The sequence below is a fragment of the Homarus americanus genome, unplaced genomic scaffold, assembly GCF_018991925.1.
Source record: "Homarus americanus isolate GMGI-L3 unplaced genomic scaffold, GMGI_Hamer_2.0 scaffold4896, whole genome shotgun sequence".
Classification (NCBI taxonomy): Eukaryota; Metazoa; Arthropoda; class Malacostraca; order Decapoda; family Nephropidae; genus Homarus; species Homarus americanus.
The window spans coordinates 10,281,872-10,353,960 of NW_024749657.1; the positions used below are offsets into that span (position 1 = coordinate 10,281,872).

At 39.3% G+C, this 72,089-nt stretch overlaps 1 protein-coding gene across 9 annotated transcripts; it reads right to left on the reverse strand.

The window, feature by feature from the left end:
* Window positions 1-1,472: 1,472 nt before the first annotated feature.
* Window positions 1,473-46,186, reverse strand: LOC121853405 (gastrula zinc finger protein XlCGF57.1-like). 9 transcript variants are annotated; one of them, XM_042347486.1, is made up of 6 exons: window positions 45,884-46,059; window positions 42,931-43,078; window positions 39,367-39,904; window positions 24,515-24,579; window positions 14,657-14,796; window positions 11,324-14,103 (listed from the first exon to the last, which is right to left on the reverse strand). In XM_042347486.1, the coding sequence occupies exon 6, from the start codon at window positions 13,976-13,978 to the stop codon at window positions 12,371-12,373; it is 1,608 nt and encodes a 535-aa protein (XP_042203420.1). In that variant the 5' UTR covers window positions 13,979-14,103; window positions 14,657-14,796; window positions 24,515-24,579; window positions 39,367-39,904; window positions 42,931-43,078; window positions 45,884-46,059; the 3' UTR covers window positions 11,324-12,370. The 9 variants fall into 9 exon arrangements, 7 of the variants coding, with proteins under 7 accessions (XP_042203420.1, XP_042203421.1, XP_042203417.1 ...); XR_006086316.1 differs by lacking the exons at window positions 11,324-14,103; window positions 39,367-39,904; window positions 42,931-43,078 and adding exons at window positions 1,473-2,074; window positions 7,545-7,660 and having other exon boundaries at window positions 45,884-46,066; XR_006086315.1 differs by lacking the exons at window positions 11,324-14,103; window positions 39,367-39,904; window positions 42,931-43,078 and adding exons at window positions 1,473-2,074; window positions 7,545-7,841 and having other exon boundaries at window positions 45,884-46,066.
* Between the last annotated feature and the right edge of the window lie 25,903 nt (window positions 46,187-72,089).

Genomic DNA, 72,089 nt, shown 5'->3' on the forward strand with positions numbered 1-72,089 from the left:
GTCTCTATTTCAATTAATCCCATATGTTCTGTTATTTCATTTACGTGTTTCTCGTTTTACGCGGGCCTCCACGGGTTCAATTGACCGCGTAAATGCAAACTATACTGCATAACGTATCATACCTTAACCTAACCGAACACATGATCTGTATTTTCTTATGCTATTGAAAAATGTTTTGCGACAGAAATCCCGTCGAGATAATGTGTCTTATTGTTTAAAGTACTTAATCCCATAGTTAGAATCTTAAGGTTCCCCAGATGACCAAAACCAAAATAATACCAATATTGTTTGAAATGTTTACACTGAAATTTGTAGTAGGGGCAGCTAATATCCATTAAATTAGTTCATGTGCCTAATAATATTTATACAGTAGTATATTCAACATAGCATTACTGTTTTGCACAGTAAAGCACAATTAATTATCTAATAATATTTATTTACAGAGCCGATCAGCCGAGAAGGTTAGACAACTACTTCCAGGGTTCATCAAGGCAGCTGAAAGAAATTTACCAAAAGTAGATGTGTTTATGACTGTAGAGTATTATCAAGAACTCCGCCATCCAGCTATGAAGCACGTTAAATTACATCTGTCATCTGCTCATCTCAAGCCCATTCCCTGGCCATGGTCGTCCCTAGTCCTTCCACAACATTAAATATAGACATCAGTGACGAAAACTTACATTTTCCAGACATGAAATAGAGAACAGTGATGAGATCTTCCATGTTGGAGTTATCGGTCTTTTGCATCATTGTGGCAGCCAACAAGTAAATACACACGATGATACTTGAGCAGTAATTTATTTTAACCTAAAAATAAGGTATATGCCTGTGTATATCAACATTGTATAAGGCCACAAGTCCTGTATTTCTGCTGGTAGCAATACATACACCACAGCTTGCTGCCTCCAGGCTCCTACCCGGTGGCTCAAGCTAGTATGTGACGTCACAACCAATCACAGAGCTTTTCGCAGTCACGTGACTTTTTACCAACTTTAACCCTTATTTTTGACACTTTGGGGCCAAATTTATTTAAAAATATCACCACCATAGTGAATTTAAGCATTTTCTTTACCCATTGACCTGCCATCTTACGAACAAATTCCGACCGACAACTCGTTCATTGTGAAGAGCTAAGAGCTAACTATTTTGGAGTAAGAGTTGTGAACTGGTGTAATAACTTGCCAGAGAAAATTGAGACAAAAAGAGTTAACTCTTAGAACACCTGCCAGAGAATGTTGTGGCTGCACCGAGTGTGAGCTCATTTAACACTAGACTTGGCTAACACTGCTGTGGGACATTCTAGATCCTGTACATGTCCAGTTCTTGCCAACAGTGTTTAACAGAGAACTGACCAACCACTCAAGCAGCTAGCCAGCTGATCAATGCTGTTTATTTTTATGTTAAGGCATCTGGGAAAGGAGTTGTATATACAGGTATGTCTAGAGTGCTTGGCTTGAGTTAAATCTCATTTCTGACTTTGCATTTTTTATTTGAATATTTTATTTTATTTATTTTTTATTAGAAAAAAATGTCATTCAAAGAAAACCTCAGTGTATCTCATCATTTTACAGCATTTCAGACATATTTATTATACTACTTTTTTAACCTAAAAGACATAGTTCAAAGTTGTATATGTTTTTAAGTGAAGTGAAATACTGTACCCTTTTATTTGAGAAAAATTTCATAAAAATAATCCCTAAGAATGTAAACCTAAGTAACAACATTAAATTTATGGTAATTGTGACACAGTGACAGCATTACCCGAGGTACATTCAACAATATTCTCAACTTAATTTTATCTGATTTCTCACCAACAACACATGCTAATTTTACCTCCTGCCAGTTGTACAGTAAGAATATTGTGACATCTCAGTTTCTTACCTTAAATTATTGTATCCACTTGCATAATGGACAAGAGTAATTATTGCTTGGAGGTAGAAGTTTGGTTCTTAGGGGATTTTGAAGGGGAATACTTTAATTTTCCCATCAAAAGTAATAGCTTGCTTTTTTCTTCTTAATGCCATCAGATGCAGCAGGATCTACTCTACTTTTCTTTCTCTTCTCACTCATAGTACTGTAGGGTATAACAAAACATTTGGTCACAATACTGTAAACACTTGTCGTCGAGTGATGAACGCTGGGTCCATTTACCGAGTTTAATATTTCTAGGGTTACACCACACAATAACAAATAATAGGAGCATGGGTGTCTGCTAGGGGGCATTGCTCCTCCCTGGATCAAGCCTGTATCCTGAGAAAGTAGTGTTTGGTTGGGTTACATGATTAATGTGGTCATTTTTCTGAGATTAGAAAAGTAGGTGCAGTATGTGAGGTGTGGGTAGATTAGGTCAGTTACCACAATTAACTGAGGTAAGACTCTCCCAAGTGGTTTGAAACACCGGTAAATTTATATCAGGTCACATAGAGCAGACTATTCATCCCACTACTACAGTTTTGTACAAGATACCATTGTGACACTGACCACTTCTGTTTTGGATTCACTAACTTACTCTGATGGAATAAATGAGGTTGTAAGGTAAAAAAGTTTGGCACAGCTTTTATTTAAGAAACTGATGTGGTTTTATATAAAACTTTGTGTCATAGCTCTGTGAGTTTACACCAAGACAGTGCATAGTCTTGGTACCGTGATTTTAGATCAGTGATCGGTTTTATTTTATGGCATTTTTTGATCCAGTTCACTGTACAGGTAAACCTTTATTATGAGGGGGTTAGGTTCCTGAAAACCCGATCGCTGGTCAAAATATTGTAATGAGGATCATTATATCATGGGATAGGTTCCTGGCCAGTTGGATCCCCACATGTATCACCGTAAAAACTTCCAACAATACTACTATCAACATAAAACAATTTAACAACACTAATCACATCAAATAACTCCTATGCCCCGGTTGACGTTCCGGAATGTGTACCTTTTTGCGGCATTGTCATCAGGTTCCAGCATGACTATTGAGTGTCACACCACATGTTCGGCCACAGGGAAGCTTCCTCATTATAAGTACAGTGCCTACTTTTTTTGTTTAATTTTCATTGTTTGTCCATTTTATCATGTTGTAACAAAGTAATATTGCTAAAAGTAGTGTAGTATTACTGGAAAATATTGCTATGATTATGTTATAAATGTATGTATTTGTGGAATTATTATTCCGATAATTATTTACCTGGTATATGCATTACTTGCTCTACTAGACACAAACAGCCTGGCGACAGACTGCGTGTGTGTAGCCGAGCACTTTTTATGAAAAATAATGCAAATAAAGTATTCTAAATGAATTATTTATAAGAAATAAGTATACTGTAATGATCAGTAGATATATGCATTACTGGCCATCCCAGACACAAAGGCAAGCAGAAAATGGCCAATACTAAGTACGAAGTGACCACGAGCGCTAGCCATCAAAACACTGTCCCCTCACCTCCCTCACCACTGCGGCCACTGGGAAGTTTCTAGAGGGTCAATACTGTATATAGTTTTCTTATTTCTTTTTTATTGTTTTATCATTTAAAAAGGTTAAAAATTAATTTTGGATAAGTTTATTTTTCTCGATTTACCCCACGTGAGGGGGTATGGCCAGCGGCACCCTAGCCCGGGGGGTAGGGGTTAAGAATGTCCTTCAAGGCTAAAGGGACTCTTAAGGTGGAGTAAAGACAACCTGAGTCCCACACAGAATTTGGGGAGTCTGAAGAGTGGGGACTGGAGGTGTAGCCTTCATTCTCAGTGAGCAAAACGCTTGCCAGACATTTTCAGAGTTACGCTGCTCACTACAGTCATAAAAACACGATAATAATGATGGGGACGCAATTCTTTTATGAAAACATAAGAAATGTTGTGATGGAGGTGTGGTAGGGGATTAGTGGGTCTCATGTTACTGACCTAACCTGATCAATGCAAGGTGGAGGTGGCATGGGAGATTAGTGGTCTAATGCAATGTCAGGTCACCCACTGTCAGGATGGAGGATTAGTGGGTCTCATGAACTGAGGATGTCTTGAATAAAGACAAAGCTAAGTAACAAATTATTTATGGCTAGCAAAAAAGTATATAAACTTTTATTCACAACACCTGCTCTAATTGTGTTAAAAAATGAATTTGGTACCATTGCATTTATGGAGATACATTCCTGATGATATTATTTTTTACCAATGAGATATAAACAGTATTGTACCATATGAACGGTACAGGTATTATTAAGCTTACATTATTACAGTAACTTATCTTTATTCATTAATGAATAACAAATAAACAATATTTTATCATGAATGAGTGAGAGGCAGATGTTGTGATATGGAAGGGAGCTGACCCTTGGAGGGGGGGTCACACAGTCAGTTTCTCCTCCCAATGGTTGCTTCCCTCTCTCCCTCCCTCCTTACCTCACACCATCTGTAAATGTGATCCTCAACAAATTCTCTACCAGGCTTTTCCAATAAAAGATCATTAAACAAAATATTTTGACATGATATATAAGAAATGTTGATACCAGAATCTATAAAATCAGTTATAATAAGGTTGGAAACACCATTTTATACTAAAATAACCCTGAATAATTTATCAAAAGTTTAGTCAAATTCATATATTTAAGTAACTAAAAATGTATATGTTAGAGGCATGTACGGTGCCTCATGAATGGAGCTGTGTGTCACAGTGGAATTTTTTACCCTGTACCGTGGTGTTTTCCCGAGAGTAAGTGACGCAACTCTCGCGGTCAGACACAAGAGCTGTATTTATTTATGCAAACACCACTGTACACGTACAATATATTATAAATACCGTATTTTATGGCATATAAGATGCACGTTTTTGTCTGAAAAATGGCTAAAAAATCGACCTTTTACATTTTCACACTGTGTTCTTGACTGATTGTGTTCTGGAACAGAACTGCAATGTACAGTACAGTACATCACACTCTATATGCAAAAATAGCATTGAGCGAGGGAACAACCTTGTACAGTATAATGGCAGCGGAATATGAACTAAATGCACGAGCCTATGACCCAAGTTACCCAATCCCACGCACGTGCCTGGAACATGGGGAAACGTGTAGATGCATCGGAGCATGATGCAATCTCTCAGAAATTCCGGAAAATTTGTTCCCATGCCGAGAGCAGAGATATTTTCTTTGAATATTTCAGGACAATGCGCAGAATTTCATCAATGGAAACTTGTTCCCTTGCCTTGAATGGAGAGACTTTTCCTGGAAATTCCCAGATGTCTGAAAATTCATTCCAGCTATTGGAGAATTCTGGGGACCAGAGATTTTGGCTACCGGTAATGTGAAAATTATTGTATTAACAGTGATGCAGAAGAAGAGATTTAATAGGTAGTCAAAGTACAGTACACAAATAAACACTTCAGAAAGTGGCTGGACCATCAAATCATATTCACCGTGGCCTCAGCCACCTCAAGATCCTACATTGTGTACCTCAGGAGCCAAGTGGCATAGAGAAGTGAGATTGTGCTTTTTGTTATCCAAAACTAAGTTCTTTCATTCTATAAGAGGAAAATAAATTTAACAACTTTTATCTTCTCTCAAAAATGTGTCATCTGTGAGTGGATAAGCTTACACCCTGTAGGACTGTCAGGGTTAGAGCAACGCACAGACTGTGTAAAGGAGGAATATAAAAATATACAAGAATTTGTGTAATACAAACATTTTTGTGAGTGCTCCTGTCACCTGGCAGATGATACAACAATTGGAATTATTATATAAAACAAGATAATGGTTCTAAGGAACCATGGGGGTTGGAAGTTAAGGTAAACCAATGAACAGTAGTCATGTAACTCCTGGTTTCTGTTCATCTCATAACCCCTGAATAACACAAAGGAGTTTCCAAAGTTTTTCCCCAACACCATACAACATACAATACTCACTAAAAAGTAAATTCTGTATGAAGGACTTTCAATCCCTACAAATTGAGTTTACAAATCCTCATACTGACAGGTGAAACCATCACACTTAAGTTTCAGGAATCTGAAATACATGGGATCAAGAGACTTTCGTAAAGTCTATAATTTTTGAAGTTTGAGTTATTTATTCCAGCAACCCACAAATATATGTTTAATAAAAGTCATCAATTTTTACTTTGCGAAAGTGCAGTCTACATCAGTCATTGGTGTGGGACGAGCACACCAGTACAAACAACCTGTCACAAACCAGATATTTTCTATAAAAAAAAAATTGTGTTTATCAGTGTATTGCTGATAAAAATAACAATCTTTATTGGTGAAGCAGCATGAGTGAGCAGCATCTCAGAGGTGAGTGTTTGCCTGGCTCACAATGTATTATGGACGTCATATCAGCCAGTGAATGGGCAGGAAACAAGAAAATGTATATTTATGATATCTGCAATTTACTGAATATTGTACAGTAATATGAAGACTATAGCTGTTTAAGGGTAGTTAAATTAATTAATTTCTTAGATTTCATCTCTAAATATTAAATGAGTACTGTAATTACAGCCATCCTGTGAGTAGAGCTCATGTAAACATTCGCTCTTACACACACTGCCAGTCAGTCCAATAATTACTGTACCCAGAAAGCCCAATATAAACTTTTTACTCCAAAGATTTATATGGAGAAAATGCAATAGTATTATTGTCACCTTTTATCCTTTATTTGTTCATGCTAATTAACTTATGGTAGTGTAGTTTAAATCTTGAAAACTTAAGTTTCTCCTTTACGTCATACATTTTTGTGGTTCCTGCACCACAGTTTACTTGCTGACTGATCCTTATCCAGTTTATGGAGGACTTCCCATTCTTCTTTAATATTACTACAGTAGAGTACAGTACAGTACAGTACAGTACCATCGCTTTTACATTTGTTGCGAGACAATTTAAAAGCAGTAAGTACACCTGGTTTGAGTTTACAATACATACTTTCTGAAGGAAGGAATAATAATGTGGACAGGTGACACCGATCAGTGGCAACCCAGGTTAGGTCAGCAGATGAGATTTGGAGGGAACTTGAAACTTTTAAAATATTTTAGAAAATTTATCAATTACAAAAAGAGATTTTGAGATTCATGATACTCAAGTGTATCAATTTACTTGGCTTTAGCTGGGCAGTAAATTTCTTTTCCTCAATATGCAATATTTGAAAAACCAAACTATTGGTAGGCAATGATCACTAGGAATGTAAACTAGCCCGTCCTACTTCATTATCTGTGATTATGAAATTTTGATACTATTTCTATTTATGTATTTGCCTTGCATTAATTGTTTTTAGCCTTCTAAACTTTTAGTTTAATTAAGTGGCTGTTACATCGCCAGGAATGTAATTACCACAATCAATCAATCATTATTTGTGATCATCAAATCACAAGCATTTCATGCAAACAGAAAAACTTAAACTTGCACACTGACCAGTCACATAACAAACCAGTACTAGTGCAATATATAAGATATGAATATCACTTGTCTTCAGTACCCAAATACCAAACATAATACAAGCAAAGTGTCAAAAGCCAAACTTTTGTTATATACTTTATGTAAATACATAGATAGAATGAAGAGTACAGAAAACACTTACCCTCCACTGTCTATGTACGGCTACCACCAGGGAACTGAGAAGCTAGAGGTGAGGTTTATGGGCTTGGAAACCAAGTGAAGCTTCTGAGTTGACTCCTGACTTGTGGCCTCACAGATCTTGAGACAAATATCATTCAGGATTTGAATATAAATTGACTGGATGAGGAGAGTGTTGTAGCATACACTTTGTCCATGTGGATAATGTGTCCTAATGCTAAGAGCTGCAGTAATAGTTGGTTCTGTCTGGATGCCTTTAGTAGTGGTACACCCCACAGGTCACTTATCAGGACTCACAGGCCTTAAAGAATTATTAAAGATTTCTTATCATTTCTTTTTGATAGTTCTCTGTGATTAGTAAAAACTCCTAATTTATCAATCAATGTGTTAATTTGTAACTGTATTATATATATATATACAGTATATATATATATATATATATATATATATATATATATATATATATATATATATATATATATATATATATATATATATATATATATATATATATATATATATATATATATATATATATATATATATATATATATATATATATATATATATATATATATATATATATATATATATATATATATATATATATATATATATATATATATATATATATATATATATATATATATATATATATATATATATATATATATATATATATATATATATATATATATATATATATATATACACATATATATATAACAATAGTGACCCCTTGTTTAACTTAACACCGGTTAACGTAATTTCGAATAACGAACTGCCTTCCATAAGGATCTTCAATTCGTTAACAAAAAAAATTCGGTTAACGAAGTTCTTACAAACCGACCTCAACATGTTTTCGCTTGCACTGACCGGGCAACCAGCTTTAGTATCAGTCCGCCAATACATTAATCGGTTCTAGGGCTTAAATTCCTTACTATTTTAGTAAATATCAAGAAGTTTATACTATTCAATAATTTTAAAAGTTTAATATTCAATTTTTTAGTCATTTTAACAATTATTGAACAAAATTGAAGGTAAAGTGACTAGTTTAATGCGCGGCATCCAGCCTCTTAACACAGCAAACAGGCGTTAGTCTCTCTCTGTTTTCACTGGAGGTAACATCTTGCTTGAGACTCTCTTCAGCTAAATGCTTTTTTTCTGTGTTTCCAAGCAAATTATTGGTCATTTTGAAATTTATTTTACATATTGACAATATATAGTGCAGTGCAGTGTTATTTTAAAGATAATATTCTTTATTTACAGCTAGTTTAACTTTGAAAAATACGTGTTGACATTGTTTGAATCCAGCATGGGGCCTAAGAGATCAAGAAAAGCAATTTCAATCCAAATAAAGCAGGAAATAATAAAAAAACATGAACAAGGCATTAAATCAAATGCGCTATGCAAAGAATATGGCATGTCGGCAATTCTTGCACAAAAAGACAAATTTAAAGAAGTGAACGTGAGAGACAAATCTACAAGAGTTTTTAAAAGTAGATCCCTAATCGTAGAAACTGAGAGGCTACTTATCATCTGGATTGGGGAAAAACAGATGAAAGGTGATTCAGTTTCTGGTGATTTCATTTGTGAAAGAGCCAGGGAGATTTATGAACATTTAAAGGCAGATCAGCCTGGTTCTTCAGGAACAGAATTTGAAGATTTTCGGGCTAGCAAAGGCTGGTTCGAAAAATTTAAGAAAAGAAGTGACATTTTAAGTGTTGTTAGGCATGGTGAAGCTGCTAGTGCTGATAAAGAAGGGGCAGCAAAGTTTTTAGTTGAATTTAAAAAACTGATGGAAGAAGAAAATTATCTTCCACAGCAAGTGTTCAATGTGGACAAAACTGGGCTGTTCTGGAAAAAGATGCCCAAAAGAACATTCATCACCAAAGATGAAGCCTCTTTACCTGGGCATAAACCCATGAAAGACCGTCTCACTCTATTGCTTGGTGCCAATGCTTCAGGGGATTTCCGACTGAAGCCTATGCTTGTCTACCACTCTGAAAACCCCAGGGTGTTCAAGCAACAGAAAGTGGTAAGAACAAAGCTTGGAGTTTATTGGAAGTCCAACCGTAAGGCATGGGTGACAAGACAGCTCTTTAATGAATGGGCTGTTGATGTGTTTTGCCCCTCTGTCAAGAGCTACCTAACCACCAATAAACTTCCTTTAAAGGCTCTTCTCCTCATGGATAATGCTCCTGGACATGACCCTGACCTTGCCAGCAATTTGGAGTATTAATTTGACTTGGTGAAAGTGTTGTTTTTGCCTCCAAACACTACATCAATCATACAGCCAATGGACCAGAATGTAATCAGCAACTTCAAGAAGTTGTACATGAAGAAAATGTTTAGGAGGTGTCATCAGGCAACTTCCACTGATCCTGAACTAACACTGAAACAGTTCTGGAAGACACAATTCAACGTCCTGGAGGCTGTAAAATTGATTGTGTCATCATGGCAAGAAGTCTCCAATAGAACCCTCAATTCTTCATGGAAAGCACTGTGGCCATCAGTAGTCCATGATTTTGAGGGATTTGAGGAAGAAACAGAGTTGGACCAAGAGATTGTGTCCATTGGTCAGTCATTGGGCCTTGAAGTGGAGGAGAAGGATGTGGAAGAGCTTGTGATGTCTCATGAGGAGGAACTTACTCCTGATGACTTGAAGCAACTGGATGAGATGTTATGGGTAGAGGCTGACAGTGGTGAGGAGGAAATTGAAAGTGATGACCATATGTCAGCTAAACAGTTGAAAGATGTGATTTACTACTGGGAGAAGTTCAGGGAACTGGCTTCAAAGCACCCAGAAGTGGAAAAAACTGAACTAACTTTGTGTCATGTTGAGGACTCAGTGGTCTCCTTCTTTAAACATAAGTTAATGGTGAGGAGGACAGATGCCCCACAGACCACAATTGACACTTTCTTCAGTAAAAGGCAGAGGGAACAAGATGCTATCCCTCAGCCTTCCACTTCAAGAAGGAGAGAGGATGTTCATGGTGGAGAATCTGTCAGTCCAGAGGTTCCTGACATTTTCATGGAAGGTGACTAACCTTCCAAGAAGCAGTAAAATGCTTCTCCTCCACCTCCACTTCCTTCTCTTCTCCCTTCTCCTCCTCCACCTCCCACTTCAAATGCACATCATCATCATCATCCAGGAGCCTTCTACATACACACCTCAAAGTAAGTGAACTTTTCTACCATTTTTGTTGAATTTTAGGAAATTTTCGGTGAGCTGGAACCAATTACCCAAAAACCCATTGAAACAATGGTTTCGGTTAACGAACTTTTCGGTTAACGAACAACCTGCTGGAACGGATTGAGTTCGTTAACCGAGGGACCACTGTAACACCATCCATCATCACTACGGATCGGTAGAGTAGTTTCCGAGATTCTCGTGCGGACATACACACAAACAAACAAACACACAGACATACTTCTTATGTTTATATATATATATATATATATATATATATATATATATATATATATATATATATATATATGAGCAAGTTACACTGTAAATGTGCTAAAATGTTATTATTTTGAATGAATTTTGGAAATACAGTATACAGTATTGAAATTAAACCACCTCTCCTCCCACTGAATGCTGAAGAATCCCCTATGCACAGGAACCAAGTAGCCTACAGTACAATGGAGCAAGAGTGTACTCTACAGTTCAGTGATGGATTATATCTGAAACAGCATAAAAATAATTGGTCTACAAGTATTTACTCTCTCAGACAGAGCACTCGAGGATTATGCAAGGTGGAAAAAAAAACATTGCACAGTACTAAAATTTTCTAATGACTGCTGAATAAGGTTAAAATACATCATCTAATATTCACTGACCATTAAATCTTGAAGGGAGTTTGAATCTAATTTCAGTGACAAATGTGGGTTTTCTCAGTCAGAGCCTCAAAAAAAAAAAAGCAGCCCCACGCATCACATCTGAGTGACTATTCATTTATATATCACTGAAAAATTATAAGCAAACTCCACTACAAGTGAATATCTACCCATCTACTGTATAGGATGTGGAGTGGCTGGTTTTCTCCTCTCATCCTCACACTATAAGGATGGGACAAGTAAACAGGTTCTTTAATACAGTATCAACCAGTATTAATGTACATAAATTAAGTGTTTTTCTACCTTGTGCACCCTAAAGTAAAGCTACGGTACATGATCCAATGACAAGTGTAGGAGCTTGGCAAAACACAATAAAGGAAATAAGTGTTGACTAAGAGATAAAAGTATTACATCAGAGATTAGTCTTCATGGTACATGTAATTTGCACTCGCTCCTACACTAAGGCATATATTTAAATTTACTGCCTGGTGACTGGCAATTATATTTGAAGCACTAAGTTAAAAGACAAAAGCATTTAAAAAATATATTGAAATTCTTTTACTACTTTCTGCTATTATACTTAATATGTAGTTTCTTAAATTACTTTCTTTTCTATAGCTATCTTAAATCTATTCTCTTACCATTGTCATGCTCCAACATCTCAATGTTATGCATTATTTCAATGTTTCATTATTAAAAGATGATAACCTTTACATGATGATTTTTCATGATGATGGAAACTGCATACTTATCCACTTTCAACTTCCTCTTCAAAGGAGATGTTAAACACATGAGGCATCAGTCACATGTTATATGGAACCATTTCATCAGAGAATGAAATACTGGTAATCTCTTTAAGAAAAAATAAAGAACACTATAAGGTCAAACATCAGTACAGCATAGAGTACAGGTAATACCATTATTTTGACAATTTGTACTAGGGCAACTAATCTTGCATCCAGGAGAAAATGTCCCTCAATTTCTTTAAAACATATCTTCATCTTCTTTAATATGGAGCTGATCCACATGTTCTCTCTTCGTGCAGTCACTGCCAGGTGTCCATGCAGCTGTGTTTGGGTAGTGAACAGCATTACTGGACCTCTGTGAGTTATCTCCATACTTGGTTAAATCTCCACAGCCAGCATCTAGACGGTTTGAATGTAACAAATCACTCAAATTTCTACCATTCTTTGACACCATGTCCCTCATATTGCACCCAGAAAATGGTCCTCCCCCACTGTGGTCAACCGGTTTAGAAACATCTCTATATCTTCTCTCATCATGAGACATATGAGCATGTGCCATACACTTTCTCTCATCATAAGACATACCAGTGTTTTGAAGACAATTTTTCCCAGGAATACTGCAGTTGTAGGAATTATTAACCTCCTCCTCCTCCTCATCATCATCATCATCATCATCATCCTCATCATCATCCTCCTCCTCTTCATCATCATCATCGTCATCATCGTCATCATCATCATGTAACAAACATTCGTCATCAGACTCTGACTTTAGAATTAGCTCCTGGTCCTCTTTCTCACACTCAGTGCATTTGAAGGGTCCTATTCTCTGCTTTTTAATTGGAAGATAAATTTTCTTCAGAAACAGGTTATGACATTCTACACATTTGAAGGATTTCTCATAATGTCGTTTCTTGTGTTGATTGAGAATACTTCTCTGAGAGAATGATTTGCCACATTCACTGCAAGAAAATGGCTTTTCACCCGTATGAACTCGGGAGTGTTGCACTAGATAGACTTTCTTTTTGAAAGCTTTATTACATACTGAACATATAAAGGGTTTTTCACCTCCATGTACTTTATCATGCTCTTTTAGAGCTCCCTTCAGAGCAAAGGACTTTCCACATAAAGAGCAAGAAAAAGGCTTTACACCACTATGTCTCTGTAGATGCTGAACCAAGTTACCCTTCAGTGAAAAGGCTTTGTCACACAAGTCACATTTATGTGGTCTTTCTCCAGTGTGTATCCTCACATGCTGAACAAGGTAGCTCTTCTTCAGGAAAAGTTTGTTGCAGTCAGGACACTCATATGTTTTCCTGTCAGTGTGCAGCTTCTCATGCTGAACAAGATTACCTTTCAGAGAGAATGCTCTATCGCAATGGGTGCATTTAAAAGGTTTTTCACCGCTATGAATCCGCATATGCTGATGAAGATATACTTTTTTGTTGAAAGTTTTACTACATTCAGGGCAGCAATAAGTTTTCTGATCTGTGTGAAGCTGCATATGCTTAGTAAGATTACCCTTCAAGGAGAATTCTCTTCCACATACAAGACAAGCATGAGGTTTCTCCCCCGTGTGGACTCTTACATGCCGTGTGAAATCAGCTTTGTTTGAGAATATTTTACTGCATTTGCACACAAAATTTTTACCATGAATAGATGGTAACATCAATTCCTCCGGCTGTATGCGTTGGGAGAACATGGAGTTATCTTGAGAATTCTGATAAGAACAGTCACTACCATACATCATGCTGCTAAGAGTATCTCTGTTCATATGCATCAAATACTTTTTACTTAGGTTTTTAAGTCTACCATAAGACAAGGTCATAAACAACTGATCAAAGTCCATCTATGCTTTCATGTGAGAGCAATACTACAGGACTTGAAGCTTTTCCTTCCCCCTTTAGTTATTCTTCTGTTTTGTCTTCATTATTGTGAATATGTTTCACACATTTCCAATGAATCAATCATTTCCTGTAAGATAAAAAGATTAATTAACCTTTCACACAATAAAAAACAGTCAACTACATAACTAGACTGACTACCTGGCTTACTCTTAAATGAGGCAAAGTGGATACATCATGTCATTACATAAATTAAAAGTGGAACCCATAAGCCCAAAGGCCTGTTAGGGATAATGTAGATACAGCATACTAAGCTTTTGGTCCCCATGGAGGCAGTGTGGCTGCCACTGCACTTGACTGCCTTAATTAAACCAACTGTGAATTCATGAGCCTATTCACAGAGGACTGGACTGTTAAATCACTGAAGTAATTAAGACAAATGGCTTCCATGATTACTGTAAACAACCACAGTTTAGGCTGAAATTAATGTATCTGATAAAAACAACTATAAACGGGGGATTGAATCCTTAAGTTACATTTTGTGGGCTTAGAGATGAGTGAATGACCTGTGAAACTACAGTAGCTACTACAGTAGTAAGATTCAACATTTGCTTAATGGGGTGCATTATCTCATGGTACTATTAACATGACACAAACAACTATTTGTTGCTGAAAGAACCTACCTTGCTATCTAGAAGCTGATGCCTTGAACCTGGTGGTTGCTTGAAAACCAATGAAGTTATATGGCAGGATTCAAGAATCATGAAGGTCATTGTGATCCCCACCTGACCACAAGGGGTTCCACAGAACCCTTCTTCTGTCCCTGCCAATTGAAGAATTCCTTTAGGATGGAGTGCGGGCAACCAGGTAATTAGCACGTCTCAACAACTACAAAATGGGATTTTGTTAATTTGATCCACCATTTATGGCTGGAGGAGACTCCCAATATATTTTTTGAGACAGGAATCAGTTTGGGAAATATGAGAAGGTCAAATGTAAAGTGAAAACCACACAAGAGAATCACTGATTTTGTAAAATTAATGTTCATGACGGAAAAAGTAATTTAGAGGTAGTACGGTAAACCCTCGGGATCAGGTTATAGCGGACGCCCTGACCCTACCAGACAAACCCTCAATAGATGTCCATTATCCCCAAGGAGTTGTCCAATACAGTAGTTAGTCCAGTGGTTCTCAACCTGAGCCACGGCAAGAATTTAGGGGAGCCACGGCGAGCTGTTATAAATTGTACGTTTCCAAATAATGTTGGGAATCTGAATTAAACAAAACTTGTATTACTTATTTTGACTTGGCAGGAGAATTATTATTCTTTTTTTGTCATTTTGTTTAATCGTAACGACAATACAATTTTAATATTTACATACTCTGGTGCTATTTTTTTTTTTTTTTACGGATTATTTAAGATTTCACAAGTCCAGTCCCTGTCTGTGTGACAGGCGCTGGACCGAGCTGCTGAACTCACTTGTTCAGTACGTGTCCGTGTGTCATCCCTTTGCAAGTGGTGATAGTACCGAATGATCTCAGTCTGGCCTGGGATACCATCACGAAAACAGTGGAGTGTATTATCTCTGAACCATATATTGTGTTTGAGCTTGACTCAAGCATTTTATTTTTCAACATTATTTGTGGGGTCTGGGAGAAAAATGAAGGAGGCCACAAGGATGTTGAAAATTCCTCAAGGGGGGAATGGAGTGAAAAGGGTTGAGAACCATTGAGTTAGTCACTGCAAAAACAGTAATACTGTACTGTATGTAATAAAGGAAAACAAACAAGTTTAAAATTACTAAGAAACATGAGGATTAAACAACCATGATGTTATGCATTTTTCTATTCATCACCACACTCCTTTATACTGTCAGCTATGCAATATGTTATGCTTATTTTTCAACTCATAATTTTGGGTAGATATACAGTACGTTTAATGCTAGGGTTAGTCTGCGAAAACCTCGTATAACTCGAAAACGCATAAAGTGAATTCTTAATCTTATGGGTAAAATGGGTAGGCTTTCCACAACCATTTCTGAAGCTTCCCCAACCTTGATTCTGGTTCTTTTTCATAACAGACACACACTAAAAGACAACAGTAATACTATAAACGTTGTGAAGATATCATTACAATACCCTAATGCGTTTTAGAAATAAATAACAAAAATATATAAGATACACAGAACTATAAAATAATAAAAATGTCAACATACCATTTCACAGGTGATCTATTCACCAGTTTTCCCCCTACTCATATTTTGCACACAACACATTAATTCAACTGTGGTAGAAGCATGGTCCTCGTATAATTTTTTTTTTTTTTTTTATTTATTTATTGGGCACTCCCCTACATCCTTGTGTAAGGTGAAGCGCAGAAGCGTTTACAGCGCCCAGCAGGGAAGAATGCTAAGTTCATGCTTGCCTTTATGTCTCATGAGTTAAGGGTGTAGAAGCCTGAAGAGTCAAGGGCGTAGAAGCCTGAAGAGTCAGTGGTTTATGTCATCAAGTTACTGGAAGCTCCAACAACTTTCCCTGAATATGAATTCGCAACTTTCGACTTACAACAGGTACCTACTTTACTACTAGGTGAAGAGGGACTAATGGGGGCTAGGAAGTATGCCCAAACAACTTCCACCGGCCCGGGAATCGAACCTGTGACATCTCGCTTGCGAGGCAAGAATGGTACCGCTTCTACCACCAATCCCCCCCTCGTATAATTGTGAATTCAAATATATAGTAAGTGCGCATAGAGAGGTCAAGTGTATACATAATTTTCTTAAATTCATTTTTTTTTACTCGGTTACATACACTCACAATCCTACGTACAGAATGTACATAAAAACTATAATAATAATTATCATACTGTGTTAAGTTTTAGCTGTAAACGGGTTTCCACCGTGAAGCCGTGTGGTGTATTTGTGTAGGTGGGAGGGTCCGTAGTGTGGAGCACCGCTGTTAGGGAACATTGCTAAGGCGAGTATCGAAGCAGCTATAGTCTCCAAGAGCTGCGATGCAGTGTGTATACTGACTTATATTATTTTTGCCCTTTTTATGCTTTCATAATTGTTATTTAAATGCTTTCATTTTTGCTGTTTATATGCTTACAATTTTAAGTTTTAATATTACAGTGTATAGATAAAGCTTCTTTTAGGGTGAATCTAGTGCTCTGAACAAAGGCTAATGTTTATATTTATGGACAATCAGAAGGAATTTTAAGAACATACCGTACCTGAAGCATTAATGGAGGATCAATGTAAAATATTTTGTTACCAGTAATGTATTTCTAATTTATACAATAGTAATTAATAAAATCTCCTACTTCAAACTATCTGGTACAGTACCACATATCCAGCCCTCTTTTTCCCCTGTTAGTTTAAAATAATTACTGGGAAATCGGTTTTAATGGATTTTCGGCTTTAGTGACAATGGTCTTCACCCATTTAGTCCGTTACCCTGAAGGTTTATTGTACAGTACACACACAACCTTAAATTTACCCAAGAGCCACACTAATGGAACTCTTTATTAGATCTTGTCATCAAGTTAATGACCATCCAGTAGCTCCAAAAATAGACTTAAAACATATCACTCTTATGAACACTGTAGTACAGTTATTCCTCAATATACAAACTTCCGGTATAAAAAATTTCATGCTACGGTGATATCCCCGTTAGCCGGAACAATTGGTGCAGAGCTCTTCCGGGAAGGAGAGATTTCTGGGTAACGAGACGACTCTCTCAGAGCCGGAAAAAATACCCCATCCCCGAAATTTTCTGGATAACAGGAAAATTTTATCAAAAGTTCCAGAAATTGCTCATTACATCATCTCTCAAACCTGGATAAAATCCCCAATACCTGGAATTTTTCAAGGTATTATTTACTCCTCACATTTACTGATACAGTATACAGTATATTATTTTTTCTTTTATTTATTGGCATTATTTTTATTTATTTCTGTACCTTGGTAATACAGTCCTCAAACGCGAACAAAATACTAAATTCCTCGGAGTTATTATTGAGAAACTTAACTGGAGAAACCACGTACAAGCCATTCACAGCAAAGGCGATAAACAGTGCGGTATCATGTATCACACTCGACAGTCACTCACTCTCACAGCAATGAAAGAAATCTATCATGATCTTGTTTACCAACACCTGATACACTGTCACACACTATGGGGGGCCTCTGGCTCTTCAAAAATACAATCCCCGGTTACTGCACAAAAGATTTGTACGGACAATGACCTACTTGATAAAAACAGATCACACAAACGAGAAATTTGCCAAATTGAAAATGTTAAAATTCGAAGATATTAACACCTACTGCTGTGCCCTCTTTGTCTACAAATCTACCAATCACTTGCTTGACAATAATTATTTCCAGTTCCGGAATAATCAGAGATACAACTTAAGGCACCCAGAGCTACTAAGACCACCCCCCCATGTGCTCCTCTCAGTCCCAGACCTCTATAAACATCATGGAGTGAAGGTGTAGAACAACTTACCCCCACCCATCCCAGCAAAGACTACGCTCCCTTCCTTTAAATCATCTCTTAAAAAATATCTATTGTCTAAGTATTAATATTTCTTGTAATACCTACTATATATACAATACCTGATTTTATTGTACCATCAAAACCGTTTTATCGGAAATTATCATGTAAATAAATAAGAAATTACCATTGCAATAAATATATTTGCCAACTAGACAAAATCCTGACAGCCCTGTCCTCCTGTTCAACCTTAATACTGTACAACCCATGTTGTACTGCTCCCCCATTATATTTATGTTTTTCAATTCCACTGTAAATTATGTACAGTGGTCCCTCGGTTAACGAGCACCTCGGTTAATGAGATTTCGGTTAACGAGTTACCTTTCATAAGATTCTTAACTTCGGCTAACGAGCAATCCCTCGATTAACGAGTTTCTTACAAGCCGACCTCCACATGTTTTAGCTTGCATTTGGAGATCCACCATCTGTAGTATTAGTCCGCCAATACAGTAATCGGTTCTAAGGCTTAAATTCCTTACCCTTTTAGTAAATATCAAGAAGTTTATACTATTCAATAATTTTAAAAGTTTAATATTAAATTTTTTAGTCATTTTAACAATTATTGAACATAATTGAAGGTAGGGTCACTAGTTTGTGGCACGCCATCCAGCCTGCCAACACAGCATACAGGCGTCAGTCTTTTTGTCTTTTCAGTGGAGGTAACATCTTGCTTGAGACTCTCTTCAACTAAACACTTTTTTTCTGTGTTTACAAGCAAATTATTGGTCATTTTGAAATTTATTTTACATATTGACAATATATAATGCAGTGCAGTGTTGATTTAAAGAAAACAATCTTGAATTACACCAAGAGAACTAAAATTTTATGGGTGAAATGGCACCATGAGGTGACTTCTCTTCCACCCCAATGCCTTCTCTTCTCCCTTCTCCTCCACCCTCATTCTAATCCCCATCATCATCCAGGAGCCTTCTACATACACACCTCAAAGTAAGTGTACCTTTCTACCTTTTTTGTTGAATTTAGGCAATTTTCGGTGAGCTGGAACCAATTACCCAAAAACCCATCTAAACAATGGTTTCAGTTAACGAGTTTTTCGGTTAACGAGCAACCTTCTAGAACGGATTGTGCTCGTTAACCGAGGGACCACTGTATATACTTATAATATAAATTAAAAAATAAATAAATATTAATAACAATAAATAAATAAAATAAATATACTGTATAATGAAGTGATAACTGTGGTAACATTCTGAGATGTTCTTATTACCACCATGTTATTGTACTATTCCAGATGTTACTAAATGTTACATTGTACTGCGCACATCATTGTCATTCCTAAAAAAAACCTTTAATTCATATTACGCTACGTAACATTCAAATCCACCGCGCTTGTAGATTCTCAGAAAACGGGAAACATTGATAAAGAATAACTCGCTTAATGAATGTTACGGAATTATTTGATGAATTATATCCAACTACGGGTATATAATATTAATTGTATGTATTCATAGCATTAAGGAGAACTCAAGGTATCTATAGGATGGTTGAGAGAGTCCATTTGATCTGGGCTAGATCCGGGCTAGTGTATTATCCGGGCTAAGTGTAGATCGTAGTTTGAAGGTCATACTATTTACGTCTGTGAACGTTTAGCAAAAATAACTTCCGCAGATATCATATGAAAATACATGAGAACAATGATCTGGAAAAAGGATAAATGTATCAGACCTATGTGAGGTGTTGGAAGTGATCCAGAAACTATACTTGAAAGGAAATATCCTGTATGCATCGGTGTGAACTTAATACACCTCGTATTCTCGTGTGACGTATACCCACGACATGTACAGTGATCAGAGAATCTTATGTCTGTGTTCAAATAGTGCAATGTGTGAGAGGAGGATCCCTAATTACAGTTTTAAGTGAAGTGGATATACCCACGCTAGGAACATTCGGCTTTTGTTTCAGAGTAGCGTCCTTTGTAACCAGACTACAGGTTTGAGTTGATGATATAGCCCAATTAATTTCCCCAGGAACTGTCAAACCTGAGCCGAATTCTAGTATGTAAGTTAGGATTAAAATATGTATTTATAAGACACAACGTTACAATAAACAGGAAAGTGTTCATGTGAGAACCATAAGAAATCAAAGTGAAAATTAAAGATTGGAAACTGCAGGCCTAGTCGGTGGGAGGAGCGTGGGGCATCGGTCTTCAGTCGTGCCTGCTCCTTCACCAACACAGGTCAGTGAACTTCATCGGGCTGTATTCAGCCCTAAAACAAGACTTATATAGCAGTTATTACAGCTTAAAACTTTGCCTGATGTATAAAGTGAAATAGTAATGTGTTAGGGTGTGTGATAACGGCCCATCAGGCATTATTTCTTAGACAAGCCTGCTCCTTCACCAACACAGGTCCCCCGTGCGCTCAGAACTCACTAGAACGGCGGCCATTACCCACGTGAGCGTCCCACCATGTGAGATGACTACTCCCAGCAATGCTACTCCACTGTGAACCTGTGGATTCCCGGCATACCACCACCCTTGAGTAGGAATACATAATGGAATGCTTGAGAAACTCACCGGTCGTCACTTGGAGCGACCTATAATACCAGGCGTAGAAACAGTACTGGGCTGTGTGCGAACGAGGTGCCTGAAAGGGTGTGCCTAGAAATCACAAGGAGTCCCATACTTGCAGGTGTGAAGTATAACCGGGGTGTGGTGAGATGATGTTACAAGGTTGTGAGATGGTGCTATAATGTATAATAACCTAAGGTGCTACATTCCAAACAGGTGGAGCGGTCTGATGTGTTGGGTATTATGGTAAGAAGGGATGACCGAAGTAAGGAGGTCACTGATTGTTATGAGCAAAAAGTATGTGGATGACACGCAATTAATGTAAGACGTCTGTTGGTGAGCAGTGTAACTAAAGTCATAGTTGTTCTTCTGAGGAAGGCCAACGCTTCTTGTATTTTGAAGGAATGCAATGTTTTAGAAGGAATAAATTAGTTAAGACATGTTATTGTTTCACTCTTCTTTCCCTTATCGATTTGGTCAATGAAAAACCTAACCCAATGCCTAGTTCACTCTGCAAGCTACCTAACGAGCTACATACTGCCCACAGGGGGTCTGGTGGCAGCAACCTTTAAAATTAAGACTATAGTTAAGTTAGACCCCTTAGAATTAGTGACCCCAGAATCTGGCAGTATAACATAATAATTCCTTGAGATAAATGTATAGTATATATCAGGTGCCAACAAGAGAGCTCAGGTTCTCAACCGGCTCAGCTATGTTAATATCGTTATTATTATCCACCCTCTATGTGTTTTACTGGCTAAATAAACTGTTTCAATTCAACACCTGAGGTGTGTCCAGGGTACTTAAGCCAGGGTCCAAATGCTTAAATATTTATCTCATTTAGAGGTGTCAAAACGACTCATATATTTTTATTTTTTTTAAATACCAGGACCATATTGAAAACACTAAACAAAATGGTTTACCTTAATTTAGGTTTCTTTAAACTTAATTACATCACAAAAGATGTACAATATTTGTACAATATATCTGACCTGGTCTACAAACAATGCTGTTTCCACTGAACATGACCTAACTGCAAACCATCACCTACGGTAACTACTGTGCCAGTGTACAGTATAGTACATCATAGTACAGTACATCACAGAACAGTACAGTAGAGTACATCACAGTACAGTACATCACAGTACAGTACATCATAGTACAGTACATCACAGTACAGTACAGTACATCATAGTACAGTACATCACAGTACAGTACATCATAGCATAGTACATCACAGTACAGTACAGTACATCATAGTACAGTACAGTACATCATAGTACAGTACATCACAGTAGAGTACAGTATAGTACATCAAAGTACAGTACATCATAGTATAGTACATCACAGTACAGTACATCATAGTACAGTACATCACAGTACAGTACATCATAGTACAGTACATCATAGTACAGTACATCACAGTACAGTACAGTACATCACAGTACAGTACAGCACAGTACAGTACAGCACAGTACAGTACAGCACAGAACAGAACATCACAGTACATCACAGTACAGTACATCACAGTACAGTACATCACAGTACAGTATATCACAGTAGAGTACATCACAGTACAGTACAGCACAGTACAGTAAAGGACAGTACAGCACAGTACAGTACATCACAGTACAGTACATCACAGTACAGTACATCACAGTACAGTACATCACAGTATAGTATATCACAGTAGAGTACAGTACAGCACAGCACAGCACAGTATACTACTACAGTACAGTACAGCACAGCACAGTATAGTACATCACAGTATACAGCACATCACAGTACAGTACATCACAGTACAGTACATCACAGTACAGTACAGTACAGCACATCACAGTACTGTACAGTACATCACAGTACAGTACAGTACATCACAGTACAGTACATCACAGTACAGTACAGCACAGCACAGTACAGTACATCACAGTACAGTACAGTACAGCACAGTACAGTACATCACAGTACATCACAGTACAGTACAGTACATCACAGTACAGTACATCACAGTACAGTACATCACAGTACAGCATAGTATGTATAGCATCATGCATAGTACAGTGCACACAGTACACTACATCACAGTACAGTATATCACAGGCATACCTCAGTATTAGTACAATAGTACAGTAGAGTACAGTACAGTACATCATAGCATAGTACAGTACAGTACAGTATACATCATAGTACAGCACAGCACAGTACAGTACAGTACACACAGTAATAGCATACAGTATAGCACATCACAGTATAGTATATAGGTATATCACAGCATAGCATATAGTACATAGTGCAGTATAGCATAGTACATATCATAGCATAGTATAGTATGGTGCACAGTACAGTACATCACAGTACAGTACATCACAGTACAGTACAGTACATCACAGTACAGTACAGTACATCACAGTACAGTACAGTACAGCCCGGTACAGTACATCACAGTGCAGTACAGCACAGTACACTACAGCACATCATAGTACAGTACATTACAGTACATCACAGTACGGTACATCACAGTACAGTACATCACAGAATAGTACAGTACAGTACAGCACAGTACATCACAGAACAGTACATCACAGTACAGTACAGCACAGTACAGTATATCACAGTACAGCACAGCACAGTACAGTACAGTACAGCACAGTACAGTACAGTACATCACAGTACAGTACATCACAGTGCAGTACAGTATATCACAGTACATCACAGTACAGTACAGTACAGCACAGTACAGTTCAGTACAGCACAGTACAATACATCACAGCACAGTACAGTACAGCACAGTACATCACAGTACAGTACAGCACAGTACATCACAGTACAGTACAGTACATCACAGTACAGTACAGTATATCACAGTACAGCACACCACAGCACAGTACAGTACAGTATACAGCACAGTACAGTGCACATCACAGTGCAGTAGCACAGTACAGTGCAGCGCAGGCGTCAGCAGCAGCACAGCACAGTACATCACAGTACAGTACAGTACAGCACAGTACAATACATCACAGCACAGTACAGTACAGCACAGTACATCACAGTACAGTACATCACAGTACATCACAGTACAGTACAGTACAGCACAGTACAGCACAGTACAATACATCACAGCACAGTACAGTACAGCACAGCACAGTACAGCACAGTACATCACAGTTCAGTACAGTACAGCACAGTACAATACATCACAGCTCAGTACAGTACAGCACAGTACATCACAGTACAGTACATCACAGTACAGTACAGCACAGTACAGTACAGCACAGTATGTCTAAAATAGTTATCCACTAAACAGGTAGGAAGTATGAAATGTTTGCTTGCCTGATATGGTAAAAATAGGTTGTGCTGATTTCAGGCCATGATACATATACAGGCACATCCACTATACATACTGTACAGTATACAACATCTATTTTCTTTCAAGTAACAAAAGAATCCCTGACATTTACCATTTTAATGCCGGTACGCCAGAGTGGTGTGATGTGAACACTCGGCAGATGGGAATGAAGTAACCCTGAAAAATAAACTCTTATTTACAATTATTTACAGATAATAGACAAACAAATACAGTATGTCAAAATTAATTAATCAGTGTCTAGTCTAATACATTTAATTACATTAATTTTCATAAAATGAACTGTCCACCAACTTTAACACATTATATATTCTAAGAATTTTATGTGTTTTTTCTCCTCCACTATTTTTCTAAATTGTCGAATATTAACAAATACAGTAAAACCTCGATTAACGACGGTAATGTGTCCTCCAATATTGCAGTGTAAGGTGAATCATCATATTGTGAATCATTAACTACCATTAAAATAAAGCAATAATAATGAGATGCGTTTCACAGTGCGACCTTTTCATAACTTTTGTGTGGCTTTTTACCCTTTTTCCCCAAAACAATACAATTAATGAAAAAGTCAAACTATATTCTTTAAATAATGTTTATGAATGCACCTTATACAATGTAAATCAATAATGATAACATCACATAAGAGAAGGGATGCTATTGTTGTTGTCAGTGTTTACACCCAGTGTCAGTTATCCATCTGAAAATGAAGAAAATAAGACCCTGGTTGTTGCTGTAGTAAAATTAAAGTAAAAAAATATGTATGTTCTAATTAATGTGTGTCACATGTCGGCCCACACCGCTGTCTATGATTGGCTAATTAGGTGATACCCAGGAACGACCAATATCAATGAGGGTGGTTCACAGCCTGTATGCTTATATAAGTTTTCTAATGTTTTGATTTACGATGTTTTTTTTATATCAGTGTTATTTAGTTTTGGTTGTAAAAACATTATGTAAGAGCCATATTCTGTTTTATAGGGTATAAGGTGTAAAACTTTTAATGTATTGTATTAGGATTAGTTGGCAACCGAGCCATATTAGTGTGGTGGTGGTGGTGATGGTCACGGCAGAGCCACCAACTGAACCGGTCAGCACGGAGAACCAGGAACTCCAGGCCTGGTATATACACGCCGACGTGGGGTACAAGATAGCAGCCGAGTTGTGGGTGAAGTAAAGTAATTGGAGATATATGGACATGAAAACTTGCTCTGTGAATGTAAATAGTGTAACATATGTCATTTTTACACGAGAAGTGTCCATAAGCCCTTCCTCTTGGTCTGAAAGTCCCGTGACAACTGACAATGTTCAGTAAAAGTAACCATTGAAGTTAAAGAAAAATGTGTGTGATAGTGGAACGGCAATGTATACTTGCGCCCTCAAGGAAACCGCGTCATTTATCTTAGGAATATGTAAAAAAGATTCATTATTGTTTATTGCTGAATATGTATTTGATTGAATTAATGTTTATATATGCGAAATGAACAATGCAAATTATTAATAATACGTAGAATATTAAAACACACAAGAGGAGACAAGACAGCATTGTTTTCGCGAGTGTTTACAACACCAGTGACAAATGACGATGGTTCTACTTCTACATAAGAAACTGAAGAAATAAGACCCTGGTTGTTGCTGTAGTAAAACTAATGGAAAAAAATAATTAATATACAGCTACTCCTCGACTTACGACCTACGACCACCTGGACATTCGACCGCCCCAGTCGTACAAAAAATTTTTTAAATTACATATTTTCGAGTCCCGACGTTAGTGATTGTGCTGTGTACAGGCAAAATTTTCGTTTGTAATTCCATTTAAAATGGCTGGCAAGCTTAAAAGTGAGAGTTTTGTGGTGCTGAGAAGAAAATAAGACACCCATTTTAGATTTTCTATGTATTATCTTCGCATTTTCGACTTACGACCTGGATTTGGGTCCCTAACCCCGTCATAAGTCGAGGAGTGGCTGTATATGTATTAAGTAATGTTATTTAATGTTAATAAATGGAACAATAAAAGTAGCTAACCACTAATGGTAAAGAAAAAACGAAATAGATTGGGAACGCCATTGTATGTAAGTGCATATATGTAAAAACATCATTTCTCTACATAAGAACATGAAAGCAATGCTTATTACTGTTCATAAATGTTTTAAATAATACTTACTAATGCAAAAAAAAAATTCTACTGACCAATGGTGGTAAAGTCTAATACATAATGACAGCCAATAATGTTGTGCGAATTTTTACTCAGATGACGAAGTCATCAGGTTCAACTCTGGCTGAAGCTGAAGCTTTCCAGAAAGATGTCATCGCTGTTACTGAACCTGAAGTTGTTGTTGAAGTTGCTATGATGCTGAATTTGATGGTGTAGCTGTCGAAAGAACCTTGCACAGCTGCTTTCTTTTCTCATTATACATGTATGAGTTTTTCACATCCTTGTTAATTTAATGCTTTGTTCTGTTAATGGATCCACTTCAGTAAATATGTTCATTGTTTGCTCCATATAATATCCACAGACCTTTTACCCTTTTCATATCGTTTTAACACATCTAGTTTCTCATCTAAGCTTATACACTTTCTTTCAGCTTTTGAAACAACACTACCACCACTTGCTCATGTTGAGTAGGGATGGAAAAAATGCTGTAAGAAACCTGAGAATGTTTTTCTCCTTTTCCTGTTCAGATGCATGAAACAAAGGGCCCGCCAGCTGCGACTGTTTATACCAGTGGTGTTGGTGTCACCACTCACAAGCCCGGCAGCTTCCGTGCGCAAAGTGTGTTTTTATTTTTTTGGCATAATACATATTGGGATTGTTATTATTAATATGAAAATGTAATTTCATTTTATTTTTCATAATATTTTCGTCGTAAATACAAAGAAACTAACGGTGTAAATTGAATTGGGTCGTAAATTAACCTGGGTCTTAAACATGAATCGTAGTTAGTAGAACCCTTGTTATGGTAGGATTTCCTGTTTACAGTGATCCCTCGGTTAACGAGTGCCTCGGTTAACGAGATTTCGGTTGACAAATTACCTTCCATAAGAGTCTTAACTTCGGTTAACGAGCAATCCCTCGATTAACGAGCGCCCCTCCACATGTTTTCGCTTGCATTTGGCGGTCCACCAGCTGTAGTATTAGTCCGTCAATACAGTAATCGGTTCTAGGGCTTAAATTCCTTACTATTTTAGTAAATATCAAGAAGTTTGTACTATTCAATAACTTTAAAAGTTTTATATTAATTTTTGTTAGTCATTTTAACAATTATTTAACATAATTGAAGTATAGTTTTTTGCGCAGCAAACAGCCTGTCAACACACCATACAGGCGTCAGTCTCTGTGTCTTTTCAGTGGAAGTAACATCTTGCTTGAGACTCTCTTCAACTAAATGCTTTTTTTCTGTGTTTCCAAGCAAATTATTGGTCACTTTGAAATTTATTTTACATATTGACAATATATAATGCAGTGCAGTGTTGATTTAAAGAAAATAATCTTGAATTACACCATGAGTACTAAAATTTTATGAGTGAAATGGCACCATGGGGTAACTTCTCTTCCACCCCAATGCCTTCTCTTCTCCCTTCTCCTCCTCCACCCCCATTCTAATTCCCATTATCATCATCATCCAGGAGCCTTCTACTGTACATATACACCTCAAAGTAAGTGTACTTTACTACCTTTTTTGTTGATTTTAGGCAATTTTCGGCGAGCTGGAACCAATTACCCATAAACCCATTGAAACAATGGTTTCGGTTAACGAGTTTTTCGGTTAACGAGCAACCTTCTGGAACGAATTGTGCTCGTTAACCAAGGGATCACTGTACTAGAAAAAAGAAGTACTGGTAAGATAAAGTATATTTTATCACTACAGTCTCTCCTCCACTTACGACGGTGTTCCGTTCAGACGATTGGGTCGTAAGTCGATTGAGTCGTAAGTCGAACCGACGAAATTAATACATAGTACTGTACAGGTAATAAATGTAAAACTTTAACCTTTTTAACACACAAACTGAGCGGGATATGACGTGGATGCTGTACACAAGAGGCAGCGTGCCGGCCGAAGTTGTCATACGGTGTCGGTAGACATTACGACCAAAGTCTGGATTCGAAAATAATGTGAGCATGAAGTCTTTCCCTGATTACAAACATTTATTACACAAAACATATGCTAGGTACAAACGTACAGTTTTTTGCAACTTAAAATATGCATGAAAAAAATGCTATGAATTCGTCTACACAATGCTACAACATTCATGTTTCTATCTAGAATGGTCTTCGAGATATGATTTTTCATAATCAGGGAAAGACTTTATGCTCACCCTGTATAACGACAATGACCGTCATAAGTCCGGGTTGTCGTAAGTCGAGGAGAGACTGTATTTTAAGCAAATTAAACACCAGTTTTTACAGTGTTGCCTTCTAATAAGAGCCATGTACAGTCCCCAAAAACAGAAGTTAGATTTTCCATCACTACAATTTGAAATGCTTTGACATGATCCCCACTGCATCGCCATAAGTTGGTATGCCTGTTCATTATACAGTATCATTATACAGGGTTAGGATTGGGGGAGGGAGTAGTCCTAGATAGTACTTCAATACAACATGAAATCCAATAAGCTATAATATTGTATGTATTGTTCAAAAACGTATAAACTCATCGATGCTCAAAGGTCGAGGATGTAAACTACCAACCATTCAGAAACAGGTCGAGAAACCAAGCCTGTGATCACAACGACCCCAGGGTTAGATACTTCTGTGGCAGTGTGTACAGTAACTATAAAATACCACAATTACAAGTCTATAAAATACTGCACAGCAAAAATAAGGGTTAGGGTAGAACCACAACAGATAAACCAGAGTACAGTATCAAGTGTAACTTTTGATCCACTACTTAGGGCTATACAATTTTTGTTTAATACTGTATTTAAAAAGCATCATATCTATATTATATGAATAATATTCCACAAACAGATTCCCAGCAATTAGTTGAAAATTTGGACTTATTGCTTAATTACATGCAATCTCCTATTACAGTATTGATATTTTCACCAATAGGCTATGTTCTCAGCAAAGCCTGCCTGACAGCCATCAGGCAACAGTACACAGAAGAGTTCTCCACCAAAATACAGCATATCTTCCCCTTTGCTATCAACAAAAGGATAACACCTAACTGAAGGCAAACTTAATACTCCCTGGATGACCATGTGTGAGAAAGCAATGTACGCATCTCATTATTATTGCTTAAATTTAATGGTAATTAATGATTTACGATACGATGATTCACCTTACACTGCAATATTGGAGGACACATTACCGTCATTATTTGAGGCTTTACTGTATATATCTTATTGATTCCATACACACAGAATCAAGGCACACAGAGAATACCTTTTGGAAATGACTAAATCTGCTGCAGAAAAGTGTGAATACAAATTTAAATGTACTGTACCATGAAAAGCTTTGTGATAGGTAATACAGCAAATATGAGAAAAAAATTAGGAAAACAACATGAATCCATTATCACATAATAATGATAATGATTACTCTGCACATCTGTTAAACCTGCTTTCACATTACATTACAAGCAAATCAAACACATTATGGAGCACATTACTGTACTGAGATTATATAGTACATACTTCAGGAATCATCACATCCCAGGATCATTACACAGGTCGACCACTGATTTTCCATCACCCTTGGGGCCAGAGCCATGCTGGACCATCACAGGTTTATATGTACACTATACCCTCATTATCTCAAGAGGCTCTGGATCACTCAATTTAGCAAAAACAAATCTGAATTAAACAAGTTGGAATATTTTAACGTTACAGTATTTGACAATTTCCGAATTTTTGTTTGATTATTTGTTCATTTTTTGTTCAGTTCTTGCGCCTTGCCTAGGCTGCCATATAAAATATTATATTTATAATTACTGTGCAAACAAAAATAATTTTCAAATGTTCAATTAAAGACAAGAGTTGTTTCGCGGTTTTGTCCAAAGATTAAATACAGTGATCCCTCGGTTAACGAGCACCTCGGTTAACAAATTAACTTCTATAAGATTCTTCACTTCGGTTAACGAGCATTGCCTTGATTAACGAATTCCTTACGAGCGCCCCTCAACATGTTTTCGCTTGCTCACTAGCTGTCGTATTAGTCCGCCAATACAGTAATTGGTTCTAGGGCTTAAATTCCTTACCATTTTAGTAAATATCAAGAAGGTTGTACTATTCAATTATTTTAAAAGTTTTATATTAATGTTTTTAGTCATTTTAACAATTATTGAACATAATTGAAGTACAGGAAACTATTTTTATGCGCGCCAAACAGCCACTCAACACACCAAGCTTGGCGTCAGTTTGTATACAGGTTCAGAGGAAGGAACATCTTGTTTGAGACTCTTCAACATAAATGCCTTTTTTCTGTTTCCAGTCAAATTATTGGTCATTTTGAAATATATTTTACATATTGATAATATATAGCACAGTGCAGTGTTGATTTAAAGAAAATAATTTTGAATTACACCAAGTGAACTAAAATTTTATGGGTGAAATGTCGGCATGGGGTGACTTCTCTTCCACCCCAATGCCTTTTCTTCTCCTCCACCCCCATTCTAATTCCCATCATCATCATCATCATCAACAACCAGGAGCCTTCTACATGCACGCCTCAAAGTAAGTGTACAGTACTTTGCTACATTTATTTTTCGTTTGTATGTAATTGTCGGTGAGCTGGAACCAATTACCCAAAAACCCATTGAAACAATGGTTTCGGTTAACAAATTTTTCGGTTAACGAGCAACCGTCTGGAATGAATTATGCTCGTTAACTGAGGGACCACTGTATACCAACTCGTAAAACATTATGAGAGCCCCCTACCACAAGGCAAAACGCACCATAAGTTTAGCCCTTCGGCATATGTTTTCACCAAATTTCACGACACGACTTTTGTCGTTCATTGTACATACAATACAGTAAGTCCTCGTATAATGTCGTCCCACTTAAAGTTGTTTCAGTACTACGCCGCTGAACTTTAGATACCAAAAGTTCGTTTAACGTCCTGGTGATCCAATACTACGTCGTTTTGCGTCGTCACGGACTACTTTCTACGGCGCATTGTCTGCTCTTGTCTGCCCTCACTCGCGGAACGTCACAGTGTCCCCAAGCGACGCCAAGCCAGTCTCTGTTATGACTTCACATCATTCATGCATGCTTAAGTGTTTTTGCTCTTAAACTGTACTCTAACCATTCGAAATGGCTTCCAAGCGCCCATCGAGTTCTACTGATGCTAGTGTAGTGAAGAGGCAATGTAAGACCATTGTCCTTGCTACAAAAATGGATGTATTAACCCAATTTGAAAAAGGGGAACGTGCTGTGGACATAGCCGCTGTGCTTGGTCTAACCCCCACAACGGTGCGTACTATCTGGACCAACGATGACAAGATTAAGGTTAGTGCTGGAAGTGGTTCTTCTCTGAGTGCTGTTAAGACGACTTGTACTAGAAGCACTGTGATAGAGAAGGTGGAAAAGATGCTGGCAATATGGATGGAGGACCAGAATCAACGTAATACCCTTGTGAGCCTTATGGTTATCCGGCATAAGGCCAGATCCCGGTTTGACGACTTAAAGGCAGAAGAGGGTGAAGGATCGAAGGAAGAGATCTTTACGGCCAGCCGAGGATGGTTTCAACGATTTAAGTGTCGTTATAACTTCCACAATATTAAGATGACTGGTGAAGCTGCCAGTTCTGATACAGTTGCTGCCAAGACATTCCCGCCAGAATTCAAATGGATTATCCAGCAAGGAGGCTACTCACCGAAACAAGTCTTCAATGTGGATGAGACTGGTCTCTTTTGGAAGAGGATGCCTGAGAGGACCTATATCTCCAAGGAGGAGAAAAAGAGCGGGAGGCTTTAAAGCAGCAAAAGACCGCTTGACGTTGCTGCTTAGAGCGAACTCTGCCAGTGACTTCAAGCTGAAGCCTATGCTGATTTTTCGCGCTGCCAACCTATGGGCTCTGAAAGGTTACTCTAAGGATCACCTTCCTGTCATTTACAAGGCAAACAAAAAGGCATGGATAACCATTGCCATATTTAGCCAGTGGTTAAACGTGTACGCCATCCCTGCACTGAAGGAATAATGTGCCAAGGAGAACCTTAACTTCAAAATTCTTCTGATCGTTGACAATGCTCCAGCTCATCCTCCCAATCTCGACGACTTGCATGACAGTGTAAAAGTTATATTCCTGCCTCCCAACACGACAGCACTGATGCAGCCTATGGACCAAGGCGTCATCGCCACATTCAAGGCATATTATTTACACCGTACCATAACCCATCTGCTCTAGGCTACAGACAGAGAAAAGAAACCAATGATCCGAGAATATTAGCGCGGCTTCAACATTCTTCATGAGATCGACAACATTGGCAAGGCATGGGAAGAGGCTTCAGAAAGTTGCCTGAATGGTGTGTGGCTCACCAACGAAGATCTGCAACAATTAACAGAACACAGTCCTGTTGAAGATGAAGACGACGAAGAAGAACCTCAACGAACACTAACTTCAAAGAGGATGGCAGAATCATTCAACATGTTCCAGCAAGCAATGCAAATGCTTGTAGATGACGACCCAAACAGAGAACGTAGCTCAAAGGTTCAACGCAGCATTGATGAGGCGAGGGGTGAGGTGATGAGGTGAGGGGCGAGGTGACATCAAAAGACACTTACACAACAAACACATTAATTGCTCTACTAAACCCTTTTCTTATTATTAATTTATCATTTATATTTTAAAATTAATTGATACATGATGGCTCGAGTTGGTTACTTTTGCACTTAGATAACTGATCAGTGAATAAACAAGGCATATGGAGACCCATAAACAAGGCATATGGAGACCCATAAAAGAGGCATATGGAGACCCATAAACAAGGCATATGGAGACCCATAAACAAGGCATATGGAGACCCATAAACAAGGCACATGGAGACCCATAAACAAGGCATATGGAGTCTCATAAACAAGGCATATGGAGACCCATAAACAAGGCATATGGAGACCCATAAACAAGGCTTATGGAGACCCATAAACAAGGCATATGGAGACCCATAAACAAGGCATATGGAGACCCATAAACAAGGCATATGGAGACCCATAAACAAGGCATATGGAGACCATAAACAAGGCATATGGAGACCATAAACAAGGCATATGGAGACCCATAAACAAGGCATATGGAGACCCATAAACAAGGCATATGGAGACCCATAAACAAGGCACATGGAGACCCATAAACAAGGCATATGGAGTCTCATAAACAAGGCATATGGAGACCCATAAACAAGGCATATGGAGACCCATAAACAAGGCATATGGAGACCCATAAACAAGGCATATGGAGACCCATAAACAAGGCATATGGAGACCCATTATACTCTAGAATAATATTCATTAAGTTCTGATAAGTACTTGTATGCAATAATATTATTCACTAAGTGCTCAAGACAGATCCTGTGGTGAGCACCAACCCTCTTAAGCAGTGATAACAACAGTGCCTGTGAGATGATCAGTGGTGGCAACATTATTTTTGTTTTATGGTATTAGCCCACCAGAGCACAGGTCTATGACTCACATCAGGGCCTGGGGGCGAAAATATTATAATTATAATTATAATTATAATAATAATAATAATAATAATAATAATAATAATAATAATAATAATAATAATTACAAATTAATAACAAATAATAAATATAAATATAATATACTAATATTAATGATGATAATGATAATAATAATAATAATAATAATAATAATAATAATAATAATAATAATAATAATAATAAAAAAGGACCACAAATAAATACACATAAAAAAAAAGATCAATAGTGAGAAACGATATACAGGTTGTACCTCTCTAGTCCGGCAACCTCGGGACCTGACCGGTGCCGGACCATGGAAATTCACCCTTTTCCTGGTTCGATAGTGACTTGTGCTTATGCCTGGAAGCACTAGCACCACTTTCTCTGCGTCATGGTCTCTTTGAAGACATATTGAAGGGTTAAATGTCGTATAGTAGCTTCTCAAATTTCGCGCGTTTTTAATTCTTAACGTATTTTATTGGAACACACAAAAAAGTAAATAAATAAAAATTTTGACGGCAGAAACTTGAATTTCGACGGGTTTGAACGGCCCGCCAACGTGCAGACGACGTGCATAATCGTGTAAACAGGGTCATTTCTCTTATGTACAAAAGATTCATTATTGTTTATTACTGAATGTCTTTTTTATTGAATTAATGTTTATATGTGCAAAATGAGCAATACAATTCATTAATAATACGTAGAATATTAAAACACACGAGGAAATGACACAGCATTGTTTTCGTTGATTACAAAACCAGTGACTGACTGGTTCTACATATAAAACTGAAGAAATTAAGACCTTGGTTGTAGCAGTAGTAAAATTAATATGGTTGTTTTAAGTAATGTTATTTAATGTTAATAAATGGAACAATAGAAGTAGCTAACGATAATGGTAAAGAAAAAGAGAGATCGCATATGTAAGTGTGCATGCGCACACGTGAAAACATATCGTCATTACTTTACATAAGAATATGAAAGCAACACTTATTTACTGTTCATATATATTTTAATTAATGTTTCTGAATTTGTTTTTATTGAACTAATGTACGTGTGTGCAAAATTAACAATACAATTTATTAATAATACGTGGAATATTAGAGGAGACGAGACGGCTGCCGGCATTGTTTATGTTAAAGCTTACGAAACCAGTGACTGATTGGTTCTACATATAAAACTGAAGAAAATAAGACCCTGAGTTTAGCTGTAGTAAAATTAATGTAAAGAATGAATATGGTTGCTTGAAGTACCTGTAATGTTATTTAATGTTAATAAATGGAACAATATAAGTAGCTAACCATTAATGGTAAAAAAAAAAGTGAGACTGCTCGTATGTAAGTGCGCACATGTGAAAATATATCGTCATTACTCTACATAAGAATATGAAAGCAACACTTATTTACTGCTCATATATATTGAAGGGTTAAATGTTGTACTCTGTATAGACAAGCAGAGAGAGAGAGAGCAGCCGAACTGCCGGATGTAAACAAACCTTAATTTCCCGCGGCTTTTTTTTTTTTAAGGGGATTAGCCCACCCGGGCATAGGTCACTGACCCACATTGGGGCCTGAGGGGCAAAAATTTAATACTCCTGTAATAATAATAATAATTCAGATAAAAAAAAAAAAAAAAAAAAAGCTGCCTATCTACCTATTGGACAAACTAGAATCGTTCCGGACCACGGGAGTTTCCGCACCACAGAATGCCGGACTAGAGAGGTACAACCTGTACCTGTATGTATGCTGTGTTGTCAAAATAAAGGCGACCACACACTATCAAATATGTTTGTCAAACATGATGATTGATCATACATCGCCACACACTTTACAACCACAATGATCAAACTTCAGTTGGCGTCTGGTACTCGCCGCCTCAACACTGGGTGACAACATGAGTAAGGAGGCAGCCTGTATTACTATTATACTTGCTCTTGAAACAGAGACTTTAAAGAAAAACGAAAAAGAAAATTATGGCTGAAGGAATGGCACAGAAAAAGACCAAAGTTCTCTCCTGATGCCCTATTAAAGGAACTAGTGGTATCATCTCAAGATTATAAGAGCTTTCTATAATTCCTTCCTGTAGCTGGTGTTGAAGGAATTAATCCTCTTAGTCACAGTTGCCTTGGTCGCAGTAGGGATGATTTATTTCATCTTTTCTGCTAATTTTCCATAACATTCTTGTTTAACATTACCTGGCGCTGGACGGGGCTCTTTTAGCCCCTCTCTCAGCCTATTCCTTGGTACATATTTAGCTATATACACACAGACTTCCTTAATTCTCCTACAAAACTTATGAAAATATGAAAAACAACCTAATTACTTAGTGATTATTGTCTTTTCCGTCCAATGAATTCTCTTTTATTGGATTTATGGTAAAAAAAAAAAAAATGAACATGAAACAATATAAAACTCGGACGAACAGTTGTGAGAAAGACGGTGCTGCCAACACACTCTGCCAGACGTGTGATTAACGCTCACGGCTCTAAAGTCCTATACCCTAACCTGGCCCATAAGCCACGCCCCTCGTCCATAGCTACAAATAACCGATTGGTTCCCTTGAGCGTCTTACCTCCCCCTAGACTGCGCGTGTACAAGCTCGTATTTTTATCGAACTTTTATGATAAATATTAAAAATTTTCTAACACCCTCTCTGAAGTGCTTATGCCTTGAAATCATTTGCATTTTGATAGTTCAGATAATTAACATTATTTTAGATAATAGCAGGTCTGCTTAACAATTGTGAACACATTTAGTTCGAATTTTCTATGAACCAATCACCTATTAGTATAGAAAAGGGGCGTGGCTTATGGGCCAGATTAGTGTGGAAATACTTATAGCTATTGTAAATTTTTTTCACCATAGTAAATTTTCCTATTGTACATATACACGTGTGGTATTTCAATATCCCTATATGCAAAATCATGGCCGACTGCGAGTTGTTTCTGTCAGTCTTTTAAAATACGTTGGTATTTCAAGATGAAAGATTCATAACCCTTCCTCCACTAATAGTTCCATTTCATAATTTTGGCACAAACGTTCTGCACTAAAAGCCATATAATCTCTCAAAACTGCCACAATAATCACATTTTTCCATACTGTACTCTGATATTTAAAAAAAAACATTAAAATTTTTCCCTTCAATTTACCCTGTTCACTTTCTGAATTTCTTAATATATTTTATTTTACATATTTAAGCATATGTACACTCTCCCAAAAAGTATTGGCCCCTTTCCTCATTGATACAATGTGTCACAATGGATGAATATTTCTGATAACTAAATGTGATCCCTGCATTATGTTGGTAGACCTGCCTTCCTAGTGTCTGTGAGTTGCCAGTTATTATTTCTGACATTTGAAGTAATTATGGTGAATCACTGTACTCCATCTTTAATAGAATAATATACAGCCGTAATGATATTAATGCATCGAATAATATATCAACGACGGTCATATAATGGGTGTTTTCTGCTGGAAATCCATGGCCAACACTAGTACCCGAGACTCATTGGAAGACACGGCTTGAACAGACAGACATGGAGAGATGTCACTTTCTGAATAACAGCATAGCTATAAATCAATGATTGTTATCATTATGTTTACCTCATTGTAACTGTAATAGGTATAATAGTAATATAGTGCTAATGACTATCAAATAATAACACTAGGTTAGGTGAGGCAATGACAATGCATTCTAGGAAATGAAAACAATATTCAGAGATGTTTTTTACTTTTTAATTTTATTATTAGAGTTTTTACCTATCAATGTTTAGTATATCCACCCTCTCATGTTGCCTGTGATGTCTCCATAGTGACTGTCAATTCCAAGGGAGGACTTGACCACATCACCTCATAGTGTGTATCAGATAATGTTCCGTTGCCAGCACCAATCATGAGATGATACGTTATATTACCTCATTAACTGAAGTTGAAATAATATCGAAATACAGTGAACCATAATGTTAATATAACTGGATATGGCAAATGAATATAATATCGGATTATAGCGTTTCATATTTCATTTGAAGCGATTCCACTTTAACCTCGGTTCATGAAAACATAGTAACGTTATATTCCTATTTGGCAACCCATCCCGAGGCTGAAATAGTATCTAAGGTGCATAAATCAGAGGGGTTACCCGTGACGTTATTAGTTTTTCATTATGGTACCACAAATCATTCTATTTCATTACGTTATGTAGAGAAAAGGTGGTATACTGCAGGTATCACGGTGACAGCAGGTGCACGAAGAAAGAACGAAAGGTGCAACTCCTCACAATCAGAAATACCAATCGAACCGAGACTGTTGTGCGCGTGTTACTGCGTTCATTTCCAAATACATCAGGCCGGGAGGGGGCAATACTCTTTTGGGAGAGCGTACATAGTCCAATAACCAAGTACCGGTAATAGATTTTCACTCATAGTTATGCTGCCAATGGAAATTCTATTTACTCTTAACAAGGAAACAAGGACAATATGGTAGGCCTGCTAACTATAGTTGTATGACTTGGCATCGTATATATAATGTGAGAGCCAGGCAACAGTAACTGTTCACATAACTATTGTTGTAAATTCTTCAGGATGTAAAGAAACAAACATATGTCACTGACTAATGAAAGAGGAAGTAAAGAAACAAATAAGTTTACTGTACAATATTTGGCCAATACTGTTTGCCCAAGCCTAGAACTCACTGCTCTACAGTAGCTAAACACTTTCTTTATAAAACATTTATAGGTAAACATAATATACACTAAATGATCTTATAATTTTCTTGATAATCCTGAAAATTTTCCTTGTACTGTCTGTGTCACTCTTATTTACTTACATCAAATCAAATAGCTATAAGATTACAAGTCGACAATCCCAATTTTGATTTGTATAAATTTATACAGTTAGCATATTACTTATACATAAGTCCTATATATAAGTATCGTAGCAAACTCGTTAGAATGTATTGAAGAATATGTAAATTATTTATGACACAGGAAGAAATATAAAATAAAAAAATGCGGTACGATAACCTGGCCATAACGGTCTCCTCAGCCTACAGTCGCCCCTAACACACTGCATTACAAACTATAGATTATGTACAGATGCGCGAGATCTACACCAGATACATGTTTGTATTATGTACATTATACAGTATATCTATACATAAGTATCGTAACAAACTCATTAGAATGTACGGAAAAAAATTATGCAAAATATTTAAGAGACAGGAAGAAGGACTGGAGAATTAATAAAACAAATAAACTGTGCTGTATGACATTGTGGCCATAATGGTCACCAGAACTTAACACTCACTCCTTTACGTACTGTAATAGATACTGATGCCAGACACCTGCACCAGGTAGGGTTAAGAGATCTATTGTTGTAAGCTTCACTTCTTATTTGCCACAATGATGGAGACTGCTTATAAAGTTCAATAAACTCTCTCCAAAACTCACGGGAGTCCAGTGCGCTCGCCAAGGCTACTGCTACTCGATTGAGCATGTTTGAACATACATTGCCACATACCATCCAACATGCTTGACAAACGTCATGTTGGACGAGAAAATATCAAACTTGTTTAATCTTCTTCAAACATGTTGGTTTGCCCACACTCAAATTTGTATGATCAAACACCATGTTTGACAAACATATTTGATAGTGTGTGGGCACCTTAAGAGAAACAATTGAGACCCTGCAATTGTGTGTAAATGAGGCAGAAAGTCAGATCATCAACCTGGGACTTGGTCACATATGGCAGCAGGGTCTACCATTAGACAACACATTCTGTTTCCAATATCTTCCCAGACGGTAGTACCTCCCTCTTTGGTAGCTGCCAACTACCTACTGATCAGCTGTTACTGTTCTGTAAACAAGAGACGGAGAATATACTATGGCGCAATAGCTCATCTGGGACTGAATTGGGGAGAAAATTAATTATTTTTTGATAATGTTCTATTAACCCGACACCTAATGAACCTAAATAACATGGGAATAATGGTGAATTGCATAGCGTCGTCCTCCCTCTCTCCTCCTCACCCCGGTTACACACCAAACGTAGTTTTGTACAGTATCTTAATATAATTCATAATTTATTCCCATAATTCATTCCTCTTAATCTATTTCACAATTTATTCCTGTAATGATAATTGACTTTTCAGAACTGCTCAGTTAATTCAGATTCTTTTTTATAATCAAATTGTTTAATTCATTAAAAAAACAAAAAACATACAAATTAAGTCATAATCCCAATTAACAAAGGTACAGTGTATATCAGTGTTGAAACTGTGTGAACTGTAGATACAGTGTTGGGAGCTCAACTGTGTTGGATATTAAAAAGAGCAAAAGGAAAAATTGCTGAAGTATTATGGAGACAGTGACACTTAGAAAGGAATGACAATATGTATACATGTGAAACAGGAAGGAGTAAGGATGCCTGATGCAGTGGTTTCGTCAGCGTAGGAACAATGGTGTTAAACTTTCAGGTGAAATTGTTATTCAGTAGGTGAAAAAGTTCCACGAGGAACTTAGTTTGCAGCAGGAGTGCAAATATTTATTTTGATTGATTAATTACCAAAATACAGAACAGTATATGGTCAGGTACAGGTTTAAAGGTATGTCTGTGATTCATGCTTTAATTTGACAACAAGGCTCTGGTCCCAAACTTGCTGTTAAATCACAACACAACCTGTACTGAAATTGTGCAGATGCCTCAACTTGTTTCTCGTCATCAAATAGAATGGATTCAATTTCTTCACTACTGTACGAGTCATAGGGTTTATGAAGGATAACTGATAAAGCACTGCACGAGTTCTGTGTACGTCCTGTTTATTTGATGTGTGAACACCTGAGAAATGTTCCCGATGTAGCAATATTTGCTCGAGTCAGAGCGTTTATCCAGCCACTGCCATCGTGGAAATCTCCGAGAGTTCTCCAGGCAGTCACCTCAATGTGCAAGCCACCAAAAAGAAAAACGAACTTGTGTTCTCTGTATGTATAAATCAAAGATTGGAAAAGACATAAAATTGCACCTGAAGATTTCTAAACCTTTTATTGGAATAAATAAAAGGATATGTCATTCATGTTTATATGTGACAGAGCTAGACCCCGACTTACGAGTGCTTCGACTTAACGACCGTCGGGACTTACGACCGCCGCAGTTGTGACTTCTTTTTTTTGTTTTCAAATGACACGCATTTTCTATACCGAAACGTTTCCAGTTAATGTATTCTCCATGTATAATTAGAAAATTATGGGGGCCCCATGTGCATTCGGCTGACTACATTAAAGGTAAGTGCTCAGTCACACTGTATCCATTCCTCATTATTTATTACTTTTACTGTACTGTATTTCATTGCAGAATTTTTATTTAATTTTTTTTTTTTTTTTTTTATCTGTCAGACTTACGACCATTCGGACTTACGACCTGGATTTGGGTCCCTAACCCCGTCGTAAGTCGGGGTCTAGCTGTATCACCAAAGATATGGAACTATTTAAGTTTTCAATTTATGAGATGGCCGTCTTTGATTTTTCCCATACACTGTACAGGCTTCTGGTGAAATATTCAGCTTGGCACAGTACTGTACAGTATATCTGAAATCCTTTAGTTCATATTCAACAATATTTGTGCCAATTGTGGTGCTTTTACCACAAAACCCATAAATGTTTCACAAGTCTGCCCCACTAATAGAACAACATAAATTACAGGTATTAATCATTCTTTTATATTAAAATACACAACCATGCAGTCTGTTTAGGTCAAACTTGATGCAAACTTGCTGACAGTGCTAAGCCATAAATAGTATATTATTCCTACCTTGTACACCTAGGGTCTACTTTCTCATTGTAAACATTGGGTGTACATAATAGTAGTAATTGTGCCTTACTATCTGACAACTTTAGATCTTTTTTCAAAATAATAGCATCAGTGAATGCTCTAAATACAGTACAAAAAACAAGTTGTAAAATAACAACTTTCTATCCTGCGTTATACCTTCACTTGATTTAAAAAACTGCTTATGGGTCACATTTGACCTCCAACAGACTAGGAGGGGGTAAAATCCATTAATACATTCTTATCTGCAAGTTTGTTTAAGGTAATAATTTAGAACTGGGAGTCATAAGAATTTTGTTTATCAGATATAATTTGCTTCAATGTACTGTATATAACTGTAGTTAATGAATCCAGTGTCAGGTCTGTGAAAAAATTGCTATGAACTTACTCAAGAGATAAAAAGTTTGCTGTGGTCCTCATAAGTTTGGCACTTCCCTAAACCAAGCTGTCTGATATTAGAAAGACTGAACCACAGAGCCATTTCTTAAGTAGCTATTTATACAAAGTAGTTTTTTCACAGTTCCACCAATAGATCTACAAACCACTGTATAAGTACATTTAAGTAACACGTTCGGGGAATAAACTCCCAAAACTGCTAGTTTAGTCATATTACCTCTAGAAATTCCTTATACAGGTACTGTATCTGCCGTTCTTAAGAGATTGTTTATTTAGCAATATTTCGGTTTGGCAATTTAAAATTGTTAACACCCTTTGTTGTTTAACGATCTGCAATTTTCGGTTTTGTGATCTTTAAGTGACGGGAAAAATTTGGGAGGGAAGTCGGAAAAACTGGGGATTCTGTGTTTTAAATGAGTATCATTACAATACTGTAATGTGGCACAGAAATAAAGAAAATACTGTACAGTACTGTATCCTGTACAGTACAGTATTTTATAGTTTTACTGTATACAGTATAGTACTGTAAAATAAAATTATAATATGCAGAGCATGGGTGTGTATGTGTGGGAAATGAAGGATTGTATTGAGGCAGTGTTTGTGGCCAGCTGCACTCCCCATGTGACGTCATGGCATACAGGCAGCAGAATCACACGACTCACAGGACACGAGACAGAGAACAGCCGAGAGATCCCATACGCCGCACCTCGCTCCTCCGCTCTGTTGGCTAACTGACGACCACGTAAGAACTGTTTATTCCCTTGATGTTTTTGACCTTATGATGATTTTGTTCACATTCTGGATGAACGACTGTGTGCATGTAAAAGAATACTAAAAGAAAATTAAGAAAATTACATAGTATATCTACCCGAAATTAAGAGTTGAACAATAACATCACTCACAGCTCAGCCTCACCCGCTCCGAAGGCTACTGGGTGGAGAGTCGGCTACCCAATTACTGTAGGTGCCATCCCGTAGATAATATACCTCATTATCCCTTGTTTAGGATATTACTTCTTGTTTCTGTTCATTGAGCAATCTGTTTTTCAGGAATGCATCCTGACTGCTAAATGAGATACCTGTTTGAGGACTACTGGTACCTTATTACACAAAAAACTTGCTGTAAGAAAAGTAACTCAATTTATAAAGCACTTGTATTGTGGTACAGGTATCCCTCTCTATACGACTGGGTTAGGTTCATAAAAAAACAATCATTAAGTGAATTTTCTTATAATTTTTTTCTTTACATTATTTATGTAGGATTATGCATGCATGTAACAGTAAAAAAAAAAAAAAAAAAAGTGATGAAAGTTAAGTTTGTCTACCCAAAATTACAAGTTGAAAATTTATAATAACATAACATAACATAACACACCTCAGCCTGGTAGGGAAGGGGCTAGTAGGGATGTGACTGCCCAAGCTGGCTCCCAGGGATGTGCGATTTAAATTTTTGGCAGAACCCAATTTTGTAAAAGAAGGGGAAGCTTTTAACACGAAAAAGAGGTTTACTGTAATTTAGAAAATTTGTATAAGCGAATTTTTTTATCTTAAACGTTCGTATAGGAGGAATACCTGTAATAAAAAAGGTACGGTATATTTTTTTCTTTACTTTATTCTCTTCGCCACTGATCTGCTCATTAGCTGCTTGGGCGGTCGGTCACGTCTCTGTTATGCACTGTTGGCAAGTGCTGCACTGGCTCTTGAATGTATGTGAACCTGCTCCAGTGTTGGTCAAGTCTGGTCTTGAAAGAGCTCACACTTGGTGCCGTCACAGCACTCTCCAGCAGGCTGTTCCAAGTCCTTGAGTTTTTCACTGGAAGTATATTTTCCTCTGTATCTTCAGCATTTGGAATCTCCCAATATGTACAATAATTTTCCTCTAAATCACTGCATAAGAGCATTCAGTGCTTCAGTGACTTTATAAATAACTGAATTATATCTGTTTTAGCAAGCTGAAAGCAATGAACCCTCTACCTCACTCAATGGTTTCTTACTGTTAAAGCCAGATAATGTTCAATTATTATATATATATCAACGACAACATAAAGTAACACAAGGAAAACCAACTTAACACATGAGGTTCCAGATTTGCAAATTACAAATAAAAATATTCTTCTAAAGATAAAACTGTGGTTGGTAAGATTTAATGATAATAGTGCACCTACATTATCTATTTTTGATTAGTTTCCTATTGAAGATAACTTCGTTCTTTCCTCAAGGAAACTGTAAATCAAGTGCAAGAATTATAATTTTTAAATTTTTGTTCTTATAATGGTTTTCTTCATAAAAATAATCTTCGCCCATCCACCATGGCTACCAAACCCTATTTTTCACATATGATCTGTTGTCATTTGAAGGCAAACACTTCCAATAATGTTTCCATAGCTTTGAACAATTTCAGCAAATGCCACGTCGTTTCATTTACCGGACATAATGAACCAACCGAACCCACCAATATGACTCTAATTTTAAGGTAAACAAAGTAAGGGCATGCCATATCTTGCTTATTATTCAATTTTTAAGTAAAAACCTTCAGTTGCATAATGGTTGAAAATGCAACAATACCACTAGATATTACATCATTGTTAGATTTGTTCATGTTATCTCAGATTAATGATACAATATAGCAGTTGCTGAAAGTGTTTGTATGACAACAATACATTAACCACAAAATTGGCATCAGATGGACATATTTTAACTTCAAAAGAAAAATAGCAAAATAAAAAGTATTTTATTTTTTATTCATGCACTTGATTCACTGTTTTCTCAAAGGAAGAAAAGTTTTCATCAGTGGAACACTATAAGATAATAACATGACACAATATTGTACAATAAATTATATGCACAAGGATGGTTAATTATTTCAGTCACATTGCAAAATACAGATGATTAAATATTGATCTGGTCTAAAATGATTGGGTAAAGATTCACATTTTACAGCACTGTACTGTACTGTACATAACCAATCTATAAAAACATTTACCCAAGATAAGAAATAAAGTACATTTTCATAAAAAAAAATTCTGATAACTAATACCAACTCCTTAAACATCATGAAGCAACAGCCTCAAGACAATGGTCCTGTAGGTTAGTAACAAAAGGTTCTTGTGAAGCTCCTGCAATTCAACACAGATCAGATAAGGGATGGCCAGGTAAGGTACTGTACAATTAATTTAGCTGTGGAAGGTTTAACAAGCTATAATCTCAAATTATATAACAAAACAAATGGTAAGACATAATTCCTAATCACTATATCGTGTTACCCATTTTAACAAGGTGTGTGTGTGGGCTTCTGTAAATGTCTCTACACAATACAGGTGTGCAGGAGCTGGATTAAACTTCTACCACTCCGTCACTCATCCAAAGTATTGCCTAAATAACATTGATATAGGGCTACAAGCAATGCTATATATATATCTGCTTACTGTAGTGTACATCCAGCAAATATTACCACTATGACAGGCGGTGGGAGACCGTTCTTAGACAAACAAGAACAGAGCCACACACTACCTGTCAGCCAGCCCCTCACACCTAGCACCTTACAACTGTCAATCACACGTCATAACACTTCCCCACTATCAGTCATTCTCATTACTAGCTCATTGAAGATTCTCACCGTGTATAAACTATCATAAGAGAGTAGTTTCTTGACAGAGTTTCCCCCCTGGCTTGTTCCTTGTGCGCGCGTCCGTTGTTTGGGTGAGCGTTGACACTTCAGTCTTACTCAGTCTTCTTAGTGATAAACTCTAAGTAACTCGCCACTAAATACCTTCTACAGGACCTACATGATGACTTAGGCTCTTACCTTGCAACACTAGCTGTATAACTCCCACGAGAGAAGTAAGATGTGTAAATGATGGTCAAGTTCAGCCTCAATTTTCTACACCACAATAGTTAGTAAATTTCCGCTAATTATGTCAATTATTATGATTAATTAAAATTCAGTGGAAGTGATATTAGTAGTGAGTTTTGATTAATAAAGCTTGATATAATGACAAAATAACAAAAAAGAGAATGGAAGACTCCCTGAAAATAAATTCATAAATAATAAAGCCTCCTATTGATAAATTGAAATACAAATTATTGGTAAAACTTAACATAACAAATTAACACCAATAATTTTTTCATTGCTTAATAGAGTAAAAATTTACTTATATTTGATGTTCCGAAAAAAACCCGAGATGTTAACAATTGATCATCACCACCATAGAAAATGATGAAGGAAGCCCTATGGGTAACCTAAACTTAAACTATTATTCACACTGTATGATTATCATTTCCCAACTTTTTACCACTTTTTGTCTTACTAGCCACTCGGGTGATTGATTTGTTCTTTGTTATAACCTTTGTTGTCCAGTGTTAGTAAAGAACAAAACAGGAGCCGGAGAAACCCTACAATGTGTGGTAGTGTCTGACATGTGTCCTGTGCCGGGGATTGAACCAAGGACCTTTTATCTCCTATTTACTTCATTAGCCTGTATGGCCTATGTAGGAACCCTCCAGTGTTCTTGGTAGTATTGTTGACGGATATTTCGAAGCCCAGCATTGTTCTCGATTTCACAGCTTGAGCTGGTTGGTTCTTCATCGATCTACAACCCTCTGTGTGAAGAACTATTTACTTATGGTCGTTTTGCAGGACAACTTGGCGAGCTTGAAGCTATGACCCTCATGTTGGTGGCCGTGAATCACAAAAGACGGCGTGAATCATATTTTCAATCTTTCAAAATTTTTAAAGTCTCCCTAAGATCCGCCTAATAGATACATTTGCTTCACAAAAGGATTTAATCGACATTGCACATATGCCAGGGTGTTGTTCATTAAATTATTTTATAAATGGTCAGTGTGTAAAATTATATTTTCCTTCGTTGATTCGTTAAGCAATCTTCCCTAATCTGCATTAATTTTCCTACTGTATGCAACCTGGTGCACCCTGTATAGGGTGTACACATTACTTGTACATTTATCTATAGAATTCTTGCTAGTAAAAAAAATCCTTATATTAAATCAAATGTACAAACCTCGCCAGAATATTGATAAAATAAACATGTCTGCCTGTCACATTTACCTAATAATGTAACAATAGTGTGAAGAAACGGGAAGACCTAGAAAGGGGATGTGAGTTGTAGGGGTGTGCTAGGAATGGAGGTGGCAGTGTGCATTAGGGGGGAGCTGTGTAGAGGGATTGGAGAGCAGTATAGGGTGGGGTAGGGTTCGGAGGAAGGGCATGTGCCTCATACCTTACGAGTGGTTGTATCATGATTAGTAAATGACTCTTAATTGATATACATTAGAAGTTGTAAAGTTTATACTTCAGGTCAGGTCAACTGTTATGTTGGCCCATACCAACTCCCTCCCCTGAACCCTCCTCCCCACCGGAATATCAACAAGTTCTCGCCAGAAGTTACTATTTCATTTAGGAAAGGAATGGAACCAGTGTTGAATAGTGGTGAAAAACAACTCGACAGTAACAGCTGAATCGTACCCAAGCTAACCTTCACACGGTGAGGTCCCAGGTACCCAGTGATAACTGCCTGTGAGACTCAACAACACCAGCTATGTGTTAATCCGTTCATGATAGGGAGGCCTGGGACCACACCTCACTTGCTTAAGTGAGTGAGGTCCTGTGACACCGGACCACATGCTGTCCCCATGATGCTACGACACCACGTAGTGAATGAGTTACTTTTACTTTTACCCTCTTCACCACTGATCGGCTTGTTCGCCGCTTGGGCATCATGTGAGGTTCTTCATAACACCATCTGTGAGGGAACTACTACACCATGTGAGGCCCCTCATAACACCATCTAGAGGGAACTACTACACCACTTCAAGCCACTCATAACACCTTCTGTGAGGGAACTACTACACCACGGTTGTATGTACCCAGAATGTAGACTTCACAGTAATCACCGAAACTTGGATGAATCTAGCGAGCAAGAACTTTTTATCAGAGTACCACATAGAAGGGTACAACCTTTTTCACAAGGACAGGGAAGGTAGGAAGGGAGGAGGGGTCGCACTCTTCGTCAGGGATACATTAAAATGTTGTATTAATAATTTAATAAAGGGTGAAATAGGAACCGAGTCTGTATGGGTAGAAATAGCAGAAGGAAGAGAAAAAAAATAATTATGGGAGTGATTTACAGGCCCTCCAAGTCTTGGAAAAGAAGCAGCTCAGCCCATATGGCAGGAAATGAGTAGGGCAGCCAAATACAACAACCTGTGCATTATGGGGGATTTCAACTTCAGAAATATTGACTGGGACAACATTGTAGGTGACTATGAATCTGAAGAAATGCTGCAGCTTCTGAGAATGGGGGAGGGGGTTGGGGGTTACTACTAAGAGCAGAGACGTTACCGAGAACAAATTCTGGCTTGAATGTCATGTACACTAATACTGACACGTTTCTTGATAAGAGACAGGAGTTTGAAACTCTACTGAAACTACACCAACCAGATATTGTGGGAGTTGTCGAACTGTTGTACAAGAACAGGAGAATCAACCCAGAGGAATGCGAGTTCAGTATTGCTGGATATGACTCATTTACGAACCTTTCTCAAGAAACTTTAAAGAGGGGTGTGGTTATCTATGCTAGGCAAGACCTTAGAGCCAGCCAAGCGACGGTACAGGGAGAGGATGTATTTTAAGAGTCCAAGTGGTGTAAAATTAAATTAAATGGAGGAGACTTACTTATCGTCGGGTGTATCTACAGATCCCCAAACTGTGGCCCAGTAAATTAAAGGAACTTAAGAGCCTTAATAGACAACGCGGCGATGCCCAACCCTAGCCACCTCCTTATCATGGGGAATTTAACTATGGCGACATCGACTGGAGAAACGAGTTCACCCCAAATACTTGAATAACCCAGCTACTCTTTTTGTAGAAACTCTGAGAGATAATTTTCTGTTCCAACATGTTAGAGACCCGACACATTACAGAGGGGAGCAAACACCCAAGCCACTAGATCTCATCATAACAAACGAGGAGGGTATGGTGGCCAAACTGGAACACCTTGCCCCAGTTGGCACCAGTCACCATATAGTGTTGTCATTCAGATTAAACTGTTACCTAGTTCAGGATAAGGCCAGGCCAAGGTGCAAATATTACTAGGGAAATTGCAACGGGATGAGGGAAGAGATGAGAGCTATCAACTGGCCTGACTCATAAAGGCACAAGAACACAGACACTACGCTGAATATCATGACTAGTAAAGTGACCCATTTGATCGATAAATATATACCCAAGACCAAACCCAGTGCCTCTAGGAATACGAGGGGATCTCTACACATGAACCATGCGGCGGTCGACAAAGTTAAGAAGAAAACCCAGAAATTCAAGACGTGGGTTGGGTCAAACGATGAGCAGGACAGGAGCCAGAAACCAAGCAAAGATAGAGTGTAGAAGGGCAGAAAAGGAGTTCCAGAGGCTGATTGCAAGCGAGGTCAAGTCAAACACAAAGGCGTTTTACCGCTATGCAAAGTCGAAATTAAAAACGCGTCCTCAAAGATGGATGAGAAAGCGTAATGTTCCTTTGAAACTGTTGTGGGATACGAAGGACTCCAGACTTAACTGATGAATAAAACGATAATCAATGATTATGATAACTTAGACGTACCTGTGATATGGTGTGTTAATGTCCCTCGAAGAGCTGTTTTAATTCACACTTACCTGGAAAAAGAAAAGGAAAAATACAGTTGATATTACCTGCCGCCTATCTTCCCACACGTACAAGATTATCTACACTTAACTCACAGGAACAACTAAGGCAGAAATGGATGTCAAATGGATGACTAAGAGAACTTGTTTAATATGTCCAGAACACAACAGTAGTATAGTTACCTTGTGCTGGTGGGAACCCTGGTGCCGTAAAGGGTCATCTCCTGGCACCGTCTTGACACTTTTATGACACTTCATGGCACTTGACGACACCTTGTTGTACTCCATGACGCACTTTACACCTTGTGATAGGTCAAGACACTTTGTAACACTTTACGACATTAATGACATCCTTACGACACCTTGAGAGACTTCACAGCACGTTACGACACTTTTCGACACCGCATGACATTAATATATGTTGCTTGGACACTTTATAATTATTCGAGAATTTATGACACGTATGCCACTTTGACACTATGAAATAATATGGGTTTATAAGGCACTTTAGAAGTGAATTTAGGGCACTTTAGGCTACTGACACTTTATGGCACATTAACACTTAAGGATACTTTGACACTTTAGAACACTTCAGGACACTTTAGAACACTCCGACACTTTAGGACACTTCATGACACTTTAGGACACTTCATGACACTTTAGGACACTTCATGACACTTTAGGACACTTCAAGACACTTTAGGACACTTCATGACACTTTAGGACACTTTAGGACACTTCAAGACACTTTAGGACACTTCATGACACTTTAGGACACTTCATGACACTTTAGGACACTTCATGACACTTTAGGACACTTCAAGACACTTTAGGACACTTCATGACACTTTAGGACACTTCATGACACTTTAGGACACTTCAAGACACTTTAGGACACTTCATGACACTTTAGGACACTTCAGGACACTTTAGGACACTTCAAGACACTTTAGGACACTTCATGACACTTTAGGACACTTCAAGACACTTTAGGACACTTCAAGACACTTTAGGACACTTCAAGACACTTTAGGACACTTCAAGACACTTTAGGACACTTCATGACACTTTAGGACACTTCAAGACACTTTAGGACACTTCATGACACTTTAGGACACTTCATGACACTTTAGGACACTTCAAGACACTTTAGGTCACTTCATGACACTTTAGGACACTTCAAGACACTTTAGGACACTTCATGACACTTTAGGACACTTCATGACACTTTAGGACACTTCATGACACTTCATGACACTTTAGGACACTTCATGACACTTTAGGACACTTCATGACACTTTAGGACACTTAACAGTGCCTTTTCATCGTGCACCACATCTTAATACTTTATACGACGCCTATTCAACTTAATGGCACTTCATCAGACCTACTGGCACTTAAAAGCAGTTTATAGAACTATTGGATATTACATGAAGCTTTGTGACATAACGTGACACTTTATGGCACTCTAACACCTTCTGCCACTTGACGACACTTTATACCACTCTTATGACACGTATGGGTGTTTCTGACGCCCACTATTACTCGGACATTTATAAGTCTTCATGACACAAACACTTTACAACACTTATAAACACTTCATGACACTGACGACACTTTACAGACCTCGTCAATTTCAGTCTCTTCACCGGGTATTTGTTTGTCCCTAAGCCTTCACGTACTCTCTCACCGGCACTAGGGAGAGACACACTGAGTATGTTTTGTCATAAATCGCTAAACGATGCAGATTCAAGACGACCGAACCGACCAAACCTCGTCCCAGTGCTATAACGAGGAGAGTTTGGTCGTGTTTTACTCTTTCCATTTTCTACACATGTAGCTTTCGAGGTCTTTGTCTTTATCTGTTCTCATTATGGCAATGTATTACACAAGATTATATGTCAATATTTTAGTTCGTCTGATGTATCGAAAACAGATCAGTTGTTCCTGAACCCTCGAAACACTTACGTCATCGATGTCTCAAAGTGGTGTCAGTCAATTGGTGACATAAAGTATCCAGGATTGTATATATTGTTTTCCCTCTATATTTGATTATCAGAGTCAAACAAACCAAAAATTTAACAGGAAAAAACGAAAAAAAAATGAATCTGCATTTAACATAACAAGTAACGATGGAAAACATTTTAAATTATTTTCATATTCCGAATCAACGCTTTCGGAGACGTGTGTGTTGTCTAGGGACGAACAACCAAGACCACGACCAAACCAAACCTACCAAGAGTCTCCACACATCTGTCTGGTATATTGTGTGGTTTAATATTTTAGACAGACTAAAGAAATTCAATGATCTTAAGCATAATTTTTGAAAGGTGTTCAAAGACAAGATGTAAAAGCGTTTCTTAGTTTACCTGTGCAAATAATCAAACTATTAACTACTGTAAGGCAGTTTGTAGCAGTAGTTTACCTTATGATTGTCAGTAGTAATAAATATTTTCGGTCCGGAAGGGAAGAGAAAATACCTCTCGCGGATAGAGGGAAGAAAAAAAAAATCATTAAGGATGTCAACACATGTCTCAGCACTAAACTGTCCCTGAATATCTGTGACATCCCCGACGCCATGGAGAGTCATCCACCCCCACACATTTACCGTCACTCGGCCACTCCGTTGTTCTTCATGCATATTGTGCTGATCATATCTCCGTAAAATGATGTGTACCTTATCGCTTTACTATATTCTTCACTTTCATGTCAAATTATGATTTGTTATTTACTGTAAGATATGTGGGAGCTCATAGAGTAATATGATATACATTTACAGTATACTAAAATTACCCCCGTTACAGGTGGCAAACATAACTTTATAGGTATGTTACCTTGTGTTGTTTCGGCGCCACGCAGGGATACGGCCATGGTTATTGGACAAAAATTTTTTTATTTTTCGGTGAGCATTACTTTTACCCAAGATTCCTCCTCCTTATCGACATACTGTCAATCTTCGTCTTATAATATCACTGATCTGGCTTTAAACAGGACCACCATCTGACGACAACGACGGTATCAATGAGAGTCATCTGCCGATATCACACGGGAAAAGTTCAAGCAGAATGTGCTATTAGATGAACTCACTTTAAAGATGGGGTCTATCAGCTTCTCTCTGTTCCCAAGCTCTCCTCAGCTTATTTTTTTAACGGGAATTAGCCCACCCGGGCACAGGTCAAACGACCCACAACGGGGCCTGGGGAGCGAAGAAAAAAGAACAGAAAGAAATTGAAAATAGAGAAGAAAAAGGTTATACTGTGTTAATCTACATCACGAAGATGCCGGAAAACCAGCTTTTTAAAGTGAGACAGATTATACAAATATGGAAACACGGGTTATTCTCGCGTGACCGACATCCACAGAGAAACGGTGGGCACCGCGGGCAAGACGTGTGTTACGAGCCAACGGCCTTGCCGGCGGTACACAGGATGCCAAATCCACCGAACAATGCCCTTTAAAGTATCTGTAAGAGAGAGAGAGTGAAGCAACAATGCGGCGAAGAGAAAGGGAAGAGAGATTGTAGACTAAAGGAGGAGAGTTAATAAGACGAAATGTCTTTGATTCCACCCTATCTAATAGTTGGACAGAAGAAGAGCCACCCCAGATATGAGAGCAGTACTCCAAGTTAGGACGAATGAATCCCTTATATACTTAGAGCAACTGCTCAGGGGTGAAGTAGCTACGGCATCTGCACAACATTCCCAACTTTCGGGAGGCGGCTTTAGCTATATTAAGGATGTGTGATTTCCAGGACATGTTGGAGGAAATGGTGAGGCCTAACATATTTATTTCAGAATTTGGCAGGATGATAGAGTCCTGAAATGTAATTGGTGGGAGATCGTCTAATTTACAAAGTGTAATTGGTAAATATTGAATTTTATTACTAATTAACTTAACCAAGTTTGTACCTCCCCATTCAGAGATGCTGCACAGATCTGCATTGATAGAAGTAATGATATCAGCTCTAGAAACAGATCTAGTTTGAGTGTTAGGAGGGAGGGGAAAATGTGAAGAAGAGTGAAGAGTAGAATCATCAGCGTAAGAATGGATAGCATTAGTTGTAGTGTGAAGTAAATCATTGATAAAAAGAAGGAAGAGAGTAGGTGAAAGAACAGAACCCTGTGGGACACCACTACTGGTAGAGAAAGAGCGAGAGATCGATCCCTGGATCGGTTCTCAAGGAAGCTAGAGATTAGAAAAAAAGTGGGGGAGAGAAACCAAAAGAGGGAAGTTTAGATAGCAAAGACTTGTGCCATACCCTGTCAAATGCTTTGGAGATGTCGAGTTTCCCCATAATCCCTAAGAGAGGATGATCAAAGATGGGTGCAATAGGAGAGCAGATCACCAGTAGATCTCGCCTGGCGAAAGCCATACTGGTGATCCGACAAAAGAGAAAGGCGTTCAAGGTGGCGGAGAAAATGGGAGTTCAAGATAGTTTCGAAAATCTTAAAGAGGGATGAAATTAGGGCAATGGGGCGATAGTTAGAGGGATTAGAATGGTCACCCTTCTCCGGGATGGGCTGAACCAAGGCATGCTTCCAAGAAGAAGGAAAAGTTTGGGTTTTGAGGCAGAGGCGAAAGAGGAGAGCAAGCACAGGGGCCAGAGCTTCAGCATACTCCCTCAGAACACGAGGGGGTATTCCGTCCAGTCCATGAGCCTTACTCACATCCAACCTGGATAACACACCGGCAACCCTGCGAGTGGAGATTATAGGAAAGTGCATAGGTTCAGTAGGAGGTGCAGGGGTAGGTGGGATAGAGTGGGAATCGTCTAAGGTGGAATTAGAAGAGAATAAGGTGCCAAAGAGGTTGGCTTTGTCAGGGGGAGAGTTGGCTATAGAGTTATCAAGTCGGAAGAGAGGAGGAAAAGAAGGAGTGCAGAAGTTGTTACAGATGTTTTTGGTTAAGGACCAGAAGGATTTACTAGAGGAAGAATTAGTCAGGACAGCGGTCTTTCTTTTTAGAAAATTCCGCTTGGCTCTACGATGAATAACCTTACAACTATTCCTAGAAGCAAGAGAGCAGGAGCGATCAAACCATGATTGTAATGTGAAAGTTTTGGTTGAAGATGGTATAAATGCACTCATACCGCCCTGTATAACCCCAGCAATGCTGTCAGCACATACCGAAGCGCCCCAAGTGGAAAAAGCAATATTCATCCCAAGGAAAGTCCGTGAAGAATTCTCGCAAGGATTGCCAGCTTGCCCTCAGATAGTGCCATAGTTGACGTTTAGAGGTGGGTGGGGGAGGTGGTCGTGCCCAGTTTGATTTAATAGAAATAAGGTTGTGATCAGAAGACTCTAAGCAGGCAGAAATGCCATACCTCAGTGACCACCACCACCAAGCACTGGAGAGGTTTGGCAGTGGACTACTGCACCACCCTCGCCATCGCTACCTCCTGCCACCTGCAGCCCACCATCCAACTCGCGCAGTCCGCCACTACAACAAAATTCAGCCCATAAGAGCCCGCACCGATAGATATAAGAACAGCAGCATCCCATCTATTGTTGAAATAATAAACAACTCCTGATTTATGTACTGTACAGCCCTGTAAATGTATTAATGCATATTATATCATTATGTCTAAATCAAATGTAAGTCTGTATATTTTCAGCCACCGGCTGCAACTCTATTAATAAACCGTTTATTTTTATTATTATTATTATTATTATTATTATTATTATTATTATTATTATTATTATTATTATTATTATTATTATTATTATTATTATTATTATTATTATTAAATTGAGTATGAATAGTGTGAGGGGTTAGAGGTAAAACAAAGATCAAGAATGTTCGCAAGTTGATCGTGTCGATCAGGAACGCCTGTAGGGTGTTTGATTATTTATTCCAAATCATTAAGTAGGGAAAAAGAGAGTGCCTCAGCTCCACCTGGGTCATCCCTTGCAGAGCCAAGCCACTCTCTGTGGTGTACATTGAAATCCCCTAGGTAGAGGATCTCGGTGTTGGGGTGTGTGGATAGCAATGACTCATGGCAAGAAGTGAGATAGTCAAAGAGTTCGAAATAGTTGGTCGAGTTGGGAGAACAGTATAGGAAACAAAGAAAAATAGTCACAGTAGGTAGAGATATTTTGAGCCAGATGACATCATAAAGAGAAGATCCAAGATCAGTGAGTCGAGTTATAGGTGTACGTGTGTTGCATACACCTCTTTTAAAACGGAAGGAGGTATAAAGGTTGTAGTTGGAGACTTGAAAAGGTTTGGGTGAAGCTGCTTTGGACAGTTGAAGTTCGGAAAGTAGTAAAAGGTTGGGGGAAGAGGCTAATAAATGGTGCTCCACTTGGATCTAAGGCCGTGAATGTTGGAAAAATGAAGTGTGAAAAAAGTCGATCCTCCAGCAACCGCGGTGGCGTCAGTTGAAGCCCCAGTAACTTGATGATTATCAGGTCGGCCCTGGGGTCCACAACCTTCCCGACCAGTGGGACCCATCCGAGAAGGCCCCGCTTCAATATAAATATCAACTGACATAGAAGAATAAAATAGAATGAGTAAAACAGATCAAGAATGAGTACGGTTATATTTGTTGTGTTGTCAATAGTAAGAGAAACAGTTGAAACCCTGCAATTATGTGTAAATGAGGCAGAAAGATAGATCAGCAACCTGGGACTTGGTCACAATTTTTGTGATGCCATATGGCAGCAGGGTCTACCATGAGACAATATATTATGCTTCCAATACCTTCCCAGGCGGTAGTACCTCCCTGTTTGGTAGCTGCCTACTACCTACTACTGGACAGGCACAGGCACAAGCTCAAGCTGTCTTCGCGGGAGTGAGTGTCGTCCTGCAACAACTGCTCCGGAATGATGTACTTCACCTTACCAGTAGACATCACATTATGGAAGTGGTGGCCGCAGCAGCCTTCAACGAATGTATGGGTCCCTCCTTTGCTGTGGAAATCGTACTCCTTAAGCGCTTCCAAATACGTTAAGAGCATATCAATCAGGTGCGGTACGAAGATTTTATTACCGCCTTTGAAGGCCCAAAGTGTCTCACATAGTCTATCAAGTCACAGTGCATAGGTTGGTGTGAAGAAAAATTTTGGTGGTTCTGGACTTATCTTTTTTTTTCGGAACAAATTGCTCTTTGTTGTCTTTTTATTCTTTATAGTTATTTATTATTTATTTTATATTTACTTATTCTTACTTCTTTCACTTATTCTTATTCTTTCTTTTACTTATTCCTGCTATTCTTTCCCGTTACACTCGTGAGAGGTGGAGAGGGTGAGGGAGGTAATTGTTTATGGTTGTGGTCAGCTGGTGACATAGGCTTACAGTTGGCCCTCCCACACACACCAGCCAGGGGAGACTCAGGGAAGGTGGTTAGGGAACTAAGATACAATACTTCACAGAGGGGAAATATAGGATAGTTATTGTATATTGGACTCACTGTATTACTGCATAATACCCAGACGTTTATAACACATCACTCTTTCTCCATAAGGGAGGGATGAATTAGGACTCTTATTAACGGTTACTGTATTTATTGAATACTTTATATTAGGGTTTAACAGCTACACTTCAAAATAATAAATCTATGTTCCTAACCAGTTAAACGGGGACCACGTATCTCACAACAACTTAGGGATTTACCAAATAGAATACACCCAAATACCTGCCATGTGGCCACCACAGACCTCCCACATCTCCCTACACAAAATTCCAACACAGACTCCGCTTTTCAAACTGCGTCAGCCCACAAAGGATGCCACAACTTTCATGACGTCACGCCTCATAGGTTTTTCTCATTGGTCGAAGACAGGCCTAAGGCCTTCATACTATTGGCTTGAAATTGGCGGGAGCTCTCAGGTGGTGGGACACTCATGACATTGTTACAATGTCTTGCCACACAAGAGAGACGCCAGGGCACGGGCGGTGGAGGGCGTGGAGGAAGTTGTGATCACGTGGCAGCCGTGTCAGTAGCTGGTGTAGGTGACCGCTGGATCATGTCTGGCGTGCGACGAGGCAGCAGAGACCTTCTCACATCCGTCTCCCCACCTAGCGGGGCCACGAACAAGCGGATAACCATCCCGCTCGTTTCAGCCCTTACAATATCATCATTGAAATAGAGGGTCTGGACGCAAAGTCATATGCAATTCAAGTAGGTACAGTTGAGAATAACACAGCGCCCTCCAGAATAAACACTGCTCCACATTCTTCTGCAAAGAGGGTAAGAGAAACAGTTTGCAGCTACTTTAATAGTCTACTGAGATCTATTTCTTGGCAAGATCAAGCTGTTAACAGTGGAAAATGAATGTTTAACCTTCTTTAGTTTTGGTGTAGAATGCGAGGGTTCGCGCAACTGAGGAAGCGTTGTGTGTCTAATTCCCTCTTCCTGATCGCTTGTGAATGCTTCAAGCAGGTACCTGGGACACCACAAAGAAGACAAATATTTGTCCGCTACACCAAGGTAGCGCGTCAGAGCACACCCAATCTTCACAGTGAGCGGGTGTGCTGTGCATCGCTCTTGGTTCACGTTCAAATTTGTTGACCATTACGACTGTCAGCCTTGTTTTTTTCGTTAGGTTCGCTCTGGCTGCTTTATCTTGTAGTTGTACATGTATATTTTCCTTGTACACTAAGCTTCTTCCCTATCCTATCCTTTTGCCTAGAGTCCCTGCTGTTTGGTAACGACACGAATCCTGCAGGCAGAGGGCTGCTGAGTCGAAACAGTAAGGGTTGCAACATTTTCTGTTAGGGATTCGGCAGTGCTTCATAACCTGTCACTGCTAGGTGTTAGGGCTTGGCTAGGACCCCGTCAGGGGATTGTCTGTTCACCCTACCCCTAGACCCGTCATTACTAGCCCAGCAAGCAGACAGAAAGAGCGGCATCCATGTGGGTTAGCTGAGGTGGACAGATTAGGTAGGATTTTCATGTAAGTAACTGACCATGGCCAAAGTGAGAGTGAAGACCTCCGGAACCCCGACCCAGGGGTCTTGGATAGGGCTAAAAGGCTATTAAGTGACCTGAGGGTGAGAATAAATAGACTTGTGGATCTGAGAGATGGTTACATCATCCTCACATAGACAGATGAAGATGCTGATAAACTACTTAAGTCTAGTGCCATGGACAAAATGAACACTAACGGTTACGAGGTCATTGTCCCACGGGAATACGGCGCCAAGCTCACCCTTGCATGTAAGAAGTTGGACAAAGATGTAGTGGAAAATAAAGTAGAAGAAATAAGAGATGAAATAGAAAAGCAAAACAATATCAAGATTGTGGAGGTGTACCCTACACTGTTAGAAAATTCAGTATTTTTTACATGTTTCTTCTGTATTTCCGACCAGGAAAACGTAGTAATTTGAATTACTTTTTTTGTTCTGTAAAATATTTCAGACACTCTCTTTCTCTGTTTCAATTTGTTTAATTATCAATATAAACTGACATTTTATCATACTATATACACTTCATGATGCAAAGAACATTTAAAATTGCATGTTAATGCTGTTATTTCTATATGTAATTACTGAATATGCGGTTGGCGGTTGTTTGTGCTTCACGTTCGTCGTATGTCCGTGTTTGTTTACATTATTTCAAAGAGCGCCACATCATCACATGGGGGTGGGCTGGTGGAGTGGTACAGCTCTTGCCTCGCAAGCAAGATGTCACGGGTTCGATTCCCGGGCCGGCGGAAGTTGTTTGGACACTCTTCCTAGTCCCCTTGGTCCCTGTTCACCTAGCAGCAAAGTAGGTACCTGCTGTAAATCGAAAGTTGCGAATTCGTATTCAGGGACAAGTTGTTGGAGCTTCCAATAACTTCCAACAATCTGTTAATTCAACAGATATTTTATGTAAAAATATATACAGAATCTCTGTAAATTATACAGAAAATGTTTGGCAACAATATAACCAGTGAATTTTCTGTAAATTTTACAAGATTTTTTTAACAGTGTATGTATGCCCATAATATAATCAAGGTTCGCTTTGCAGACACAACGGATGCAAAAAGAATGAAGGAGAAGGGGCTCTATGCATATGGCACTTCCATCTCATCACACCAAATAGAATATGAAAAGTATACGCCCATCCAACAATGTATGAAGTGCTATAAATACAATGACCACATGACCAAGAACTGCCCCATGCAAGGGGTCATATGCTCTGAGTGTTCATCTGATCAGCACTTCTACAAAGACTGCCGCAGCACCATAAAAAAGTGTGTCGTCTGCGAGGCAAGGCTGGTAGTACGGTACGGAATATTTTTCCGTACTCCGTACCTGGCTAAAATACCGTACCGTAATTTCGTACTTTTATCGTACCATCGGCAAAATATATTTACATCAAAATAATTCTCTATTTGTGAACAATTTATTAGAGTACATGTGTGGATTTGAAAAGGAACATTTACGAAGTGACTATAGATGTAAATGTGCCCACTTAATATTGTTGCCTTATTACGGAATTTTATTTCTTAGTCTACCTAATTTACAATGAAGCAAAAATATGTGTCATCTTACCAATAACGTGCAATATTAGATAAAGTGCCCCTGCCCCTGCCTGCCTCGGACGACTGCTCCCGACGGCGATGGAAGGAGTGACTGTGGAGTGTGGAGAGTTGGAGATATAAGGGCGGGGAACACGCTGCCACCATTATAAGGGCGGGGATTTTCTTTTTCTCCCTTATATTCTTATTTCATACTTCTCTCTTTGTCTTAGTTCCTTCATTTGTTCTGTCTAAATATTTAATTTCATAGTTACTTCATCACCTCAGACCTTTGGTAGCATGGTTGAGCCCATGGTTAATGTAATGTTGGTATCAAGCAATGGACAAAAAAGTGAATACTGGGAGAAAAAAGATACCCTAATATACTCGAAGACAGTGGTTCTTAACCCTTTTTACTACCACCCCTCTAAGGTGGTCCTTACCTCCGCCCCTTGCATCTATGAATAAATTCCCTTCCAGATTTTAAAAAATAAGAAAAATATTGTGTTTTAGTCTTTTTATTGAGCTATAAATTAAGTGAGATACTTGACACTGCTTCTTAGCTACTAGATCTTAGATTGCGTGGTTGAATGCCAGAGAGTTACTGGCTAATAAAATCCTTTTCGCTTGTTCAGCCTGTTTCTGTACTTGGTCTTGACGCTTAACGAGCGTGGAAAATGCAGCTTCACAAAGATACGTGGATCCGAACATAGTTAGAATCGAAAGAGCCTGATGTGAGGAAACAGGGGTAAACAGGAAGGTACTTGACCCCAAACGTCTCAAGATCCAGTTCTTTGAAGATCTTCCTTAGCTATTGAGAGTTGAACTTCAACTCAAAAACTCCTCTTGCACTTCATCGGAAACATCAGCTACTTCACATTGAAATGGGTTTCCTGATGAATTTCAGGCTCCGCTTCTCATCTATCTCTAGAGTATCTGATGAATTCTGTTTTCAAATCCAGTTAGATAAGTGATTATTGTTTTCTTTTAACTCAGAATCAGGGTTACCGTGAATAGAGCAGAATCAAGTTAAAACTGGCCGTATTTCCCTGCTAGATTCGACACTAGAGGTCGAGTTTGGCCATGAAGAGTTCAGATGGTGTCGTGGTGCATAAATGATGTTGTGTTTCCCTTGTAGTTTTAAGGGTTGAGGCATTCAGCAGCAAGAAGAATCCAATACCAGATGGCTAGAATAGCTGAAAGCCTTCAGGCTGGAACTTGTCATGAGATCTGCTTCTGCTTCGAATCAAAATATTGATACTTCTTCTCGTAGTTCACCGAAACCGTCAAGCATGTTCCTTTGATAATAGCCATCGTACGTTCGTGTGAAAAACAGGTTTCATGTTCAGATTCTGTCGCCCACCTTATTTGAAGAGACGACTGTTTAAGAGCTCCAACTGATAAAGTTGACACCTTGTTATTACGTTCGGACATCACCTGATTTCAGCAGGTAAAAAGTTCTGGATACTAAGGATTCACGATAGAGTATGCAGTGTGTACCTACAACAGACAGTTTTTCTTTCCGTGTAATGAATCAGACCAAAACATGGCTGGAGCTCCGTAAATACTACCAGCGAGTCCCATGAAGATTTGGTTTTCTGAAGAAGTTTGATACATCATGAAAAAAATAGCTGCTGCTGTTTGTACAGCTTTCCATGGGGTGACAGAACAGCATTTCCTCGCTTTTACTGTTGCCTGACACGAAACGAGCATACATCAGTAGTTGAGCGATGTCAGTCGTTTCGTCACACTGGATGGCAAAAACAGGAGAATCTCTTACTTGGTTGAATTTGATCTTTGATGTGTTAAGACAATTCATCGATATTTCCCTTGATATCGTTTGATAGTGTTAGAAGCTTGTTTTTTGCACTATCTTTCCCCAAGAACGAGTTCTGCTGCAGGTGTCTTGGTTTTATGAGACTCTCCGATGTTGCAGCTCTTCTTGCTCTTTGCAATCAACATAGCGATCTCGCAAAGGAAGCCTCAACAACCTTTGAAGTTTGTTGCCGGAAATGACCCCACTGCCGTCAACAACGCACTTCAAGGAGTCTGTCTTTTTGTTTCAAAAGAATACTTGGGCTTGTCAGCTAGAGCAGGATGTGTTGTCCTCAAGTGGCATTCAAGCGTGAGGCCGCATTCCATCATTGCTCCAGAGTCTTGTAACATATATCACACTGGGGGACCTCTGTGTCATCCTTTTGGAGACGTCCAAATCGAATATATTCGTCCAAGATACTTCCGCTTCTTTGCACTCATTGCAGGTATTTGATGTGCAGTGGACAACACAAATCTGGCAAACGAACAAAACATAAGGCATGTGTAAGGTAAGATAAACATCACCACGTGCTCATGAACACTGTAAAGTGACAACAATCATCCATGATCATAAAAACACCACCATATCATTAACAAGCATCGCATGATCATAAGCACACATGATTATTAACAAACATCAATGATCACAACATGATCGCAAGCACCCACTATGATCATAAACACCACATGATTATTAACAAGCATCAATGATCACAACATGATCATAAACACCTGATCATAAACACCACATGATTAACAAACATCAATGATACATGATCATAAGCACCACCACATGATCCATAAACACCACATGATTATTAACAAACATCAATAATCACAACATGATCATAGCACCACTACATGATCATAACACCACATGATTATTAACAAACATCAATGATCACAACATGATCATAAGCACCACTACATGATCATAAACACCACATGATTATTAAGCAAACATCAATAATCACAACATGATCTTAAGCACCACCATGTGATCATAAACACCATGATTATTAACAAACATCGGCTGATCACAACATGATCCGCAAAAGCACCATGATCATAAACACCACATGATTATTAACAAACATCATTGATCACAACATGATCATAAGCACCACAACATGTTGATAAACACCACCATATCATTAACAAACATCACATGATACAACATGATCATAAGCACTTACCATGATCATAAACACCCATGATTATTAAACAAACATCAATAATCACAACATGTTGATAAACACCACCATATCATTAACAAACATCACATGATCATAAACACCACATGATTATTAACAAACATCAATGATCACAACATGATCATAAGCACCACTACATGATCATAAACACCACCATATCATTAACAAACATCACATGATCATAAACACCACATGATTATTAACAAACATCAATGATCACAACATGATCATAAGCACCACAACATGTTGATAAACACCACCATATCATTAACAAACATCCAGCTGATCTGGCATGATCATAAGCACCACTACATGATCATAAACACCACATGATTGTCGGCAAACATCAATGATCTGGCATGATCTCAAGCACCACTACATGATCATAAGCACACATGATTGATAAACAAGCATCAATGATCACAACATGATCATAAGCACCATGATCATAAACACCACATGATTATTAACTAAACATCAATGATCACAACATGATCCATAAGCACCACTATGATCTCTTTTCATATCATTAACAAACATCACATGATCATAACCACCATGATTTGATAACAAACATCAGCTGTTCTGGCATGATCATAGCACCACTACATGATCATAAACACCACATGATTATTAACAAACATCAATGATCACAACATGATCATAAGCACCACTACATGATCATAAACACCACCACATAATTATTAAGTAAATATTAACAAACACCACAACATTATAGTAAACACATCATGATCATAAACACATGATTATTAAGAAACAAATCAATATCATCATAAATACAACTTTACCATAACCACCTGTTACCACCACATGATTTTAAGCACCACCAACTTCTGATAAAATACAAACGGAATTCAAAACTTGCGAATAACAAACAGAGCAACACATGCGTGTTCACAATTCACCAATAAACTTATGGCTGCTTACTATTTTTAGGTAAATATAACAACTGGGATAAAACATACCTCAACAGCCTTAACTGAATAAATGTGAGAGAAGAGGAATTATTGCCACGGACGTGTGCAGAAGACTGGGAGAGAACGGGGCTCACCAGTCACCAACGAGCAGTATACAGGTCCAGGACGAGTAAACCCTCCCCCCCCATGGGTTTCGAGGGATAGGGAGGGGGGTCAATAAGTACAGAAAATGGTAAGCCCTAAGTAAAAAAAGTAGCCTATAGAAAACTAAAGTTATAAGGCGATACTTTTGCATTTTTCATAAACTTCTCAATATTAGCCCACGCTCTTGTTAAGAGAATAATAACTATAATTATAATTAGAGAAATTCCTACTTTTTCTCTAGGGTTTGCGCCCCCCCTGGAACACTGAGGCGTCCCCAGGTTAGAACCACTGCTCCTAAAATGGTTTATTAATATGAAAATTAAAATAGAAAAAAAGATGTCATTAACATACAACTACAAGGTTCAGACCCTTGGTTTTTGCAACTTCTGAATTCATAAATACTCTTGCTTCTACAACATTACTGGTGGTGCATTACATACAGCTACCAGGATCAACTCCTTTCAGCTGCAACTCCAATCAGATACTCTCGCTTCTTACAACATTACTGGTGGCACATTACTTTACATACAACTACAAGGATCAAACTTACATATAGCATCTTCACTTGACTGTTGTTAGTACATATGGAGGATGCACTCACAACACAACATGTTATACTGATACCAACAACTTTTGGGTTCACTACCCAGCATGGGATAATTATATTCCAGATAATTATCCCCAAACAAATACAACAAACACTGTGGACCAAATAACTGCATGGAGTGTCCCAGGGCAGAACACTGGTGTCTCAACAAATGAAGACCGCTGTTATGGTCGGTTGAAGTGTGATACTGGCGAGTCTGGGGTCCAGCCCCACGATGCAGATTGGAGCAGTCAATCCTGCCGAATCAGCGACATCGTCCACTACAGCTAACTGTTAGGTATCCACCGACCCCAGGCAGCCGGTGGGGTGTTTGAATAACCCACACACTGGATCTGAGATAATGTTGGAAGCGTCAAGGAGGGAAGGATGATGACTCAATCACAAACAATCTTTCGTCTTGCAACAACAGACGACATTTACGTTATAGTAATTCTCACACTGGGTAAATGACAATTTCACTGCTACAACATGAACACTGATACTCACAAAATTGATTAAGTCAAACTGAATGACTATATCGGCGGGTAACACTCTCTTACATACCTGAGATAATGTTGGAAGGTCAAGGAGAGTTGATCCTCCTTCACGCACGGGTTTATATACGCCGTGAGTTGCCAGAGGTGGCTACTCACGCAATGACAGAAATTTCATTCACATCAACTGCTACAAATTCAAAGATGACCCTCAGTTGGCACGGGTCTGGCGAATTTCTTAAGTTGAATTACCTAAACTAATTCGATATTGAGCTTGCCAGTAAAAGTGGAATATATACGTTTGACAACTGTGTTCAAATGGACGGGACTTACGGAGAGGGAAAACGCGTTTCTTCCTGGGGATAACTCACCAGTTATCCACATGTTTTGCGGGCGTGAAGTATAATATGAATCATTAAGTTTAAAACAGACCAACCGTCATTGTGACCAAAACCACCAATGCATTAACCCTTTGAAGATTGATGACACATTTCTTTTCTCTTTTCTGACTATTATTAGATGATTTTATTCAATTTAGGAAGGGTATATGAAAGACAATAGACAGATGGCTAATTCAGCTAGTCTATACTGTTTATTCCCATAAATCCTTCCTAAGCTGCATAAAAGTGTCTAATGATAGCAAGAATAAACTGTCAAAATGTGTCGCAATCCTCAAGGGGTTTTAAGCCTGGGTTACGGTACGATACAGAATTTTGTTCATTTTTCCATACCTAAATCGTACCGTACCGTACTTCAAGGAAAATATCGTTCCGTAATTCCGTACCGTACATTCTGACTAAATATCAACCGTATTGTACCGTACTTCGTACCATACCGTACCGTACGGTACGGTAGAGGTACCTGCCCAAATGCTCGAAAAAGTAGTAAACAAGCGGTTGCGGATGCATCTAGAGGTTGAAGACTTGCATAATCCCCACCAGATCGGCTTCCACCAGTACCGAGGCACATCCACCGCCATAGCCCAGGCCTACTAACAGATCGCCAACGCCATGACTGACCGCCTGCAATGCAACGTAGCACTAAGGGATGTCAGCAAGGCATTTGATAAAGTTTGGCACGCGGGGCTGCAGCATAAGATCATACAACTGGTGCCACCCGAAAACCTGACGTGCCTGCTGTGCAACTTCATTACGGACCGCAGAGCCAAAATCAAGAAGCAAGAACATTTTGGAGAAGAATTCTTACTCTCGAGCGGCGTGCCTCAGGGCTCTTGTCTCTCACCAACCCTTTACATGCTCTACACGGCTGACCTGCCACCCCCAATCGTCGGCAGCGAGTACGTCATGTATGCCGACGATGTAACACAGATCGTCACCTGCCCAGGAAGGTCCAAGGTAATGATGGCGCGACTCACTGCTCGGGCAATAGAGGATATTTCGGAATCTGAAAATAAATGGAAAATAAAAACAAACAAAACGAAATTCGAGGTCATACCCATAGCCAAATTCAAGCCGGCACCATTGATGATCGGACGGGCATCATTTCCCACGTGAAGGACAGACTAAAGAAAGCCAAAGTCGCCGCCGCCAAATTAAAACATTTTAAACTGATGCCCGAGAAGATAGAAGTTCACCTGTACAAGACGCTGGCGGGGTCTGTGTTGGAGTACCCACATATACCACTCGTCACACTCGGGAAGACTAGACTACAACAACTACAGAGCTTCCAAAACAAGTGTTTGAGATCAGCCAGTGGCCAAGCACCACCCTACTAGGAGAAAGAGGCCCTCAGCGTCAGGTTTCATCGCCTAGGGAAGAAGGTTTGGGACAAGCTCCTGGACGACCCTCACAGCCCAGACCACCTACATGGGGAAGACATCAACGGAGGGCGACCCCACGCCTGGTGGCCCCGGAGTCTGGAGTCTGCCCGCACTACAACAACCCAACCCGCGACCCATCTATGTCCGCCACAGTGATCCACCTTAGATTATAACTTAGATGAGATAAGTGTAAAGGCCTGGGACTTTGGGATATGAATCCCTTGCCAGCCTAATCAGGATCTTATAAGAGGAAAGTCAAGAACCATGGGTTTCCAAGAGGTAACATCTCTTTACTATGTAAATAATCACAATAACTGACACCACTCACACAAATATCAAATAAACAATTACGGGAGTCAAACAATAATTGGAGTCAAACAATTACAGAAGTCAAACAATTACGGGAGTCATCAATTAATGGATATTTCCTGTATGTATATTATGTATGTTGTATGTATACCATGTATGTACTCTATTTATATACATTACTTCTCTGGTCAGTAGCGTGCGGCAATGCCCCTGTTTCATGTCACCACACGCTTAGATAAATGTGTCTGGCGACATCTGGAAGCTGCTAATGTACCACTTACCACATGTCGCCTGAGAGGTCAGAGAGAGGTCAGTTGACCCCTATAGGAGTGTAAGGACTACCTGTGCTTGTAAGCGCCCTTGTATATTTCCGTTAATAAGAACCTACAGAACTCTACAGGTGTTTATATTCGCTCCTTTAGTTAGAACCAAGTACCCCGAACATCTCCATGGCGCAGTGAGTATCACGTGATCGATTAAGTGGAAATAAGTGCGTTCGTGTAAAATCAAGACCAGTAGACCTCCTCCGTCAACTCCATCATCCGTTGCCATTGTCTCCCCCAAAAATTCGTTTGAGTGACCAACGAGTTTTGAGCAATGTGCAGTGACCTCAAGTTCCTGTGAAGTGTCTTAAGTGCCCCTCGTGTGTGTAGTGCTAAAGTGTGTGTCCTTGTTTTAAAGGATTCCCTAAGGTGGAAGGCTGATATAGGGCATTTGTGAGGAGTGGAGTGTCAGCGAGTCCGTCCCCGGCTGCCTCGAGGGTAACTCACCCTCCTAACGCTCACCCCCCACCGCCTCCCTCCGCGCTCCCCCCGCCTACACACACCAACTCACTCACGGACACACCGACTGCAGTCATTTCTTCATATATATTATATATATATATATATAAGTTACTTATCTGTGTATTCCATTAATTTTGTTGTCTCAGATCTGGTTGATACGACGGGCTGACCGGTCAACACTGATTTGAGATACAATATACAGATAAAGTAATTATGCCCCGGGCCTCACGCAGGGGTGTCCCTAGCGCCCGGATGAATCAGACGGATGACAGCTCTACAGAGATGGATGACCAGTCAGAACGCGACGCCCCACCCTCTCCCAACACATCTCCCAGCCACACCCCTCGACCCTCAGCCTCGTCCTCAGAGATAATTGCTCTGATGAAGCTTATGAGGGAGGAAAGGCGTCAGGACGAAGCACGAAGACTTGCTGAGGACCACCAAAGGAGATTGGAAGATAATGAACGGTTTGCAGGTTTGATATCTAGCCTCACTGCTAATAATCAAACCCTTGGCCCTTCCACTGCTCAAGTATCGACTGGCTCAGATACCTCGTCAACGCCTTCTGCCAAAGCGGTTGTCCAAGCCCCACCCACCTTCAAGCCTGATGAGACTCTCCAGACTTTTCGTGAGTGGCGGCGACGGTGGACTGATTATGCTACAATGGTGGATCTCCAGAGCTTGCCACAGCCTAAACAACTCATTCAGCTACGTATGTGCCTGTCTTTGGGAACGCAGCATGTGTTGGAACATACGTTGCAAGTGCCCCCGACGTCTTTGTTGTCTGTAGAGGAGGTACTGGATGTTCTAGAATGGCACGTCAAAGGTCAGCGGAATGAAGCTCTCTGCAGGAGGGAAGTGTTTAGCTGTAGACAGATGGAGGGCGAAACTTTTGACGATTTCTACGTACGACTCAAGAGAGCCTCGGAAGAGATAGACATATGTCCCGGTAATCACCAGCAGTGCGAGGAGACCCAGTTGAAGCAGGTGATCCTGATGGGTGTTAAGGACGAGGAACTTGTCCAACGCCTCACCTCCCTCGACTCTTCTTCCTCTCTTAAGGATGTATTGACAGTATGTCGCTCCTATGAGGCTGCCAGGTGTGCTACCTCTGCCATCTGAGCTCCCCCTACAGCCGTATGGGCTATGTCCCAATACAAGAAAGACAAAAAGTCTGCCCCAACCCCAACGCCTACGCCCACCACGCCCACGCTCGGCTCCCTTTGCAACAGCTGTGGTAGGCAGCACGGAACACAGGTGTGTCCAGCTGCTGAGTCTACCTGCGACAGTTGTAACCGCAAGGGCCACTGGTCACTTACAGTGCGGTGCCCAGCCAAACGCGTCCAGTGCAATGTGTGTGGTCGTCTGGGCCACTACGACAAGTGTTGCCCGACCAACAAACCCAAGGAACAGCGTCGGCGGAAGCAGCAGCGCCCTTCCACCAGTGAGGGCCGCCCACAGTCGCCAAATCAGAGGCACGACGACCCTGGACAAAGCCCGACCCATATTAGGAGGGTGTACTCCTCCTAGCGTCCCAGGACCAAAGTCCCCCAGCACGTCAGCGTCATCGTGACCTACAGCAGTGTGTCATCCTGTATCGAGATGCTGCCCGACACCGGTGCTGAGGCTACGGTCATCGGTCCCCAGCATATGCAATGCTTGGGGCTCTCTCCAAGTGATCTAGGACCGCCTCCCAAGGACCTCCGCGTCACGGCAGATGGTTCACAGATGGCCCCAGCCCTAGGTTCACTCTATGCACATGTCACTTTTGGCAACAGGTCGTGTCAAGCCTGGATTGACGTGCATAATGGTGTCCCGACTCCTTTGCTGTCCTACAGACATTGCCAAGAGTTGGCCATCATCTCCCAGGACTTCCCAACACCGATTCTCGAGGTAAAATACGCCAACAGGGTGCACGAAGGGAGCAGCAACTACCCTGCTGTCGCCCTACCCCTACCTCTGGCCAGTGACACCTCTCTTTCGGTAGTTGTCCCTGCTGCTTCACGTCCCCACGCCTTGGCTCGCCTCCACGACAGTCACCATGGAGCCGAGGCCACCAAACGGCGTGCAAGACAGACTGTGTTCCTGCCTGGCATCGACCCCAACATCTCCAATGCTGTCCAGGCGTGTAAGTCCCGCCAAGTACTACAACCCAGCCAGCAGCAGGAACCCCTCATGAGTGAAGACAACCCCACCCGCCCCTTTGAGTCTGTGTCGGCCGACTTTTTCTGTGTGTCAGGAGAGTCCTTCCTGGTTATCGTCGACCGTCTCTCTGGTTGGCCGGTTGTCATCAAGTGCGGTAATGACACGACGTCTGCCGCCACCATCAGCAAGTTTCGCCACTACTTCCGTTACGTGAGCGTTCCTGCGCGCCTGCGAACCAACGGAGGGCCCCAGTTCACAAGCCGGGACTTCGCTGCGTTCCTCGACCGATGGGGAGTCCAACGGCCACGCTGAGGCTGCTGTCAAATCCCTGAAGCGCCTCATCCTCAAAGTGGCCCCTTCTGGGAATATTGACTGCGAGGCCTTCGACCAGGGTCTCCTTGAGCTCCGCAACACACCCAATTACACCAGACGCTCCCCTGCCCAGGTCTTGTATGGATGCCCCCTCCGTTCTTGTGTCCCTGCTCACCGTCAATCCTTCTCCAAGGAGTGACAGGCCAAGACAGAGGATTTTGATCGCCGAGCCGCCGAACGTATTCAAGACGTCGTCGCTCGCCACAACGACCACGCCCGTCCTCTCCCCAGGTTGAGTGTCGGCACCCAAGTCCGTGTCCAGGACCCGACCTCCCTACGTTGGGACAAAGTGGGCGCAGTCATGGGTCTCGGTAGGTCACGGGACTACCAGGTGCGGTTACCCAGCGGTCGTGTGTGGTGGAGGAACCCCCGTTTTCTCTGCCCCGTAACAACGCCTTCCGCTGACCCCGCCACCAGTGCCGAGTCCCATATTCCCCCCCAGTGATTAAGCCACTCGACGCTCAGAACGGATCCACAGGAAAAGGTCCGCTCAAGACTTTGCTATGAGCGTATAGGGAGGTGTATGTATATTATGTATGATGTATGTATACCATGTATGTACTCTATTTATATACATTACTTCTCTAGTCAGTAGCGTGTGGCAATGCCCCTGTTTCATGTAACCACACGCTTAGATAAATGCGCTTGGCGACATCTGGAAGCTGCTAATGTACCCCCTTTTTTTTTTTTTCTATTTATTGGGCACTCCCCTACATCATTGTGTAAGGTGAAGCGCAGAAGCGTTTCCAGCGCCCAACAGGGAAGCATGCTAAGTTCATGCTTGCCTTTATGTCTCATGAGTTAAGGGCGTAGAAGCCTGAAGAGTCAAGGGCGTAGAAGCCTGAAGAGTCAGTGGTTTATGTCAAGTTATTGGAAGCTCCAACAACTTGTCCCTGAATACGAATTCGCAACTTTCGACTAACAACAGGTACCTACTTTACTGCTAGGTGAACAGGGACTAATGGGGGCTAGGAAGTAAGTCCAAACAACTTCCACCGGCCCGGGAATCGAACCCGTGACATCTCGCTTGCGAGGCAAGAACGGTACCACTTCTACCACCGATCCCCCAATGTACCACTTATCACATGTTGCCTGAGAGGTCAGAGAGAGGTCAGTTGACCCCTATAGGAGTGTAA

Coding starts and splice junctions, on each gene's coding strand:
- LOC121853405 (XM_042347488.1), bottom strand. CDS start 13,978: ATGGACTTTGATCAGTTGTTTATGACCTTGTCTTATGGTAGACTTAAA.